We start from the raw sequence: 72,089 nt of genomic DNA on the forward strand, positions 1-72,089 counted from the left end.
TGGATAAAGGCTTTACCAATTTGCTTTGCAAGGTATAGGACATCTCAGTTGTCTGTGCTGCATGAAATTCACTGAATACTCATTCTTCTTGATAAAATCACAGAATCACAGAATTGTCTAGGTTGGAAGAGGCCTCAAGATCATTGAGTTCAACCTCTGACCTAACATTAACAAGTCCTCCACTAAACCATATCACTAAGTTCAACATCTAAAAGTCTTTTAAAGACTTCCAGGGATGGTGACTTCACCACTTCCCTGGGCAGCCCATTCCAATGCCTAACAACCCTCTCGGTAAAGAAGTTCTTCCTGATATCCAACATAAAACTCCCCTGGCACAACTTTAGCCCGTTCCCCCTTGTCCTGTCACCAGGCACATGGGAATAGACCAACTCCCCACATCGCTATAGCCTCCTTTAAGGTACCTATAGAGAGCAATAAGGTCGCCCCTGAGCCTTCTCTTCCCCAGGCTGAACAAACCCAGCTTCCTCAGCCGCTCCTCGTAGGACTTGTTCTCCAGGCCCCTCACCAGCTTCGTTGCCCTTCTCTGGACTCGCTCAAGTACCTCGATGTTCTTCTTGTAGCATGGGGGCCAAAACTGAACACAGTGCAGCCTCACCAGAGCCGCGTACAGGGGGACAATCACTTCCCTAGACCTGCTGGCCACACTGCTTCTTATACAAGCCAGGATGCTGTTGGCCTTGGCCACCTGAGCACACTGCTGCTCATCTTAGAATCATCTAAAAATCTAAAATTCATCTTATTTTTATTTCTTGATGCTTTTATTTTTATTTCTCCATTATGAGCGTTAAAGGTTTGTGCTATTAGGCTGAATCAAAGCCAAATATTATCATATTCTGTATTTTCATATAAAGAATAGATTTGAATATCTGTTTTACTTCAGCTGCACAAGGGTGAGACAATACTAGTATTATTTTTTCTCCCTTTAAACCTAGTAATAAAGTGTGATTATTTTTTCCTATATTGCTGCCTTGGAACTGAACTCAAGTGATTTATCCTCTCTGGCCAAGCTCCACAAATCCACAGGAAAGTGTTTTGTCATTGGTAATCACTGTAATCCACTGGAAAGACTATGTCACAGCTAATGGAGGATAACCTCCATAAAAATTCAGCTTTGCTGGAGAGCTCCTGTGGCCAGCATGCAATTGTCCCTTTCCAGTGAACAGCAAGTTCCCAGCCCTCCCTGTAACAGAAGTGTTTGCATGCAGTTTATCATTTCTGTACCTTGCAGAATTCAAGTATGATCAGAAAAGGATTTTAGATTACATTGGTTTAAGAGGAGCTGAAGGAAAACAAGACAGATACACAGCAAGGCTGTAGAGAGGAATGCAGTCACAACAGAGAATTTGCAGTATATTAGCTAGTCAGTATTCAGGTTAGGATAATTAGCTCATTCTAACCAATAATATAGCAAATATTATTTTATGAAGTGGTTTATTAGATAGTTCACCAATATTTACTCACATGCACTGTTCATGTTCAGTTGTACTATCAGTAAAGTAAGACATTGCAAGAGTATAGCAAGCCTTACGGACATCTTGGAGTTATTTGCTGGTGGGAATACAACATCCTGGATCTGCTGGCATTGATTGTTCTCTAGAAACATTATGCAAATTAAAAAATAAAAAATAAAAAATAAATAAAAAATGGTCAGGGTCTTGAACGCTTGACTAAAATAATGTCTTGCTTCATTCACATCAAGCAAATGGCACAAGAAATTATTTGAACCTTTTGCTGCCCAGTTCTTCACTTGAAGATGGATACTTAGTTAGGATGGAGAAAGCAGAAGGAAGAATACATTCCTGCCTCAAAGATCTACAGTTTCAAATGGCTAATTCATAATGATTAATAGCACAATCCATTAGAAAGAGTGGGAAAAAAAAAATGTTATTGCTTTGCATGGTCCTTTGTTTCTTCATATAACTAGCTGCTAAACATTAATAAGGTAACAGCTGAGGAGGCACTTCAGCCCAAACATTTAAACATATCTGTTTTGTTATGTAAGGTGGTTGTAAGAAAATTTCAATATACTCTACCAAACACCATATTCCAACGCATTGGTGATGTACTTGGTTTAATTCAAGGAGTACCACTTACTTAGAAACATAAGTATGCACCTCCCTTAGGAGACGATCCACTATGTTTACTAAGGAATTCTTTATTCCTTTCCACAGAAAAGTGGGGTAAGAAATTCAAATTGTCCTCAAAAGACTTTTCGGCTTCTCATACTGTCCTGCCAGCGAGGAGGCTGGGGGTGCACCAGAAACTCAAGAGAACACAAAAAGGACAGCTGACCCAAACTGGCCAAAGGGATAGTCTGTACCATAAGAAATCAGTCTGAAAAATAAAATGGGGAGGGAGGGAGTTGGCCAGGGTATGTGGCCACTGCTGGAAGATAGGATAAGAATCAGTCAGTGGGTAGTGAGCAACTGCATTGTGCATCACTTGTATTGTATATTTCTTTATAATAATTATTATTTTCCCTTCCTTTAAGGTACTATTAAACTGTCTTTATCTCAACCCATGAGTTTTAACTTTTTTGTTGGTGTTGTTCTGAATCCTGATTCTCTCCCCTCTCACACTGCTGAGGAGGGGAGGGGAAGGGGAGCAAATATCTGTGTTGTGCTTAGCTGCCTGCCCGGTTAAACCACAAAACAACTCCAGGGCAGGATTTGCAATAATTTTATTTTTATCTTTAAGCAAGGCACTAAATATTTCTCTGCAAGTGGCAGGAATGTCAATGCCTGAAGTCCACTGCACTTTTTTTTTGTTTGAAGGCAAAAACCATTGGTAGGGAGGGAGATGAGATTTTACGAACAAATGGATACTTTATGCTTTACATGTTCTCAAGGATATATTACACAGCCGGCACTGGCAAAATGTTTGCCTTCCAGTCATTATTTTATAAAAGCTCCATGTAATGCCTGGTGACTTCTCAAGTACTACTCACGTCTGTTTCTCCATGCTTCCTATTCATCTTTCTCTGTCCCCCCACGCAGGTCCCACTACGGCCCCAGTCTCTCAGGAGACTGAGCCTGTTGCCCACAGGCCTTAGTCCCTCAGAGCAGCTTCCCTCCTGCCAGTATCGGGTCTCCATCCCTGTGCCCCACACTGTCATCTCCCCATGTCCCTCACATTTCTCCTGCTCCCACAGCTGCCACTTGCCCCAGCAACACTAACTGGCCCAACACAGGTCAGGAAGAAATGTCTGCAGCCAGCACCAGGCCACACACAGCCTCCTTCCTCATGCATGGGCATCAGGTGTGCTGTGCATGTGTCCTGGGCAACCACAGGACTCACAAAAACATGTCTGTTTAAAAGGGTTGACAAAAGACATTGCTTACAGTCTTGCAGCTTTTGGATGTTACATGAGAAAGTAAAACCACCATGCTGCTTAGACTGCAAGTGGTATGTGAAGTGCCCTCCTGCTTCAGTAGCTGAGACGGCTTCAAAATGTGGACAGGCTTTTTTCATACCTTGTTTCTTAAACATAAGATGGCAGAACCTGAAGACCTCTTCTGCCAGAAGGCAGCAGAAAAAAAAAACAAGGGCTGTGAAGGATTAGTAGCACCTGTGATCACATCAAGCCTATGGAAATAATGGAGGCCATGTTTGCCTAGCTGACTACCAGCCACACATCCCAGCTAGCTGAGTGGCAGCCCACAGATCCTGCCAAGAGAAAAGATCCCATTTCTCCTCCTCTCCTCAGTGCAGCGTTCATCCCCAGCTCACTGAAAAGCATCCTGTTGCACCTCAGTGTGGAAATCATCTTTGGTAAAGTTAAAGGGAAATCAGAAGGCTTTAATGAAATTATTTTTTTTTTGAAGTTTTGATCAAGGAAAAGGACCCCAGGCTTTATATGCTACAGGGTTTAATTTTTACTCTATTGCAAAAAAAAAAAAAAAAAAAAAAAAAACTTTTGTAGATCCTTATGAAGTAAACAGAAAAACAGAAATGGTTTGGGAAAGAGGACAGAAATAAGCATTCAATTACTTTGGAAAAAATATCTTCAAGTTACATTTTCATAATGAACAAAGTCTGCCCTTTAAAGTAATTTTACTTTAGGAGTCCTACATAACCCTTAAGATTTAAATGACACTCTTTACTCTTAATGTTGTTTTCTTGCCTGCAAGCTATAACCACAAATCTTCCAGTAAAAATGTCTCTTCATTAGCAGCAGAATATCCTTGGCTATTCTGCATAACAATATGGAGCATGAGGCAAAAAATGATGCAGTTTGCTGAGACCGTGCGTGCTCATACATCAGATGGAGAGGGGGAAATGGGTTCTCAGCCAGAGTATCTGGGCAGTTATTGTATAAATGGAAATAAATATGTCTTGCCTTATCATCAAAGCTATTTATCTTGAGTGTCATTTCAGAGATAACAGCACTCTTTTCATTGTGTAACAGAGAAAGTACTTCTGTCTAGCTTGTTGATCTTCCATTCTTTGCTTGCTTTCAGGTTGGTTCAGGTTTCACCTGCATCAAGTTTTTTACTGGGAAGCAGCAAGTCTCAAGATCCAGCTCCAATGTCACTTGTCACTTGCAATGTCACTTATATACTTGCACCGTAGTCTGACAGCCTAAGTTAAATAGTTAGGATTATCAGAACATGAATGTTTATGTTTTCTATCCTGATTTACATACAACCACTCCTGTAACTTCAGAAAACATTATCAACAGAGTTTGATTAAAATATGAACATTTAAAGAAGAGTTATCTCAAGATAATATACTTCAAGCTATTGAGCTGCATTCATTGAAAGAAAAGGTGCAGGATGCTTCTGTTTACTGTGCACAGAGGCCATGTATAGGCAAAGAGAAGGAGATCATTTCCAACCAACTAGAAAACGTTATAATGGTGTATAAAAGTCAGAAAATCTTAAGAAATAAATCAACTTCAGAAGATAAATAGGATTTGCTGTTTCACCTTGAGCAGAATCACAATTTTTCCTTTATTTTACACAATAAATAATAGTGTTCCTGTATTACTAGATGTAATTAGAGGATGCAATAATAGTATCTTTGGGAGAAGAATAACAGTTTATATTCTGTAAGAAAGTCTGGTGAAGGATGCTCTAATTTACTTTTAGGAAAAGTTGGAAGTTGAGATAATGAAAGGAGTAAATTGAGAATAAAATGGGAAAGATAGTTGTTCCACAATTCTAACAGGATTTATAAATAAAATTTCCTCCATTTTCAGATAGCTCCACCTAGAATTTGATATCAAAACTAAAGGCATCTTGCTTTATAAATGACCTCCTGAGGGCCCTTCAAACCTGAATTATCCAATAATTCTACAATTCTCTTCAGATAATTAACAGAAGATCCTTAAAATCTTGTCACTTCTGAATGGTTTTGACTTTTAAAATGTGCAGAGGTGCTTAATTTGATCAATGCTTGGTAATTGCCAATACAATCTTACCAAGCATTATCTTTCCCACTACACTCCATAAAACACGTTCATCGCAAACTACATTAATAAAAAACAAACTCAAAATCAATAGTTTGATAGCCTCTGCAGGGCTGCTTACCAAAGGAAATAGATGTTATTACTTTATTGCTTTACATTTGGAATCAGTATGTACAGTATTTTAAGCTTTGTAATATCTTCAAAAAAAGCAAGAGGGCTTTCATGGCAACTGTGAGATGTCTCATTCTCTGCAAACAAATAGGTGAAACTTGGATCTTCTACAGCTAAGATAAATCTAGGTCTGATGTCAAAGAATATGATTACTGTAACGTTACGTACAATAATCAATTTTCTACCAGAAATTTTACAACACATTTGACTGGAGTTAACAAACAGTTTCAGGATAACTAGAAATACTGTATTAGAATATGCACCACTTGCTAAAATTCATAATTAGAAGTTTTGTCAAATTAAAAATTAAAATTAAAAGTTAAAAGAACTATTAGTTAATCAGTATTTTTAATGATGGTGATCAATTTTCCACGTTCAAATGGTTTATAAAATTGAACATTAAAATGTATTAGTTTCCTTTCTCATGAAGCATTGTTAGGATCTGCCTATGTTATGGCCTCTTCAGAGAATGTATACATGAGTATGCATGGTAGGTAATGATGTAAACATTCATCAAGATTATGTAATGTGTCTAAATAGCAGTAAGCTTTTTTTTTTTTTTTTCCCTATGACAATGTTATGACTTGCAGTCAGTTTACTTAGATGGTTAGGTTTCATAGCATACACTAGGATTCTATTTCATCTTCCATTGCGTGCCTTCCAATCTTCATGAGAACAATGAGTAAACAGAAACAAAAAAAAAAAAAAAAAAAAAAAAAAATCAAGTTCATTCAAGGAGCAACATAACTGAGTTTTTCACAATTTCAATTGAATGTTTTCAGCTAAAAATGGATAGGTGATGTAGCATGGTGTTCCTGTAAAATGCCTCATTTGTTTGAAGAAACATGCAATTGCTAAAGGAAGCTAAAGGAGGAAAAAAGAGAAAAGACAGGATTGTAGTGTGGAACTGGTAATGGAGATTGGATGTCATTGCTTATCCTCAATACCTTTTTCAAATTATTTAACAGAGAGACTAACAGAAGTGGAGGAAAAATATACTTGGAAATTTTCTCTGTTTAAGAATCAGAAAGCTAATGTTATCCTAACTTAGAACTCAAGGATGACAGTAAAACAAAAAAATATCAGATGTGTTCCTAATCAAAAAGATAAGAGAACAGGAAAAGAGGGTACTCAACATCAAAAGTAAGATTAAGTTTAAAGGAGAACTAGATGATGACTAAAATGAAATGAAAATGTGCCTCATTCAATTGCTTCTAGAAAAAAATATATATATATTATTATTGTTATTGCTAAAAAATATATATATATATATATATATTGCTTGTAGGACAAGAAAGAAAGAAGAAGAGTATGAAAATGGAAAATACCACAAAAGAGGTAGAATGAAGCTTAAAGACAATAATGCTCTCAAGTGAGGGAAGGGACCAGGTAATCTGTGTTTGAGAAATCTGAAACGATGCATGAAATTGCAGACTCGGGAACATCTATGCATTTAAAAAGACAGTGAAATGATCTTGTTTCTTTCAGGCTCATTATTCTGACATCATCTGTAATACGCGGTTTTGTGCAGGGGCAAATGCAACCCTGACCTGAATGAAAGGCTGAGCATCTGTGCAACCAGAACACATGACATCCAGAAGCATTTTCCATGCCAGTCAGTGCTAATGGAGCGAGGAAATGAAGGAATAAGGAGGAAATAGATATATTAGCAGCCTAGATATAACATCTTTATGTGTATAACTTCCTTCCTTCAAAGGAAATATGGTGAATCTCAGTGTTTGGACAACAGTAGAATTTTAGAATTTCCTGAAAATTTTGTTGTACAGAATGTTTCCCAAAATTTAGCTGTTCCCCACAGGTGGCAGCTCCCCCTAGACCCCCCTGCTCCTGCATGGGCTTCTCTCCACAGGCTGCAGCTCCGACCTGGGGCCTGCTCCTGCAGGGGCTCTACATGGGCCTCCTCCAGGCCACATCCACCTGCTCCACGTGGGCTCCTCCACAGGCTACAGCATAGAGATCTTCTCCATGTGGGACCCATGGGCTGCAGGGGGACAGCCTGCTCCACCAAGGGCCTCTCCACAGGCTGCAGGGGAGATTCTGCTGCGTGTTTGGAGCACCTCCTGCCCTCCTGCTGCACTGACCTTGGGGTCTGCAGGGCTGCTTCTCACTCCTTGCTCTCCAAGTTGCTGTTGTGCAGCATTTTTTATTTTTTGGTTTGTCTGTCTTTTTGTTTGTTTGTTTCCTTTCTTAAATCTTGTTTCCCAGAGGTACAACTGATATCACTCATTGGCTTGGCTCTGGCCAGCAGCAGGTCCCTTCTGGAGCCAGCTGCAACTGGCTTTTCTCTAACATGGGAAGCTTCTGAGCTATTCTCACAGAGGTTGCTCCTTGCTAGCAAACCCTTGCCATTTAAACCCAATACAGCAGTCAGCACGGAATGGGATACAATACATCATGGACTCCAAGTTCACTTAGGAAATGGTGTAGTTGGTGGACACAACCCCAGGGGTGCTGAAAGGCATATCCATGTCTGGGGAGCTGCATGGCTTTGACACAGCCAGTACAGCATCAGTATTATAAACAGGATCAAAGCATGTGTTAGGAAGGCCACGTGTGATCTATTTTAGATCTATTTTTAGCCACAGGAAACAGAACCCTACCAAGAATTGAGAGGCAGGTACATGCGGGTACACTAACAAATGTTGCTGTTTCAGAAAATCAGAAGGAATGGGTGGAAGGAGCAGCAAGATCATTGCAGAGCTAAAATCCTCTATCCAGTTCAAGATCTGACTCTCAGCTTACAGGTCCCATCTATTTCTGTGACGAGCAGAAGCTGAGATGCTGCCAAAGAGGATGAGACCTTCATTGAAGATCCTAGTCATTGCAGTCCTTCCTCTCTCATTTTGCATTGTCATCTTTCCATATTTAAATTTGTTATTCTTAGGTTTTCTCTTTCCAACTCTAGTTATTTACTTACAGTCATTTCATATGATTCAGTATGTATTTATTCTATTCCCACTTAGATGGCAGGAACATCAGTGGGACAGAATTGGCTATACCAGAAAGTATATCCCCTCCCACTATCTACTTTCTCACTGTTTATCAAAGCTATTCATATTCACTACTTTTTATATTAATCTCTCTTTCCTTTCATCTCTTGCTTTTTATCTTTTTGTTGTTGTTGTTGTTTTTGTTTTCCTTAGGTAACTCTCGTTTTTGACATTCTGAAGCTGAAAACTACATGTATTACAGATTCCATCCAAGACAGGAATTTCTTTAAAATGTGCCTGAGGGAATAAGGCATATAGTAGCTGTGGAATTCAATGAGGATACTGTGAAAATCCTAATTTAGGATTTTGGGGGATAACTCACTTTCCATTGAGAGAATCTGTCATATGGATGTCTCATTGGGTGCAACTCAGATGATTGATTGCACCGTATTTCTTTTTCTCTAAATGGCATTAAAAAAAATTTCCAATTTGACTGGTTGGTTAGTTTGTTTGTTTCCCAATATTTCCTCCTGAAAGAATAAGGTCACAGTTCGCGAAGTTGGAAATTACATAACCCAACACACATCTTTCTGGTACACATCTTTAACCCTTTGCTTCTTTTATATATTCTTTCCCAATTCAAAACCACATTTCATATAATAGCTTCTGTGAATCTGCTACTGCAATATTTACCACTTTTTCACTTTTACACCAAAAATCAAACATAGGATACCTATCTATTAAGTAAGACCTACATTTTTCTTTATGTTAAATCTATTATCATTGTCAACTAAAGAGCATGTTATAGATTCAAACCAAAAGCTAATTTGCATTATATGTTGGTATCAATTCCATAAGCAGTAAACTTAGTAGCGTATAATTTAAAATTATTCACTTGATGAGCCAAATCCTGAAATCTTTCCTGACCTGCCATTCAGTCTTAGGCAAAATGTTGCAATCTTATTTTCTTCATGTCTAAAAGGGAGACCTTACATAAGCAGGAGTTTTATACAACGTACAGATACACCAGCCTGGCTGAAAACCATTGTTGTAGACTTCAAGTGTAAAAAGTTGGCTGCTTCAGCACATCTTTCAATCATGCTAAGTCAAACTGCATTTTTTAACACAAGTATTACACTACTTTAGAAATAAAACTGCTATTTTTATTTTTTTTTTAATTTTAGTCATCTTGATCACTTTCGTTCCATGTGGCTGTCTCAGAGAAGGTTTGGAAATGCTTCACAGCACAGTAACATCCTAGGCATAGAGCATCTGGGTGCTCAGGCAGGTCCCATCAGCTGTGCCTGAAGCCTCCTCTGTAGAGGAGGATACTGGGGACAGCCACATGCTTCTTTGAACAGCCAGCACAGCTGCTCACTGGCTAATCAGCTCGCTCAAATCCCACTGATTAGTAAAGACACTTCCCCAGCATCTGAAGTTACAGCTAGTGTTTATAATATGGTTAGGTGTGTGTAAAGGTACAAAATGGGTGAAATAATAAACATGGTGTTGTGTGGTTTTTTTTGTTGTTTTTCTTTTTCCTCACAGTACCTAAGACATGCAGTTTGTAAGCCAGATGTTATCTATCACAGCCAACTTACAAACTTTTGAAAACTGAGGTTTGTAATACAAATGTTGACAGCTTCTTAACTAGAGCAGAGCACTAGTTCATTCGGTGTATATATACTGTCATTTTCAATACTGCTGTGCCATCTGTTCACTCTGTGAGTTGTAAAAGGTTTTTCATCTGACTATTGGTTTTAAAATCTGTTGGATAAATTGAGTTGTAATAGGTGAAGCCATAAAATGATGGCACATTCTCTTTCTCTTCCCCTTAATTACACTATCTTTCCTAGCAGTGTCCAAATACTGAGGATGGAAGGATTACTGAAAACTGTTATGCTATCTTGCAGCAAATCATTATTATAGCTGTCATTTAGAAGGAAATGCCATCATTAGGCTTGCAAAATATATTTAATAATCACACCCTGTTTTCTGACAGTGATAACTTCATGATAGCTTTCCTTCTAGACTGAAAAAATCCAGATTTCTTCCTGGACAAAGATATTTTCTTAAAAGATGTTTCAACTAAGTCCTTTCAGTAAGTGTGGAATTTCCCAAGTGTGAGGAAATTGCATGTCTCTCTATGTATACATTTAGAAAGAAAGAAAGAAGGAAGGAAATAAGAAAGGAAAGAAGGAAAGAAGGAAAAGCAGAATAATTCAAAAAAAGACAAAGCCTTGAAGCCTGAAACATAAAAAGTAAACACCTCCTTTTCAGAATAGTTTTATATTGATAAACACTAAGTGAAGATGTCGTGTCTATATAGTAAGAAGTCTGTTCAGACTTAGAGCCAAAACGTATCTTTCAAACAGTCTGCTTGGATTTAATCAGCGTCACAGTTGTCATTAGGCCAGTATATCTGATAATTTGAGTATTCTTGTGATAGGAAACAAGCACAATATTGTAGGGCAGCAACATGCATCATTGTATTAATTATTTTTACTGTTCATATACACTACTGTGTTTAGGATGTGGCTAGAAGAACTGAGCAAAATGGAGCTTGAGAAACTAGAAGATGAATAAACACAAGTTTTGCACAGTCATTCAGATGCCTGACGTGCTCCTTGGGGCTCAGTAAGGAACACCTTAGGAATGACAAGATACAAAGATGGCTGACCATCTGCTTTGTAATAGAAAGTGTGAAACCCAAATTTAAAATTTTCACAAATATGATTGGTAATAGGACAAAAAAAAAAAAAAAAAAAAAAAAAAACAAAAAAAAAAAACATACAAACAAATAAGGAAAAAATAATAATAATAAAAAATACAAATAAAAAACATGCTCCAACTCCTTTGGTTATGCAGTCTTTCTCTGTGGGAAATAGACTGCCATTATGTGCTACATGAGTTTGCCTGCCATATTGAGTTTACATGGGAAGGTTTTGGTAGTGTAGGCTGCAGGGGCAGCTCATGTGAGAAGAGCCAAGTAGCTGCCCCCTGTTAGGTAAGGGCTAGTTTCAGCTGGCTCCAAAGGGACTTGCGGCTGCCCAGAGCCAAGACAATGAGCAATATTGGTTGCACCTCTGTGAGAGAATATTTAAGAAAGTGAAATAAAACTGCTGCGCAACAGCAGCTGGAAGAGCAAGGAGTGAGAAGCAGCCCTACAGACCTGAAGGTCAGTGCAGCAGGAGGGCAGGAGGTGTTCCAGGCACTGCATATTAAGGTCCCCTGCGGCCCGTGGAGAGGCCCCTGGTAGAGCAGGCTGTCCCCTTGCAGCCTGTGGGTCTCACATGAAGCAGATCTCCAAGCTGCAGCCTGTGGAGGAGGCCCCATGAAGCAGGTGGATGTGGCCTGGAGGAGGCTGCGGCTCATGGAGAGCCCCCACAGGAGCAGGCCCCAGGCCAGAGCTGCAGCCCGTGGAGAGGAGCCCATGCAGGAGCAGGGGGTCTGGGGGGAGCTGTCGCCCACCCGTGGGGGACCCGTGCTGGAGCAGTTTGCTCCTGGGAGATGGATGGACCCCGTGGTACAGAGCCATGTGGGAGCAGTTCTTGAAGAGCTGCTGACTGTGGGCAGCTCCCGCAGGATAGGTTCGGGAAGGATGGCATCCTGTGGGAGGGACCCCACAGGGAGCAGGGGCAGAGAGTGCCTGACCGTGAAGGAACAGAAGTGACAAAGCATTAGGGACCGACCACAGCCCCCATTTCCCATTCCCCTGAACTGCTCAGGGGGAGGAAATAAGACAGGGTGGATGGGGGGAACGTGTTTTTATTTGTTTTATTTTTTTTTTGTTGTTTTTTAATTTCACTGCTGTAGCTTGTTGGTAGTAGGCAGTAAATTACATTAATCTCCCTATACTGAGTCTGCTTTGCCTGTGATGACAATTGTTGAGTAATCTCCCTGTCCTTATCTCAACCATTGAACCCTTTTCATTGTATTTACTCCCCCTTTCCCTTTGAGGAGGGAGAGTGAGAGAGTAGTTGTGGGGAAACTCAGCTGCCCAACTGAGTAAAAAACACCTGTAAAGATATCCATACCCATTTTTTTAGGTAACGTAAAGAATGATCTGTGATGACCTAATATTCATGATGATGACATTTAGATCAAGGGTTCAGTTCATTTCTGTCTCTTGTTTGTGGCATACATCACTTAGTATTATCAATTAATTAGTATGCCTTCAAACAACATAGTACTGCTTTAAAGATATGCATTACATCTTAATAGGGAAGATAACCAATTGCATTTTTTTTAGTCTTTCTTGTAATGTTACATCACTATGGATTTTTATTTTTTTTTACTAGTTTGTTAATCAGGAAAAACAAAAAAAGAACTAAACAACAGAATTTGGCTTTTCAGAATTCTAAAGTTGTGAAAATAAAACAAAACAATAAGGAAAACAAGACTTTACTGTTCTATTTGCTAAGGGAGTGTGCTGTCATTTTTTACTGTGATTTCTTTTGTTCATGCTGCATGGATGGTTTTATTAAACATCCTGAGGGTAATTCTGTTTGTACATCTGTTATTTCAGCCTGGAGCTTGTTTTCAAGCAAAATTTGAGCTACAAAAAAAGTTTATAAATATTGTTATCCAATTGCATAAAAGGATCAGGTACAAAACAGGACCTCTTATAGTAGCTGTTAGATAATAGTAATGTGTAAGACTATGTTGCTTGCTATTAAATTTTTTTCTTATATTTATTGCCTCAGATGAGACTTGAAGCAAGACCCTCAGAGTTTAAAGAGAATCTAAAAATAAGTCTCCATATGCAAAGCTTACCTCATTCTTAAGCATTAATTCTTCATATTGCATCACGGAACATTTTAAGATGGGATAATTGGAGTAATGATGCCAAATTAGAAAACAGAAAAATTAGGTTTGAGATCTCTGAAATCATAGAATAATTTTTCATAGGAACTAAATGGGTGGTACACTGCTTTATGCTTTTGAACAGGAACCTACACTACACTATACCTACACTAGGTGTGTATCTTAGGGAGCAGTTTCACTAGCAAGGGATGAATCAGGTAGCTCACGTCTTTCATCCTGAGCCTCATGTCTGTACCTGGGAAGATCAGGAAACAGATCATCCTGGAAGCAATTTTAAGGCACATGCCTTAAAGATACTAAGACAGCTAGCATCGTTTCAGCAATGGCAAATCGTGCCTGAACAATTTGGTGGTCTTCTACAATGGAGTCAATGTAGTGGGTTTAAGTGGCAAGGTTTTGGTAGCAGGGGGCCATAGGGGTGATTTCTGTGAGAAGGATCTAGAAGCTGCCCCATGTTTGGTAAGGGCCCCACTGCTGAACAGAGCTGAGCCAATAAGCGATGTTGTTTTATCCCTCTGTGAGAGCATATTTAAGACAGGGAAAAAAAAACGCTGCGCCACACAGCAGCTGGGAGAGTGAGAGGAGTGAGGAACAGCCTTGCAGGTGCCAAGGTCAGTGAAGAAGGAGGGGGAGAGGTGCTCCAGGCGCTGGAGCAGAAGTCCCCTGCGGCCTGTGGTGAGGACCATGGTGAAGCAGGATGTCCCCCTGCAGCCCATGGAGTACCACGGTGGAGCAGGGTTCCACGCTGCAGCCCGTGGAGGAGACCACGGTGGAGCAGGTGGCCCTGCACCGACGGAGGCTGCCACCTGTGGAAGACCCCTGCCGGAGCAGATTCCGGGCCGGACCTGTAGCCCATGGAGAGGAGACCACACAGGAGCAGGTGACCTGGCAGGAGCTGCTGCCCGTGGGGGAGCCAGGTTGGAGCAGTTTTCTCCTGAGGGATGGACCCCGTGGTATGGACCCATATCTGGAGCAGTTCTGGAAGAGCTGCTGCCTGTGGGAAGCCCACACCGGATCAGTTCGGCAAGGACTGTATCCTGTGGGAGGGACCCCACAGCACAGGGGACGAGAGTGACCGACAAGAAGTGGCAGAGAAGAAGAGCTGTAGACTGACAATAACCCCCATTCCCCCATTCCCTTGCACCGCTTGTGGGGAGGAGGTGGAAGAGGGTGGATGGGGAGGAAAGTGCTTTTGATTTCTTTCCTTTGTTTCTCACTTCTCTAGCTTGTTAGTAATAAGCAATAAATTTTACTATCTCCCTATGATGAGTCTGTTTTGCCCGTCACAATAATTACTGCATGATCTTCTTGTCCTTATCTCAACCTTTGAGCCCTTTTCATTGTATTTTTTCCCTGTTCCTCTTTGAGAAGGGGGAGTGAGAGAGTGGCTGTGGTGGAGCTCGGCTGCCCACTCGAGCGGAACCATGACAGTCAGTCAACAAGGGAAAACAGTTTCCATGCCACTTATAGTTTTATAGAAATGATTTAAAACATCTTTTCCAAGCTGAAAATTCCTAGCTGGACTACTTGTGCCCATACATACATGTAGGTTGTTCCATGTGTTTTATCACTTTTGTTACTGTCATTGAACCTTTTTGAGATCAGACACAGATTTCTTGAGACAAAGGTAACAGAAAAGTTCACAGTGCTCAAACGCAGGTAAATCATGGAGCTATGCAGTGTCATAGCAATATTGTTCTCTGCATATTTCTCTGTTCCCTACCTATCAGTTTCAGGAAAACATCAACTTCATTCTCAGCAGCAGTTGGGAAAAGGCAGCAGATTTTAGGAATCATTCATCCTAAACCCCTGGAAGTCTTATTTGAATGACAAAATCAGATGAAGTATTTCTGGAGCACATTTGTTATGTGTGAAAAGAGTTTCTGTTTGTCACTTGACCACCCTCATATTCATTGCTTTATGCTGAATTTCTTCTGCCATTTTAATTAGTCAAGGAATGTCATAAGACCCTTCTTATGTTCTCTAGAATTGCCCCTTGCTCTTAAAACCTTGAAGAGATTAATATAATTAGTAGCATGCTCCACCCTGGTATGTATTCTTTTCCAGGGTAGTTTATAAATACAGCATAAGTCCCAGCACAGATGCCTGTAGAGTTCCACTTTTCCCTACTTTGTGAAAACAGATTATTTAGTGTCTTAACCATAACTTCTTCATGTTTTTTAAAGTCTTGGGAGATCCTATGTTGAAAATCTTTCAGAAATTTAAGGGGACTGCAGAAAACAGATCACTCCCTGTTCAGCTGCTCAGGCCTTATAAATTTCAGTAGGCTTGTAGGACAGGACATCCATTTGTAAAAGTCGTGCCGAGCCTTCAATATAAATTATGTTGGATAACACCCCTTCTTTTCTCTTTTTAGAGTTTCTACTAATTCACACAGAACAACTAGACTAGTCTCAGTTCCAGGAGAAATTCAGGAACTTTATTTATTTATTTATTTATTTATTTAATTCTATCATATTTCCACCATTAAGTTACAGGTACTACGGTTAAAAGAGAAGTTGTGTACACCATTGATTAAGTTACAACACCTCTCAGGTCTTTCAGAACTCTTGAATGTATGCTATTTGGTCTGGGCAACTGTTTACTGCTAGTTTTGCTTCAAGTCTTCTATATATGTTTTAGTTTCAGACAGATTTTCTGCTTCTTCCACAAGGGAGAAGTCTGCTGTGAGAACCTCCTGAAGTGATGCAAAGAAGTAATTTAATTTGTCTTAATATTGCTTTTATGATTCAATACAGAATTTCTGGCATGTTTTCTGTTCCAAGGGTGTCTGAGAAAATATTTATTATTAGATTATTAGATTTATTATTATTATATATTATTAGATCCCTCAAACTGTATTTTGGTCTGCCTTATTGCTTTTGTTTTTTTGTCTTCTGAAATTTATGACTCTTTCTCATGTCTATATTCTGACAGAATAAATTTTTTGGAGAACATGTAGCTTCTAACAACATCCTTTCACTTACATTTTAGTTATGGTGGTTGGAATTCACCTTTTCTCTAGCCTGGTAGTGTGTCCATTGAGTATTTCTTATTTAAATGGTGAATATTTTTCTAGAGGTTGATCTTGATCTCGAGCTTGTTTGGAGGTTCTAGCAGGGGAGTGCAGCCTACCATATACCCTTGACCGATGAATGGTGTGCCTGTATTGGGGAAGTTTCTTCTCTTTGACTGAGCATGCAGCTTCAGGAAGGATGCACATGGAGTGGTGAGGGAGGAAGGGGACACCCACCTAGCCAGCCAGATCAGTCAAATCAACCCTGGCGATCAATGGGGTGACAGACAGATGTCACAGCCAGATCGCACTCACATCTGTTAGAGTATGATGCATTAATACTGGTGCTCAAGTTTCCACAATACAAGAGTAGTCCCATTTACTTAATAAAAGTATTTATATTCAAGTTATGTCCACACTTAAGGTATTTTTGAACTTCACCAAGAAAGAAATTATTTCAACATGGAGTAGTAATCAGATTTGTGTGTGTGTGTGTGTGTGTGTTTTCGTAACACAGTAAACAAGATGTCATTATTGTGACACCTCTATGTGTTATTTGCAGATTTATTTTAGAAGAATTTCCCATAAAAAATATTTGTTCTTTGTCTTGGATCTATGCCATTATGACATTCAAAGAAGGTTGAACTCATAAGATTTCTTATTTAACAGTAAATTTATCAAAAATATTTCAAGAGAATATTGTATTCTGCTCGACCACTGTTTTGTGGACATTATCATCAATGAAAAAGCATAAAACTAATACCAGATTCATATTTACAATTTTCCATTTAATAATACTAAATGAAATATTTAAAAATAAACAAGACATTAATTTAACTGAAATGAAAAAAAAAAAAGTGTGTATATATATATTAAAAAAAAAAAAAAAGTTGAAATGATGTGCTTGGCTTCTCATTCTCTGCCTATAGAAAAATACTAGTCATTTTAGTTAAACTGTCAAATGGTAGATGTCTCGACGCATGACAAATCCAATAAATTTTCTACAGGTAATTCATATAAAAGCTTTTTTGTTTTCTCTTGTATAATTAAAATAAATATCTGCATGCCTTCTCTTCTTCAATCAGGGAAGTGGTTGAGTCACCAGCCCTGGAGGTCTTCAAGAAACATACAGCTTAGTAGCATGGTTTAGTGGTGGACTTGTGGACTAGGTTAAACATTGGACTAGATGATCTTAGAGATCTTTTCCAACCTGAATGATTATGTTATTCTATGATTAGTACTATCCTACAAAAAGAATACAATGAGGTAGAAATACATTCAGATCGTGGACAATCCCCCAAAGCATTTTTCTAAGATCTCTTACTCTGTTCTCCTAATTTCTCCCAAATTATCCTAAATTCTCCTAAGATTTATTTCTCTATTCTCCTGCTTAGCAATAAACATTTCTATAGACCTCAACTGGCTCAGTCAGTTTAGGCACAATATGTCATTATGTGAGCTAAAATAGGTTTATGAGCGATTGTTGAGAAAACAATAAAGAATCATCATAGATAATAGTAAAGTTCTCAACTTCTCTGTTTGCACAGACTAAACATTCACAAACCTTCCTCTTGGTAACTGGGTAGCTTGCTAAAGTTCTGCCTCCACTTGTGTCTTAAAAGCTATCAAAACTCTGAATAATTAAAAACTTTTTACTATATTGCCTGTACTGTAAAATCCAGGTCTGTAAAAAAGTCTATGCACTTCCTATTTAAAAACTGTACTGTGTAGGTTTGATCACTTGAAGAGAAGTATGTAAAATATGTAAACAGTACCAGTATAATATATATATTTCACTCTTCTTTGTTTCATCTCTGTTTCTCTATTCTGTGGAATTTCATATAAAGGCCTCTATCATTTCTGCTCTCCAACTATCAGGGTCTATAGAATACGTTACATCCTTTCCTGTTCATTTTGTAAAATATGTTTTGAGGTAGCAATGACATTTAAGATTGGTTTCTGTAGTAGTTTGCATGCACTCTATTCATATCAAACTATTTCAAGGTATTTTCTCTTAGAGTTGTAAAACATTCTTTTACAAGAATAGCAAAATAGATTATTGATTTCTACTTTCTGTGCATGTGCAAGGATGTGCATATAAATGCACATTGTATATATAAGAACCAAGAACTTATTTGCCATCTTTAAAAGACTTAGTTCTTAGATTTGTTAAAATAGCATTTGTCTCCTCTGTGTAGCAAAGTGGCTGGCTTAAATGAATGTAGGCTCATTTAGGTTAAAATAACAGATACCAAATCTGAACCATAGGAACAGACAAATAATTTCTTTTTTCCAATGTTCTTATTGTAAACACAAGTGTCCTGGTTTCTGTTAGGACAGAGTTAATTTTCTTCCTAGTAGCTGGTAGAATGTTTTGGCTTAGGATGAGAAGAGTGCTGATAACACCCCAATGTTTTAATTGTTGCAGAGCAGTGCTTATACTAAGCCAAGGACATCTCAGCTTCTTGCTCTGTCCTGACAATGGGCAGGCTGGGGGTGCAGCAAGAGCTGGGAGGGGACAGACTCAGGACAGGTGACCCAAACTAGCCAAAGGGGTATTCCATACCATCTGACGTCATGCTAAACAATACATAGGGGTGGCTAGCCGGGGGGAGGGGGCCGGACTGCTCGGGGTGAGGCTGGGCATCGGTCAGTGGGTGTTGAGCAATTGCACTGTGCATCACTTGTTTGTACACAGTAGTACTATTATCATCATTGTTGTTATTATTATTTCTGTTATTATTATTATTATTTTTATTATTATTTTCCTGTCTTAAAAAACTGTCTTTATCTCAACTCTCGGGCTTTACTTTCCTGTTTCTCTCCCCCATCCCAGAGAGGGAAGGGGGAGGGTGAGCGAACGGCTGTGTGGTGTTTAGCTGCCGGCTAGGTTAAACCACTACTGCAAGCAGAGAAGAAAAAAGCAGTGTAGGAAGCCGTTTGTCATTAGTATCCAACTGCTCCTGTTAGAGTGAAAGCTTGTCCTATTTGATTCTGCATAGCTTTGGCTAAGAGTATGAAAGCTAAAAGTATGTCCTTGTTTGTTACCAGTATCATAGGTTTGAAATGAAAGCAGGATAATCTAAATAATCTAAAATTTATTTTTGGAAGTCTACTGCACCATTGATGGAGTTGATATTACTCATGAAAATTAAGTCAATTCTATAGAACGCTTTCACACATATGGAGTAACCTATACATTACTACTGAATTGTAGCTCATTAATGTGAACTCTCCCTTAAATAAGGTATAGTTTTACTTCCACATATTAAAACAAAGTTATTTACAGGAAGCTTAAAACTGCCAAATTTTAATACTTTCAAATGAGCTCATCAATCAATAATTATTAAAATAATATATTGCTCCTCAAAAGGTATTATAGCAAAACGAACAAACAAACAAAAACAGCTATCCAATCTGTCACACCATCATCTTCTTTAAAAATTACCTTTATGATTTTACTAGACGTTGATTTTCCAGCTGGTATTTTTCATGTAGTTTTATCACATCTGAATATATTTTTGCACTTTATGATGCATGCACTAGGAACATGCCTAGTTTTAAACCAACCTGGGTTAACACCAGGAAAAGAAACCACATACCTTAATTTTTCAGATGAGTAAACTGCTTCTGAAAAGTTCTGGAAAATTCTGAAAATGAGATGAAAACTCGGTCTCTTGTTTCAGGTGATCACCAGCAGCAAATACCATTCACAAGAGCAAAATGTCTGAAAAATCTGTTATATCAGTCCTTTCACCAATCCGAAACAGCATGTTGCTGTAGAATTAAAATGTGCAAGTAGATACTTCAACATTTTATTAGACCTTCTTCTGTCTTCAGTGTTACCAAGATGAGTATCTTCTTGTATATAAAGTGTGCTCTGGTGTCCTCTAATGTATAATAATGTAATTCAAATATAATAATTATTCTATGAACCCTTATATCTTCATATAGTTTTCTGTTCACGTAATGAAGTGTTAGTCAATTAAAAATATCATAAAGAAATAGTTATAACTTAGGAATGCTTATGAAGAAAGTCCTTTATGACTAAGAAAACTCTTTGCTATAGTGCTCATTCTCACTCAGAATTAGTTTCTAGAGTGATTCAGTCTTGGTCTTGCTAGGGCACTGTACATTCTTGCCAAAACACATTTTATTTTATTTTTTTTTTTACCACGGGCTTAGGAGATATGAAAGACATGACGAAGTTTTTCAAGTATGCCTTTAGGATGTAGGATGTTCCTCTGATGAAGAGGAGAATTTCAGTTTTTAGATGGTCCATTATAGCTGGCAGAGAAAGTAATGGTTCCATATGGAGTTTGATTCTTCTAAGGAGTTGATCACTTCTTAGTCCATCATTAGTTACTTCATTTTCTTCAGCTTTTGATAGAATTTCATTTGTGCTGAGGAAGTACAAAAGGAGAAATGAGAGAAGAAAGTAATTGCACAGAAATATCTAAAGGCATCTCACTACATATTTTCTTGTGAAGTCGGCTAATTTGTCTCTGCCAGGTTTTTGTCATCAGTAGATAGGTAAGTACACTGAAACTGAGTTTCTTTCTTGTGGTACCAAGAGTTGTTTCAGTGAGGGAACACATTGGATTGACCTTTTATTTCATATGCTATACTTATTTGAAGCTATGCTCTAATTACATCATTTTCCCCTTTCAAATGTGACCCCAGATAATTCTCTCTCTGCAAGTTCTTGGCTCCCTGTCAAGTGATTTGACAGCTAAGTTCCTAATAAATCAAGACTGAAAAATAAGAATTAAAATCCTCCTTATTTTTAATATAAGAATAATGTTCCTTAATCAACTTAGTTAAGCACAAATTAAACATTATTGCCAACAAATTTATGATTATGCTATCTTAACAGAAGATAATTTTGAATCTTTACAGCAGTTTTCATGCATAGAATATATTTCTTTAAGTCCCTACTCTTCCTGCCATCTCCCCCAACTGAGTAAGCAGGTAAACTTTATGTCAGACCTGACATGCCTTTCTCATAATGGCAGAAACTTCCGATTCTCAAGACTGTTTGAAAGATAAAAGTGAAAAACATTTGGAATTTCCATCTTTGGACATATTCAAAACATAAGTTGACACATCTCTGAGCAACATCCGTTAGCAGATTCTGTCCTGACCAGGGGGCTGGACTGGGAAATCTTCAGAGGCTCCTTTCTGCTTCAGTCATTCTGTGAGTTTGTGGTATAGTTAAACTTAGAAGCTAATATATTGCTGAGATTATGTGCATATGCGTGTGTGTATGTGTGTGTGAACTTCCAGCTATTAAAGAAGAAAATTCTGTGAATACCTAAGATTTAGGTATTGATAGGTATTCTAAAAGCTGAACCCTATTCAGTATTTCAGTAGATTATTTTATATTAGAGTATTTTTATTTAGTTATTTCTATTAAAAATGTTTAAACTGGAAAAGGAAAATGGGGTAAAACTTCTGGGTAGAGTTTATTTCCCAAACCTTTAATTCAGCTGTGGTGAATATAAATGACCCACAATACCGTGATGAAAATAAAGGATAGGATTAAATTTATCACAATAAAAATATCCTTTCACATGATTAAGTGACAAAGCATCAAATTATTTTTTCTTCAGACTAGCTTACAGTGCAGCTCCTTTCAGTAGTCATGCACGCTTCAGAATCAGGATAGAAAGTGTCAGAGCTTTTCCAGAATTGACCTTGGGAAGCTCCTGATCATTCTTCCCACCCATTCTTGGAACAAAACCTGCTCCGCACAGCTAGACATCTGCATTTTTGTACTTCAGACTGTTATATTAAATGCCCCTCGGCATTTATGCTAAGACTTATTATACTAAGTGCCCCTCGGTTGTTACAAATAGACTGGATAATTTTAAAGAATTCGCTGTTGTTAATTCAGAATTTGTACACTATCTACTGCAAATATTTCAAGTCTCACCAGCAAGGGAGGGTGGTTTCTCCCAAGATGGGATGGGGGGGATGGACCTGAAAAGAAAAGGTAAGTAATTTTTTTCCCAGTATAATTTTGTGCCCTGCTTTTTAGAAGCGCAAACTACTCTTTGGTTTTCCTATATGTCAGCTGAACCTCTTCAGAAACTGGATATGTTTTAGACAATGAATGCTCTTTGCAGAGGAGCTAGAGACATGTAAACTCTAGAGAGCAGGAAAGGTTTGCCATGTCTTGAACAGACTACATGTGTTGTGTATAAACAGAGCTTAGTTACCACTGAATATCCATTAAGAGATTGAAAAAAAAAAAAAAAAAAAAAAAGTGCATTATTCCTAACATTACTATATTGAAGTAATATGTCTCCTGTATCTTTTCCCCAATATTTTCCCTTATTTAAGGGTATTGGTGAAGGGAAATGTAGACTGTAACTATCAGAGATATACTACATCATTTGTAGACTTTTTCATTGTTGTTTTATTTTGTTTCTACAGCAAAAATATTTTCTTTGAATTTAAAATCCTCTATATCTTATATTCCTCTCTTTTATACTCATCTCTTACCAATGAATGTTTCAGAAATACACCGTGGAAACCCTTCAAAATTATGCAACTCAGAAAATTTCAGTGGTACAACATTTCTCTGAGGAATGTTAAGCTTTACATAAGATAATTAGTTCTGGATAGCTCTATCAACCAATCTTCTAAACTCCATTTTAAGCTTCAGATGTCTTCTGAATTCATAGTACCAGTGAATCATATAACAGGTCTTCAGATTACAGCCATGGTTCTGCAATACAAATATTAATTAAATAATAAATTAAAGCATTAATCACCAAAGTAGTTGCTGAGCTCCCAAATGAAATATTGCTCAAGGATGGCACAAACACAGTTTATTGATAATCTTGAACAAGCTTTAATTTCAAAATTTATTTTCCCTGGAAATTAATAACATTTTCTCTCTCTCTGTCTTTTTTTTTTTTTCCTGGATACCTTTCCAGACTTTACAGAGACTGCTTAATCCATGACTCTTCCTGTTCCTGTCAGCTTAGATAACATATATTATCACTGATATTTTATTCAACCCAATTCACAAAGGATTTTTTTTCTCTTATATTTAAAGTAATTTTGCAATCCTATAATTTGTCTAATTTCTAAGGTAATGCTAAAATCTTAAAAATATAGCTCTCTGTGGTATTTTATCATGTAAAAGAAAAGCCTACCACCTACCAGGAGTCTTGTTACTATGCCACAGAGACTATCTATATCTCAGAGACTGGGTTTTTTTTTGAAACAGGTCACCTGTTTCTTACTGTAATCAAATCAGCAGATTTTAATATATTTACATTTATATTTAAATACTTTTAATAAACTTAGGTCTATTTTAAATTAAACAATTACACCACATTTGTAGTGACTTCATGAACTCTCAGACCACAAGAAATGAATATCTCATCTATGATCTAAAATTTTCTGAAGTTTTCTGGAAAAGGTTGAAAAACATTTCTGATTGCAAAGTTTTGGTTTAATTTTTTTGATTAATAAGTAGTGAAAAAACTGCAATATGGATTTTTAGAACAGCTAACCTTAGTAGTCAAAGTTTTCCATAAATAAATGAGGTGATTAGTTTCAACCTTAAATAAATTACATATTTTAAAGCTATATTTTAAGATGATGTTCTAATTTGTTCAGCAAATTATAACTTTGAGTCCTTTTAAGGAAAGATGACCTAATTATTGATTAAGAGCAAATACTGGGATACTGACTGATGCCAAATGTTACTGAACTACATTATTTAAACCAATGCTGAAAGAGAGAAATACATGAATAAAATCTTTCAATATCCACCATCATTAAATACATAATATTGTCATACTCTTGTCATACTGGAGAATATGGAGAAATTTCTCCATAATATGGAGAAGTAATAAAATGTGCAGCATATTGTGCATTTTATATTAATTTGTATTTTGCTAATGACCAATGGCTAAGTAATTTTTCATAGCAGACCTTAGAGCTTTTGTTTATACAAGTGTAAAACTACTGAGAGTCATGTGGAGTACTGTATGTAATTTTTCTTTTACAATAAATAAATAAGTAAGCAATAGAAATCAAGGTTTGTAATGATTTTTATGAATGGGTTGTGAGACTAATAGTTTTTATGCATATATGTTCAGAATACATTATTGGGGTACAAACTACCTGAAATACTACATTTATAGCAAAACTAAAGAGCTGAAAATATAAGAAACTTGGAAACTAACATTAAAAAAAATAAAAAATAAAAAATTGCATTCAGAATTCAGGATTTCAGAATTCACTTGCATTCAGAATTCAGGATTTTGGAAAACACCTTTTCATATTTCAGTGTTCAAGGTGGGAAATGTTACCAACTTTTATTTCTCATATGAAATAAGAATGCAGATGTTATTTAGTGCCTGTTAACACCAAATTCGTTTCTTATTTTTTCATTTGTTCATAAATTTTACTGGGAATTATTATTATCTCTAGAGTTTCTACTTAGCCAATGTATTCCAAAGGTTACTTTACATGATGAAATCTGTACTAAATCCTGTTCACTTTACAAGCCAAGCAAGTAGGAATCAAAGTGGTGGTTGGTACTGCTTCTGATTCCACCTTCACTTTCAGTAGGAGAGAATATCAGCTCCTGAAGGTCCAAAAGTACAGTCAGGCAAAAAGGGTCCAAAAGCACAGTGTATTTTAACACTACAGTTTAAACCTTTTGCCTATGACCTTGCCAACACCGATGACAGACATTTCAGATAAAGCCAGTGTGGCAGTCCAGCACTGCCAATCCTCATGTGGACAGCAGCTCTTCAATGCTAAGTGCTCTTCAGCTGCCTAAATGTAAAGGATGCTATCTAGGTGATGCATTTAACAGTCCATACAGAATCAATTTCTACATACCTTCTGTGACACTCTAGGTACTTTTTGAAAATAACATTTTCTTCTTTTTTTTTTTTCTTCTACATACATAACTCTTGCATTTACTATTGTGCCACTATCCACCCTCTTGTGAAAATTTAAGGATAGGTACTTAGGTAGTATATTCTATATTGATCTGTTTCTATGTTGACAGATACTTCTGACATCCACAGAACAGAGAAGGATCTGTGGATATTCTGGAGTGGCTTGTGACTTGCTTACCACCCCTGTAAGTGAAAACATTAATACAGCAGTATCTGCCATGGTAAAGTAGTTTAATTGTAATTTTTGTATATTTAAGAGTAAATACATTTTCCACTCACCACTGTAGAAAGTAATTAGAGCAATAAGTGGAGCCAGTGAGTGACTTGTAACACATGTGTGAGTCTAAACCCATCTTACCGAGCTTCTTAAAAATGTCAGGCATTTATTCATACTTCTGCAGCTTTCAGGTCAACATATTAATTAAATTACCTGAGCTTATTTTAATGAACTCTCAAGAGACCAATGCTTTTTGTGACTTCTAGGAAAAAAACAAAATTGTTTATATTTTTGAGACATTACTGTATAATATACATAGGCTTTGAAAGAACCTCTCTTTCAAATGCTTGATTTGATCTCACATATCAGAATAAGCTATAACTGAACATCTTTTCACATAGATTTATTTTTTTTTTTAATTTAACATTTCTTGTGTATGTGTTATATAAAAAAAGAATTTAGTAAATTTTTATGGTACTAATGGTACACTGAATTGGATAAATTTTAATCAGCTTCAAACAAACTAGACAAATATCCAAATCTGGAATTGGTTAAACACAAATGACGATTATACCTCATAGCATATATTTGTGTGTGTGTGTGTGTGTTCATATTTAAATTACCTTGCTTTACCATCAAGTATTCACACTGGTTCCGTCTTTAAATTCTTTATCATTTCCTTCTTTCCTTCCTTCCTTCCTTCCTTCCTTCCTTCCTTCCTTCCTTCCTTCCTTCCTTCCTTCCTTCCTTCCTTCCTTCCTTCCTTCCTTCCTTCCTTCTTCCATTTCTTCAGGGAGTATAGGCTGAGTCTCCAATTATTAAATTTATGAAGCAAATGAATATAGTAACTTTTCCTTAAACTTCACTCTTCTGTCTTATTATGCAAATTCTGACCTTTCAGTAAGCTAACTGTGGGTTTAATGTCTTCATGTAAGGACCTTTATGAGTCTCACACATCTTCGGGTTCAGGATCATGATCAGGATTTCCTGATACAAAATTTCCATTAGTGACTAAATGCATAATTAGAGGAACCAAATAGTTGGTTCAAATCTCATAGAGGGAAGCTGCAAGATGCTGGTCAGTGATAGTCCATGGTCTGATATGACATTATAGAATTTCCCATCTTCCCTTCCTGGAAAATTGCAGTTGTTTTGGAAATCTGAGGAAGTAAGAAATATGAAGTGGTGAAAATAAAATAGGCTAAAAATAAGATTAAGAAAGTAATGAGAATAAAATTAATCTACTTTTAGTTTAAAAAGTTTAAAAATCTACTTTTAGTTTAAAAAGTAGATTTAAAAAGATTTAAATTAATCTATCTCCTTTTAGTGAGACAAGTTAGAATGTAAAGGGAACATTTTCCAATAACAGTTACTTTTCCCATGCTTTCAATGGATGCAAAAAGCATACAAGTGACAAATTGGAGAATTCAAGGCTAAATACTTTGAAATGCTCATTTAGTGACATTTATTCATTTATTGATAGGAATGTTAGAATGGAATTAACAGAGTCTTTGCAATGGAAGATGAAATACAAATTAAGCTCCAGTCAACCATGTGTGTGTGTGTGTTTCTGTTGTTTTCTTTGTTTGTTTCTTAATATATCAAACAGCAATTACACCTGGTATACTTAAAAAACAGTAACCTAAAACAATTAAGATACTATAAATTTGTGCTGTATTATTAGATACAGTAAACATATGACAAATTCAACTTCTATGCAAGTCAGTCACAGGATCCGGGCTTAGATGCACCCATTTATTTATTTATTTTACTTGCTGTTATTATGTATGGAAATTAAAAATATATCCATACATTATTTAGTTCCTGCCTATTAAATTGTCATTGCAAATTTTTTCATTGCTTATAAAAGCTTTTATATGTATTAAAACTAGATTGTTTTGTCATAATTCCTGCACACTTCTAATAAGTAAAAGAGATAGAAAATAAATATTATTTTAAAAAATTTACACTGATCTGACTTACAAGGTCAAATTCTGCTACCATGATTTATGTTAAACACATCTCATCTTTGGACAGATTAATTAGTTAATGAAACATTTTCTCTTCATGTCCCGCATACAAGATTTTTCTGCTGTTTGATAAAACAGATAAGCTCATGGTTAAGTTATGAATATATTTAAATCCATCAGGTTGCAAGGACTTTAACCAGTAATAAAGTTAAAAGATATTCTACATGGTTTTCTGAATAAAAATAAGCAAAACAATATTTAATATGTTGAATTTTAGTATATGTAAAATGGAGACAAACATTAAAATATATTAATATTTAACCATGTATGTATAATTATTTCAGCCACACACTGTCCCATACATGGGAATTGTATTACTGCAGTCAAGAAGTCAAATTACTATCTGCTATAACTCCACTAATTTCATTGTAATTAAACAGGGTTCAATACATCCTTTCTATCCACATATGGTGTTAACAGAAAATAAACATAAACCCAACAGCAAAAAAGTAATTTTGCCCTTTTAGCTCTTCAGAAACCAAGCTATGAGATTGTAGTCTGCATGTGTGTGTTATACAAATTTTTCATCCCTAACATTGTAACACTTTGGCAATGGTAAACAGATTTAAAGAGGTAAAGGCTAAAAAAAAAAAAAAAAAAAAAAGTCTTCATTGTGAAGCTACATCTCTTAGAAATCAGACTCTAGGACTAGGTAGCCCTCCAGAACCCAACTCTCTCTGAACACATTCTATTGTGCCTTTTTCTCTATGTATCTTGCTGTTCCACAACTTTTGATTACATTAACTTTGATTTTGATGTTGTTGTTTATTTGTTTTCAATTTGGTTTTGAGGGAAAGCACAAAAAATATAAAAGTTTACTTAAGTCTATCATTAGCCTCACCTGGACTTTGAAATTCCCCGTTTACCAAAATCAGTAAAGTAAGGCTGGATTATATCTTTGTCTTTACTGTTATTTATGTTTTTTTTTCTACAAGATCAGGTTAGCAGGGAAATTGCTTATATTCTAACTTTTTGATACTTATATCCAGAATGTGGAGAAAAAAAAAAAAAAAAAAAAAAAAAAAAACAGGTTTGGTTCATGGGAATAATGGGTAAAATAAATAAATAAATAAAATAATATATATATATATATATATATATAAAGCCTTCTTCTTTTGTTGAATTATGCTGTGATTCATTTTTAATAGCTTTTCAACAAGTCTACTAGAGCAACTGTAACCTGACTCAAGCTTCTTTTGAAATCTAGCAACCTCTACTCCACAGAGAAAATCTGTCTGGCTGCCACTTCTCAAAATAATTGGTATGAAAAGTTCCCAACTAACTTCTTACAATGATGGAATTAACCATATTTTCTGCTAAAATGTTCTGTTAAAAAGGAAAAAGAAATCCATACCTTTCAGTTCATGTCAAATTATTTTATGAATTGTTAATTCAAGAAATTACAGGTCTAGAAAGGTAAATGCAACCACTGGGGGGGGGGGGAAATGAAGTAGTTTCAACAGAAAATGTCAATAGTAGAAATACTGATTTGAATGACTTGTTAAGCCACTCAATGATTCTGACAAAAATAATTGGAAATATGTTGATATCTCAATTTGTTCCCTAGTTTTCACTCCATAAAATACATATATATCAAAAAAACTGAAATAAATAATTAAAAAATTTTAGGCTTCTTAAGGAAAATAGAAAATGGGTATTTAGAACTGGAATTAGAATTTGTAATTGCAAGGCTTCTTAGATTAAAAAACTAACAAACTAACTAACACACACCTGATATCTTTAACTGCATCAATTACCACATAATTTCTGAGTGACTTTTTGAGGTCCTTTAAGTAGTTATGATTTCTCACTTACAAGAACTGATCTGCATACTGTTGAAACAAGGAAATATTCAAGATGGAGGAGAAAGAAATAATTAAAAAAAAAAAAAAAAAAAAACCTTCTGAATAAAATACTAATATATACTGAAATATATTGTAGTGTAAGATAGTAGTGTAGATGGTAATTTTTTATTTATATCTAGGTGAATATGTATAGATAAGTTATTTGATGCCCAGCGACCACATCCAACAATTCCACCAGCTACCACACTGACTAAATACAGAGTTCTGATGTATTTCTGATGTCCCTGTTTTGAGGAATGCTGACTCGTGCTACTACTAAAGCACAGTCATCTTTACCTTTTAAATAATTAGAAGAAGATTTACCAAATTCCATTTTTCTCTGGTGTTTTCTTCTCCAGTTACAGATGCAAATCACCTTTATGAGATTTCTCCTGCCCAAGTTATTCAATATCATGAAATTCTTTCATGTAATGGAAATCAGCAGCATATAAAGTTTAAAATCAGATTTTCTTATTATCAGCAAATTGTGTGTCCCTTAAAAGTTCTGATAGTTCTGAGATCATCAGAAGAATTCTATGGAGAAAGTTTCAGCAGATTAAGTATATTTCCTTATTTTACTTCAAACTGATCACTAATATGATTAATGTAATTAATTAATATTACGCAGGACTAGAAGTGTCTTATGGACACCTAAACTATAAAGCTAGTGACGAACTGGCTGTTTTGAGACTCGGGGAAAATGTTGACAGAGCAAAGCAAAGAATGGCAGAATAAGAACTGGATATCTCAGTCAAGAATCAATGATATGTATTCAGAGTAGAAAGCAATACGGCATAGTTGAAAATTCTACAGTCTTCCTGTGTTGAGGCCAATACACAACAGATCTCTTTGTCCCTATCATAACTCTCATGTTCATGTTTAGAAAAAAATAATAATTATATGAATGTCAGATGATCATTAGTCTTTTGCTTGGAGCATTACTGTGGATTAAAGTATACATGGCTGCATTACCACATGTAAACCACTGGTTGTTTACAATAGTTCTTTCATCCAAAACAACTGTTTAGGATGCTCCTTCTTCTCTATGGAAATTCCCTATTCCCTGAACAGAATCGACAAAAGTCATTTTAACTACAGAAATGCCATGGATGAGATGAACGCTTTCACGTTGGACAGAGACACTAGGTATCAATAGGAATTATCAGCTGACCAAAGAGCACATTATATTGCACAATTCCTTTGAAAATCATGTTGGTATTGTTAGACTTTCAGTCTAAGAGCAGTAGTGCTTCATGGCTTCATAGCATTTGTTGCCATAGCAATATATCAGGTCTCTGATCTAGCTTCTTATTTTGAATAAGGGGTGGGGGTTGCCTTTTTTTGTACAACTATGACAAAAACACAGGTGTATAAAAATGAAAACTACTTTCCTTTCAAAACATGAAAACAAACACAAATATTTTAAAATATTTAATTAGCTCTGTAAACTTGGTGAGCACTTACATTTTGCTTTTTCTGGGTCACATTTAAAACAATAGGGATGCCCTAAATTAAAAATACAGTTTGAGTAAGTAGATGTGTATGAAAATATTAAAAGATTAGTGAAGATAACAGTTCATGTTCCTCAGATTATCTAATAATAACAAAACTTCTGCTTGCCTTTAAGAAAAAGATAAAAAAAACTGAAATATACTTACCTCCAAATTAAAGGGAGTCATCAACAAAAGTAACTATAGTGGTAACAGAACAATTATTTTTATAGTCTCCTTAAGATTTTGAAAGTATAGTAGAGGCACTCAATTTATTAAATGACTCAATTAATTTTATTGACTGAATTTATCACAGAATATTTTAGTAAATTATTTTCTACAAACTTGTGTGAGGAAGCTAAGATTATTCATTTATGAAAGTACAATAGTAATAAATTATTAAAGGAGGCTTGATACATAGTTTTCAGTATTGCATATGGACATAGAAAGTTGTTGACAAGGTCAAAAATGCTTCGACGGGGAAACACAATGATGCTGAAAACAAGTGAGTGAGCTGGAAACCACAGAACAATCATACATTTTGTAACCATGAATATAATTAATCCAACTCAGCAGGGTTCACTGTGGTTTAGATTGGAACCTACGTAGTTCAAAGACCTCTCCCATTCCTGAATACATGTAAAAGTGGGCAAAAATGTCCAGTGGATCCCAGGACTGAGCTCTCTTTCCTGTTCAGGTTCAGTACACAACTCCACTCCTTTACCAAAAATCCTTGCCCCTTTGAGAGGACCAACTCCTCAACTGCAGAGGCCTTCACATGGGTCTGACCAAGCTACAAACAACCAAGCAGTCGACATCCAGAACTCCCCACCCAGAACCAAAAATATTATTAAGGAAATCAGGTATCCTTGTTGCTCATACTATATCAGCTCAGCGTTAGCTTAACAGAGAGGCAGAGATAAGTGTTTGAGATCTGAGGTGGACTGAGGTTGTTTACTGAGGTGAATCCACTAAAGACGGATTGGGTCTAACTGAACTGTAGCTGAGAGGCCACTGAAGGGATTTGAAAGATGATACAATAGGAAATAGAGGACATAAAAGGCAGACTGGGGAGTTAGTGTCTTGGGTTTATGTGGCAAGGACCTGGTAGCATGGAGGCTGCAGGAGTGGACTCTGAAAAGAACACAAAAGCTGCCCCGTGTTGGAGAAAAGCCTATTCCAGCTGTCTCCAGAAGGAAGTTGCTGTTAGCCAGAGCAATGCCAGTGAGCAATACCGGTTGTGCCTTTGTGAGGACAGATTTATTAAAGGGAAAAGAAATGCTGTGCAACAGCCACTGGGAGAGACAGACAAGGAACGGCCCTGCAGGCACCAAGGTCAGTGAAGGAGGGCAGGAGATGTTCCAGGTGCTGGATATTAAGGTCCCCTGCGGCCTGTGGAGAAGCCCCTGGTGGAGCAGGCTGTACCCCTGCAGCCCATGGGTCCCACATGGAGCAGATCTCCACACCGCAGCCCATGGAGGAGCCCCCGGTAGAGCAGGTGGATGTGGCCTGGAGGAGGCTGCGGCTCATGGAGAGCCCCCACAGGAGCAGGCCCCGGGCCGGAGCTGCAGCCCATGGAGAGGAGCCCACGCAGGAGCAGGGGGTCTGGGGGGCGCTGCCGCCCACCCGTGGGGGACCCATGCTGGAGCAGTTTGCTCCTGGGGGATGGATGGACCCCGTGGTACAGAGCCATGTGGGAGCAGTTCTTGAAGAACTGCTGACTGTGGGCAGCTCCTGCAGGCTCAGTTCGGGAAGGATGGCATCCTTAGGGAGGGACCCCACAGGGAGCAGGGGCAGAGAGTGATTGTGAAGGAGCGGCGGCAAAGTGATAGGGACTGACTGCAACCCCTATTTCCAGATTCCCCTGAACTGCTCAGGGGGAGGACATTGAAGAGATTGGATGGGGGGAAAAATGTTTTTATTTCATGTTTGATTTCTCACTGTTTTTTCTGTTAGTCATAGCCAATAAATTACATTAATCTCCCTATACTGTGTCTGTTTTGCCTTTGACAATAATTGGTGAGTGATGTCCCAGTCCTTATGGCAACCCTTGAACCCTTTTCATTCTATATTCTCCCCCTTTCACTTTGAGGTTGTGGGGTGAGAGAGCTTGTGGTGGAGTTCAGCTGCCTGGGAGGGCAAAACCACCACAGCTAGACAGGGCTGGGGAAGAAGTGGAGATAAGGGCCAGGTTCAAGCTGGTGGCTGAAGGATCAGGCTGTGAAGAAACTGAAGAAATTCTCAGGAAAACAGCACATTCACAAGTAGAACTTCTCCCAGTGCAGGTAAAAGAAAAAAAAAAAGCAAAAAAAAAAAAAAAAAAAAAAAGCAGAAGCCCGCCTGGAGAGAGGTTATGTATGCCAAGGAGTCCCATGTCCTTTTCCACATTTGGATAACTTGACAGAGGATCTTCATTAGAGTATTTCTTTGGCCATCTCCAGCAGAGACTTCTGCCAAATCCTCCTGTATGTTTCAGTGTGATTTCCTTCCAATGATTAAAGTCTGAACTCAGACAAACTTTTGCTGTTTCTTCTAATGTATACACTGTAAGGACAGCTGAAAAAAATGATATATAAATTTTGTCTACAAGGATTTTCTTCTGAGTTCAGCAGAATGGACATGAGTATCTATAAATTACTGTAAATATCTATTTTAACTTTAATCTCTGTATTTGGCTCATAAAAAATACAGTTTGAATGCCTTTTTACAGATTTTTTATAAAATATGTCTGTTTATCTTTGAAGGACAAGAGTCAACTGTCTGTCCTGGAAGTGGGTTGTATTATTCTTCAGATCATTACAGTATGATATGCGAATATTTACTTTCAGCTATTATAATAAATAATGTATAAACTATTTTCTGATTTAAATGAGATTATGAAAAGGATTTTTGAGGATTTTACAGAAGCTATCTTGCAAGCAATGCACTCCGAGAAAAAAAAAATGTACTTTTAAAAACTTTTGAATTTTCCTTGAGACAGTCTTACTGCTTAGGAATATAAAATTATATTTCTATTTTCCAAACTAAGAAACTCAACTAATAGTTCTATTTTTTACCCCCCTCTCCTCTCCCTCCCCCCCCTTTTTTTTAAATAGCTATTAAATTTATATTTATTCTCATGGTCTCATAAATTTACAGATGTATTTTTTTTTCCTAAAAGACTTTTCTCACAACACCATAAAATTCTAGTTATATATTTCAATTACAATTCAGTTATTTCCATATTATCAATATGCATCAGATATCTAGCAGGTATTCCAGACTTCAATGTGTATGCACAAAATATTGAACAAAAACATTTCCTAGACCCTTCTAATTTTTGAAGCCTTTTTCTTCTATTTACTTCTGGAATTGAGCATGACAAGCTAAAGGCTCAATAATGATCATTTCAGGTAATTTCATTTAGTTAGAAAGATGTTAATGAATAGCCTACTGCTATAAAGTGCATTTTTAGTGCAGACAGAATATGAATTTGACCTCTCTTCTGAAAAGTAATACCTTCCTTGACCTGCAAATATTCCAGTGAGACTGGAGATTTCATTTCTCTGCTTGTGTGTTTGTTTTGAACAAGTCTCTGATTCAGCATGTTTAGTATTCTTAGCTCATTCAAATGCCTAATAACACATAATTTCCACACGCCTTTATATGATGTAAAGGTCTAGTGGCAGCACTTGAGAGTTCAACAACAATTAAAACAAACAAACAAATAAACAAACAAACAAACAAAAACTAAAAGCAACTAGTTCTCAGGAGCCATTGCCGATGGCTTAACTAAGGAAAATACTTTGAACTTTTTTTTTTTCTTGAACACTCTCAGATGGAGCTTTTCTGGGAATTTCAATTGCCAAAGACAGACTGCAGCATGATAGAGTTCAAATTCTTTTAAAATATCCCTGTGCATTTTTCAATATCTGTGGGCAGCCCTTTCCTATCAATGTCCATTACCAAAAATATTGACCATATGGATGTATGGTGAGGCTGAATCCAGCAGCATACAGAGGGTACTTTTCAGGACCCTGAATAGGAAGAAAATAAATAAATAAATAAACAAATTAGTTTTTCATATTTGGCAACACTATAATTTTAACCTATATAACATGTACACATCTGGGTAGGAAAGATGTAGTTTCAAGGAAGACTTTAAAAAAGAGGTGGTTCCTAAAATGTCTTGACATGTACAGTGAGGTAAAATGCAGACATTCTTAAACAGACAGAAGGCCTGGAACAAGTATATTCCATTACTTTATTCTTCTTATGTGATGTGTATTCTTCCTATGAGCTTTTCTCTTTCCTGGGTCAGTAAGGACACCAGATCCTAAATAGCTGAAATAGAGTAATTTGGCACTGATACTCCCTTTTCTTCAGCCAGGCCCCTGTCTTTTTTCTCTGCTTAGGGCACAGTATGTCATAGTTGGTGTAGATTTTGTCTTTCTTTGGGTGATCCTTTCTGGACTCAAAAAAAAAAATCTTTATGGAGAGGTCATGTTGGCAGTACAGCAACAGTACAGCAAGAGTAGCCAAGCAAAACAAAGCAAATAAACCCCAGTTTTCAAGGTGAACAGAGCTTTAGCTGATGTATAGAAGGAAAAAAAAAAAAAAAAAAAAATTGGAAGCAAGCTGCATTCATATTATTTCACTTTTTTAAATTGTCCAAGTGCATGTAACTGTATGGTCTTTCATTACTTTTTCAGAGGATACCTTTCTACTCTGTCACTGCTTTGGAGATAAAAAAAAAAAAAAAAAGAAAGAAAAAGAAAAAAGAAAATTCCTGCTGGTGGTTTCAGAGGCTTTGTAGCAAGAACAGTGTCCCATAGATGCAAGTTTATTATTACAGGTGGTATACATCTCAAAAGATGGTATTTGGTTTAAAAAACACTTCAGAAGTTCTTAATTCAATCCATATTTCTGGAGGCTCTCTCTTCCCTGCTCTGCTTCCTGTTCTTGCAGCCTGCTTACAGAATCACAGTCATCTCTTTTCCAACTTCTGGCTTTTTTAGTAGCTGCTCCTTCCAGACCCCAGACAAGCTGCAGATACCTATCACGTTAAAGCTAAACTGTCATGAGACAGTTTTACACTGTCTCACTTTTCTACCGATAGCACAGAGCACACTGGTTTGTTTAATTAGCTGTCTTGTGCCTGGAAATACATATATTGGCCTGCACACATAATCCCTTTGGAAACATTTTTAATTCAGAACACAAGATAACATCTAGTGGTGCTTAGATGTGATTTTTTCCCTTACAAAATATCATCTGTGGAGCAGCTGACAAATGTGAATTCTTCCCTTACAGAATAGCATCTGTGGAGCAGCTGAGCTGACATGATGCTTCAGGTTTAAAATAAAATCTAGTTGCTGGCATTCAGGCTTACTGCTTACCTGACACTTTACATCTATATGCTACTGTCTGCTTGTACAAGGGACGAATTCTCTTGTCCATCAGTTTCTTTCTTTGAGTTTTGGTGTCCTGGCTCAGTACAGGAAGGGTACAGAACTAGGGTGATTCCTATTTCTGCTAGGAACATTTTCAATAACACTGAAAAGTTCTGAGTGTGAAATGGAAAACAAATACTTTACATAGGAGCAATTATATTCAGAACAAGACATTTCACTTATGAAGTCACTGCCTAAGGGATCTCTGCATTTCTACAGGTGTCGTATTTTAGCATGGATACCAGACATTAATAGCTTTTACTGGTAGTTAATGACCAATATGAAAGGCTAAGAGAGGCAGATAAAGTCAGAGAACCCTCTTCCTTATTAGCCTTCAAATAAATATTCAGTCCAGAGGTAAATATTGATATATGATGTGAGAAAATAAAAGCATCACAGGAAAAAAATGTTGATTATTTCCATGTATTGAAGAAATGAGTATTTGAACTGTTGCGTTTTATGCTGAATTTTGTTCATATTACTGATCATTTTCTGAGGACTGGAGACAAGACAAGACATTTATCTGGACACTTAACAAAGTTCTTTTATCTGTGTTACACACTAATCATAAAAGGAAACCTTGTAAAACATTTGGGACATCCTTACCCATTTGTGTGCTCCAGCCATGTCACTATTCTACAGCAGGATGAGATTCAGGGTTTCAGTAACACTATAGGTGGCTGGGTACCCACCTACATCATGATTTACACAAACAGGGAACTTGGTTTCTCTAAAACACTCTCTGAAACTAAACTAAGGATGGTAATAGGCACAGAGATTGATCAGTGCAACCAAAATGGACAAGGAAAAGAATATGTCCTTATGCACACTCCACAGAATTAGGCATGATGACAAGAGGAAGGGTCAACATACACCTTCCAATTGTCTACACTTTGAAAAATAATAATAATAATAACAAAAGTACATGCAAATTCTGTGTTCTTTTCAAAGTGGTATTTAAAATCTGAAATATATATTAGCTGGCTTGACAGTTCCCTCATTATATCTGAATTCTCTTGATAACAGGTACACTCAAATATAGCTGCTTTGATTCAGAAGTATATGTTTAGTGTTATGCAAGTGGAGTTATGCAAACCCATTCATATCTACTACATGATCTTGTGTTCCAGGCATTTAATTCCTTCAATTCAGAGAAAGATCTCTAACTTACAGTAATCATATATTTGTCAGAAGGCCAAGAAGTTCTCATTTATTTTAAATGTAATGTCTCTGCAATCCACCTTATTCAGAGAAAGTTGAATTCAAATGTTAAAAAAATAAATTATAAAACCTAAGTGCAACATGAAGCCAAGCACAGAAGCTTATTTTCTTATACCTGTATAATTAATACTCAATTCTGTGACTCTTTTCAATTCAAAAACTCTCAATTGTTATGAAATCTAATGATGACTCAGGATTTACAGCATGCTATTCTTCTAATGTTCACTGATTATTTTACTGGAAAAAGCATAACTTTATATGATCTATCGCCATCATTTTTTAAATAAGAATCCATAATTGATCTTTCTTCTCTTTCACATACAACTATTATGGGATATTAAAACTACTGAATAGTATGGACATTTTACAGAGTGCCATGTTTGTAAAGTATCCGTCTACCCAAAAGACCAGAAAGTTTTATGTCATGTTTAAGATGACTATCTTCAAATATCTTCGAAGGATCCATGAATATATATGGTAAGAAGTAGCTAGGAATAGTAACATATACATGCATAGATTTTATTATTATTTTTTGATACATTTAATAAGAGCCCATAAGAAACACTGTGCAACATGCTGCACCCTGAAGGCTGAAAATAGGAGAGCTTGAAAACATCAGTCAAAAACTCTTACCTTGCTCCTCACCAAGCTGGGTCAAATATTAAATCACACATAGAATCTCTAAATCCTATTGAAATCAGAACAAAGATCTTCACGTCAGGCTCATGATCTCTAAAATAGATTTTAAAAGGTGAGTTCACCATGGTCAAAAGTACAATGAAGCCAGATGCCATTTGATTTTTGCCTCATGGGGCTGGGGACCTGATGCCACCTTACTTGTTGTATTGGGTCTGGCTGGAATGTTAACTTTCCCAGCAGCAGCCCATACAGTGCCGTACTCTGTACTTGTAGCTGGAACAGCAGTGTTATCACACCAGTGTTGTGTCTGCTGCTGAGCAGCAGTGGCACAGTATTAGGCCTTTCTCTAACCCTCCTAGGGGGTGGGCAAAAGGTGAGGAGAGAAACATCACTAGGGCAGCTGGCCTAAACCAATCAAAGGGATATTCCATACCATGTGATGTCACACTCAGCAATAAAAGGTGGAAACAGGAAGAAGAGGGGAGGGGTGGGCTCTCGTTTGGAAGACGTCGGTCCTCCTCTGGAACACCGGCTGCGTGCGTTGAGGCCTTGCTTCAGGGACGTGGTCAATCATCGCTCATTTGTGGGAAGTAGAGAGTAATTTCTTTCCTCTGCACTTCCATATAGCCTTCATTTATTTTGTTTTCCTCCCTTCTTTTTATTTTCCTTTTTTTTCCCTCCCTTTCCCCTTTACCTTTTTATTTCCCCTTAGTTAAATTGTTAGTTCATGGTAGTCTTTATTTAATTATTATAATTATTTCCCTTTAATTAAATTATCCTTATCTCAACCCGTGAGTTGTTCTTTGCTTTACTTCTCCCCCTCCTCATCTAAAGGAGGGGGAGTGAGAGAGCGGTTGTGGGGTTTAGCTGCCCAGTACGGTAAAACCACCACACTTGTGCATGGATACACACACCAGTAGAAGTGTGGTGAACAGTTTGCCCTATCCCACTCCAAGCACGCAATCTATGCAGCTATTCCAAAATGCCTAGTTGGGAGTGGTATCCCTAGCACATACTTACACGTCAATTTGATATCCCATGATCAACTAGTTTTTATGAGTCTGAAGGCCCCTCCTCCTCTACTGATTTTAAAATAACTATGCTCTTTAGATACTTCCCATACCACACCAAGGTTTTATCAACAACAAATTTCAAAGTTGTGGGCATGAATTCCCATGATTTTCTGCAAATTTTATGTTTTTCTGTGACTCCAGAGGTTTAATGATTCACGGGTGTAGGAGTTAGTTTTGGCACAACTTCTCAAGAACTATAGTGTCAAAGGAAATAATAGAAATAAGCCCAGTGGAGAAAAGCAAACTAAAAGATGAAAAGCAAGCTGATATATCTCTGGCAAGGGAAAAGGAATGGAGTTTATAAGAAGCTCAGAAATGCCACACTAAGAATGGTGCAAAAGCCCAGGGTGGCGATATATGAACAAGAACATGCCCCATGACTTCTTTTTGAAAGTGGCAACTAAATGACGTATGCTTCTCTGCCCATCTATGGCTTACGAGCCCTGGTCGTTGCAAAGGGACCATTTTTGCAAATATTACAGTAGAAGACAGACTTCTGGGAAGAACAGAAGAAAGAAGCTTTTGCCACTTTGGAAGAGCAGTAATGTCACTTTAAAGAGCAGTAGTGTCACATATAAAAGCAGCACTGTCGGTGTTGGGGGTGGTAGGCAGTAGCAGTAGAGTTTCTTCTCTGAAAACTAAGTGGACTGATGTAACCTGTAACTTTCCCAGTGTTCCACATTTAAGAATTCAGGCACAGCTGCTGGGGGAAGAGCACACTGCTGCTGAGATAAAAGTCTGTACTTGCTGCTTTTCTTTGAAGAACAGAGCTATATTTAACAAGGACAGGGAGTGGTTACTAAGGATAATTTGTAATAAAATGATAACTGCCCTATGTGTCCCCAAATTTCAGAATAAAAAAAAAAAAATCTCAATACCCCTTTCTTTGCCAAAGCAGAGGCAATGTTCCCAATGGCCAGTATAAGATGAGGCCTTTCAGCAGGCTCAGCTCACCCCTCTGCCTGAAGGACACGTTTCATGTATGCCTCTCTGAACCCGCTGTCTCCAACCCAAGGCAAGTCATGGAGGAGCAAAAGGAGTTGCAGCAGTGGTCCAACCCTGTACTTTTACCCTCCTCTTCTACAGTGAACTCTGAGAAGGAGAGAGAATTACAATGTAATGGCCCTTGACTATCAGACAACTTTATGTTGGAGCCTGTAGCTGGTTGCTATTCCCCAGACATTAAAAAGAACCTCAGGGACAAGTATCTCAGTGGGGCAGTGAGAATACCTGGATTGGCTTGTTGTTCTCTTTACAAAGCTCACATAACGGCATAAGAAATTCACCTCTGAGCAGATCAAGGCATCGGATCTTGGTAAGGACAACACAGACTAACAACACAGACTAACAACAATATAGAATTCTGCCAAGAAATGAGTCATTTTAAAAGCTTTGTGTGTTTACAACCTGAAACAGTATTAGTAACATCTCCAAAAGAAAATATCACCACTACCTCTGTCTCAGCTCAAGAGCCCCGACACAGTCCTGACATGCCTGCAAACACTCCTGACCTTTTAAACTGTCTTGATATGAGGACAAAACCACAGACTCTTTTCAGAACTGTATAGGTACTGCCTAGAACAGGGGCAGAGAGGTCTGTCAAAAAACTGCAAAACATGATGTGCGCTTTAAAGAAGGAGTGCTCTACATGGATCTCCCATGAACAAATCCCTTGGTCTCATGAAGACAGCAGCCATCTCATGCATACCAGTAGAGCTGCAGAGAGCTCTGAGTGGGATTGTGAGATTTCATGTAAAAATCACCTGTGCTGAGCCATGCACCACTAATATGTTTTCAGTGTATTCAGACCATAAAAACAGGGTCAGATGTTAAAGGCTCCTTGTGTTTAATACCTAAAATTTATGGAAGTTTATATCTGTCCATCACTTGCAAGTTGCCTTGTGTTACATAGAAAAGAATTTGGAAAGAGAAGAGTATTAAAACTGACTAAAGTTTTATGACGAAAATTTTCCTTTTAAAAGATTATCTCTTTCATTTCTCCTGGAGAACTTTTTACAACTCTTAAAAAAACTTCTGAATCTTAGTTTATAATTGCTTAATGTCTATTTATCCATTTCCCTTCTTACTGAACTAAAATAAGTCACCCATGGAACTATATTCAACATCAAAGATTTTCAAAAATGAAAGAACACCATTTCTGGAATAACTTAGGGTTTTGATATTTAGGTCTTTTTTTTTTTTTTTTCTGAATTTGAATTATTGAAAAAAATCAGTGGAAGCTTGGTTACAAAATTATGAACTGTATGCTTTGAAAAATTGTGAGGTGTTCCAATAACATTCACACACTCTCATTATTTATGTCTACGTTCAAACTGGTGGTTCTTGATGTGGAGACCTTTCTTCTTTTCTAGCTTCAGAATGAAATAAAATTAAAATACCCTGAAATGTATCTGTTTCATACACATGTAGACTGAGAGAAAATTCCAGAACTCTTTTGTAATACTGGTTCACTCATAACATCTATTTACTTTCACTTTGATAAATACTGCTCACAAAATAATGAAAGGACAAAGAAACAAACAAAAAAAAAAAAAAAAAAAAAAAGCCCTCAAATTAATTTTATATATCATTATGAAAGTCTTGCTCCTTCCTAAGATTTGTCTAAAAGAGATAAAATATGACATTAGCAAGATCTGAACTCTCACTCATAAAAATTTAAATGAAATAGTGGGCTGTTTTTTAAGCTCACGGGTATCCAGGGAACAATGAATAAGAGATAAATTGGTATGATGCTGTACATATTTATTCAACCTATATCAACAATGATAAAAATTTTTACAGTAAAGAAGTAAATTACACAAGAGGACCCTTTCTATTCTGTCATCTCCAAGCAGGCAATTGTTTCATAAAATTCTTTGTAGAAATTAATTGAGCTTCATTGCAATGCCACTTAAATTTTTTATTATTATTTTGGTTTGTTTTTTCCCTTTCAAATCCTACTTTGAATTACTATTTAATTTTGATGGAGACATTTGAGGGCGCTGATATAAATGACTCCAGAAGGCAAAGGAAATTATTTTGCTGGAACTCATGTTCCGTCATCTCATTCAAATTTGAAATACAGTTTGCAGAAACTTGGCTTTTGGGAACAGACAGGGACCCACCCCAGAAACAAAATTCATTATTAATCACAGCAAGGAGCCATAGAACCAGAAGGCAGTGTCTTTTGTTAGTTACTGTGGGCAGATGATGACATTTTGGTGGAAGTTTGGTTACAAAATTATGAAATATATGCTTTGAAAAATTGTTGGGCTTCGTGGGAAGCCCATGTGTTATTCTGGTAGTGAAATACCCCAGAAAAAAGTGCATGCATATTGTCTGTTCTGGACAGCTGTGTGAGTCTGAGGTTCAAAAGAAAGTGACAAGTTTTGAACTGGAATGGGAAAATGCTATACAAAGAGGTATTTACAGTCTTAATTTTGATTTACCATACTTATACTACTACTGCAATCATTTCAGTGGTGGATAAGTAATGCACTAAGAAAAGTGAAGTTATATCCCTCAGCTTACTCCTGTGTAATAACCCCTGATTTCTTTGTAATACCAACCCTATTTGAATTCACAAATTATTATCTCATCCCTAGCACCTCCTGTAAACAACAAGTTCTCCCAGTGTGTTTAAGAATTTAAAAATAGTCTAAATAAAAGCTTTAGGTAGCCTTGGCAGTGTCAGATTTGCAGTTATAATACACTAAGTGTGCAAATGTAAGTTTTGTAGCTCATAATGATGAAAAAGCAAGACTGTTGAAATGTTAATATCCTAAGTCAAGACAATGTTTAACACAATATTGTCATGCAAGTGACTTAATTTTCACTATAGAAAAATACATTTATTATAATTTATTATTATAAAATAAGTTATAATAAAACAACTTTTGTTATTATAGAAATACTTATTATGTATTATGTATCGTGTTACAAAAATATTTATCCATTTCTTAGTCTGTCTGAAATACATGTAATTCTTTGAATGCAACAGAAAAGAACATCTCAAGTGGTATGTTTCCTCTAACCAAATAAGAAAAGGTTTTGAATATGTATATATTTCAAACATGCTACGCAATTCTACTTATAAGCCTTCTATGGCCAAATCAAAGACCTCATAATAAAAGCTAGAACCCATTGCTCAGTTCAGTATCTTCATTGATAGCTTCAGGTTTTTCCTCCTGTGCTGCATCCTCATTTAGGAGCCAAGATAACTACTTTATTCACCTTGGAGTCAAACTGATTCCTAAATATATTCTTGTGACTTACCTGACCCTTATTTATTCTCATTAGGAGGGTACTGCACATTGAATGGGACTAATGCAATCTCTAAGTGTTCTCTGAAACTACTCTGTTCTCTAATTTCACCATATGCTCTATTGCCCTTCCAATAACTTGCCTTACTGGAACTAGAAGTATGAGACATTATAAATGCAGTAGTAAATTATATCTTTGTGAGATGAATGGCACATAAAGTAACAAAAACTCTTTAGAAATTCCTGGGTTAATGTTTCAACTGAATTTCATTTTTAGAGTGACTGTCTCTTATCAAAACTGAGATGCAAGGGGAAAATTATTTTCTCTATCATTTACTTCTAGATAGAAAGGAATAAATATAAAATGCTGTAACTTATTTCAATATTATTTTTTCTGTTAGCATGTAAAATAACTTAGTCATAATCTGTGCAGCTCTCTGTCAGACCCAATAAAAAGATGTAATGCAAGTTAATTAAAACTGACAAAAGATATGTTCTCTCCTTTTTGTTTATTTCTTTGTTTAAATTCAGCTATATTTTACCAGTTTCATTGCTTGTGGAACTATCTATTGGTAAAAATAACTAGTGAATATTTAGGCTCAAAAAATTGTGCTAATTGCATTATCTGTTTAACTTTGCATAAGCTGGTATGTCTCTTTAATGACCTGCCTGTTGGTTTGTTGGTGATAGTGGTGGAGTTTTTTTGGTTGGTTGGTTGTGTTTTCTTTTCAAAAAAAGTCTTGTTTAACTTGTCTTTAACGTTTTTAGTAGTCAGACAAACTAGTCACTGTGACAGAAACTTTTCTCTGAGGTGTGACATCCATGGAACATGTGATCTGTGAAGTAGCAAGAAACTTTCTGAAATGCTTATAGGGAGTGTGTGTGTGTGTGTGTATTAGGTTGTTTCATTTTTGAAAACTATTCATGTGACAGTGACATAGTAGTTCTGCTCATTTGTAAAATCCTATACATACATTTTCTCTACCCATTAATTAACTCTAGTGATTTCTTATTAGATCATGTGCAATATCAAGTTAGCATGTAATCTGTCTCTTCTCTTTCTAAGTATGTTTAAAATATGTTGATTTAAATGGATTTGGCCAGTTTCTTGGCCTAGTGTACAATTTTCATTAAGGTGACCTTTTTTTTGTTAAGCAAAATATCAATTTTCTACCTGATTGCTTTGAAAATAATGTTTATCAGCATATGCATGTCTGCATTTCTTTTGATACTGAATGAAATTTGTTACAACTCTTCTCCAGTTAGTTCAACCATCTGGAGACTTATATGTCCATCCATTTTCTTCCATGACAAGCAGAAATCACCAACTGCTCTGTAAATAAAACTGAGTAGAAGTGAACAGTGTTATAACACAAACTATAAAAAGGTATAATTTAAAGTATATTCTGCAATATCTATTCATGTAGTCTACAGGAATAAAGCAAAGATAAGAACATTTGTCACTTTGTTACTGATTGGAAACATTTAAAGTATTGTGCTATCTTAAATACTACTTTGACAAAATTCACTATTCATCTAACATTTATTATATTTCTCCTTTGCAGACTGGTTTTAAGGTATGCATTTATAGGATCAGATATTTGCTTTTTAAAGCAGTCAAGGTGTGATAGGAATACAGGTCTCCTACACCTCTGCAGTTTCTAGTTGATATTTATCCAGTAAAAAAAAAAAAAAAAAAAAAAAAAAAAGAAAGAAAAGTAAGTAAATCCTGTTGTCTTATGCCTACATACAATAGATTTTAGGAGGAAAACATAGCTGCTTCCCTTAAATTCTTATAACAGGAAGGTGAAAAGAAGTCAGAGTTGGTCTTTGTCTGTCATGCTATCCTTTAAGGTGTCACCACTGCCAACCCCTTCCCACAAAGGAGCATCATGAACAGATTTTTTTTAAATCTGCATCTCAAGCTCTAGAAACATTTTTGTTTGTAAATAGATATGACTTGCACCTTGCCTATGTTATTACTGTAACTAAAACTACAAAAATATAAACCTTAGCCTTGGCTATCTCATAAGTTTGTGTGCCTTACAAAGTCTTCTGTCTCTTCTCATAGCTCTCTCAGCTTCAGAAAGAAGGCGATAACTCATTGACTTATTTGATCTGGCTCTGAGAGTGAATCAATAACTGTCTTCCTTTTCAATTTCTTAAGTTATTGCTGTAAGAGGCAAAGGAACAATATCCAGGGCTACCCAAGATCCCTTTGGATGTGCTTGCTCCAGTACTAGGCACAACATGTCTGCATTAGCCTCATGCTGTCATGTGTGTCCAGGCTTATTTGTCTTCATTGAAAAGAAAGGACAGATGCAGCTTCAGGGTCCCAAACTAACATTATTTGGCAGGAAAAAAATATATAGAGAGATATAGATATAGATATAGATGATATAGATATAGATATAGATAGATATAGATATAGATGATATAGATATAGATATAGATATAGATATAGATATAGATATAGATATAGATATAGATATAGATATAGATATAGATATAGATTAGATATAGATATAGATATAGATATAGATATAGATATAGATATAGATATAGATATAGATATAGATATAGATATAGATATAGATATAGATATAGATATAGATAGATATAGATATAGATATACACACACGATAGACATATTGAACCATTTATAGGTATCCTGGAAAACCCTACTACATTGCTATTGTTTGATATCTTATAGTGTCTCCCATTTTGAAAGCTAAATATGAGTTGCAATGAGAAAAGAAACGGAAAGCTAAAACACATTTCCTTAAATCAATACACTGAACAAATTTTAACAGAGAATTTTTTATTTCAGGACTCTCTGTATTAGTGGGAGAGCACAGGCTGGTTTTCACTCTCTCCTTTGTTCATCCCAAAGATTATACAAGAAGAAATGTGGGGGAAAAAATGAAAAAAAAAAAAAAGGTAACAGCAAATCAAACACTTAATGGCCAGCAGGTGTTTGTGTCATGAATGTACAGTTGAACTACTTCTTTTAAGATTAAAAGATATTTTGATGTTCACATATACCATGGAGACAGTGAATGAAATGAACGCTTTTTTTATTTCTTGTTCCTCTAAATATCTCCAATTCAGGGAGCATTGCAGTGAAGTTCAGTACTTTACCATAGTAACGGTGCTTTTTTGATGCCACCCACTCAATAGCCTCAGGGATAAGAAAAAAAAAATCAAATAAGGCAATTTAACTGAGAAATTTCATACATGAAATTAAGATTTCCTACTTTTTTATTTGTCTTAAAAAGTAGTGCACCAACTGGTTAGATGCAGAAGGAGAGGGTGGGGAGAAAGAAATTACAGCTTTATAGGGCCTTACAATGTCATTAAAAGCAAACAATCATATCATACAGCACTGTGCTTGTCTTTTTATGAAAGACAAGGATCTGAATTCTGCTTCCAGGAGTAATGTGTTTAATGACCAGAGACCAAATGACCCACAGCCCACTCCACAAAGCTGAAATGGGTTGTAACATGGAATTTCCATTCTATGAGAATTTTAATATTTTTAGCTGTCATGTAAACCAGTAATAATAATAAATTCCCTCTAGGATAAAATGTTTTTGAAATGCTATCTGTGCTTTGCAAGACAAAACAATAATTCTGCCAGACTGACTAAACCTGAGTTTTCCTTCTACCTCACTAGTGGAAAATAAGATGAATCTCACTAAAGGTTAAAAAATAATGAGAACAACTTTGGATTTGCTATATCTTGTGATATAACATTATTTCTGTCAGATAATACCAGCTCTCTGTACATATAGAAAAGCAAATACAATTTGAAGAGATTGGACTGTGCACTTAGCCACATGGTCTGAACTTTTGGGTAGACCTGTGCGGTGTCAAGAGTTGGACTTGATGATCCTTAAGGGTCCCTTCCAACTCAGGATATTCTGATTCTATGATTCTATATCTATGTCCTCATAACACTTGAACTGTAATTATTTAAAAGAAATAAGATAATTCAAAATACAATGCCCTTTAAGAACAAGTCTTTCTACGTGGAATATTTGCAAGGATATATGACAGATCAGAAGTTTGACTTTTGACTGCACCAAAGAAAGACCTTTTAAAAAGGAGGGAGTCAAAATTAAAAGTGCATCAACCACTCTAACTACTTTGGAGTAACTAGATTTAGATGTTACAAGAATGAAGTCCTGACAGTAGTGCGTTAATGGAAAGCATTCAAATCCAGTCTGTTTCAACAACTTTACCTTTTTCTATCTTTCAGCATATTTGTATCTTTTGGCCTCAAAACATTCCTTTACGGTGAGGAGAGGAGAGGAGAGGAGAGGAGAGGAGAGGAGAGGAGAGGAGAGGAGAGGAGAGGAGAGGAGAGGAGAGGAGAGGAGAGGAGAGGAGAGGAGAGGAGAGGAGAGGAGAGGAGAGGAGAGGAGAGGAGAGGAGAGGAGAGGAGAGGAGAGGAGAGGAGAGGAGAGGAGAGGAGAGGAGAGGAGAGGAGAGGAGAGGAGAGGAGAGGAGAGGAGAGGAGAGGAGAGGAGAGGAGAGATACATAGTCATTGTACTATTGGACTGGTGGGTGTGCAGGTATCCCTGAGGGGTAACTGTTTTTGGAAGCTACAAAACAGCTTTGAGATTAATGTTCAAGAGGTACTTACTAAAGGTACAGTGAAATTACACAGCCTTTCAAATTTTCAGTCCATTTAACAAAGTGTTTCCAGTTTCCATTTTATAACAGGTGAAACAATTAATATTGAACAAAATGTTAATCTCTATCATGAGCTTTTTATTAATCTCTGTATTCAGAGAAGAGCATTTGTTAAATAAAGGAGTTAGAAGAATGAAAAGCAATGTAGAACCATTGGCTTTTGGCAGTTCTTGTTCATTTACTTTTCTCTGCTGAGTATAGTTCAAGATGTTGCTAGACATTAAGGAAACAAGTTTATACCTTCAGCTTCCCAATTTTCTTATTTTAGTAGACACTTCATCAAATGTGTGTGAGTTCCTCTTTTATGAATAATTGTATTTTATCCTCTTATATAGTATAGCTCTGCAGCTGTTTTTATAAAGATGTCGAGTAGAATAAATCCAAGAAAGGTAGAGAAGAGATGGTGAGAAGCAGGATATGGGAAGTTCAGATCTGATTCTGATCTGATTCTCCTGCAGATCTCATTCTGCTGCAGGAGGGGAGGAAAAGTACCCATATGCCAACACATTGTTTTACCATGTCTTCAGTATGTGTTGTCCTTTTTGTAACAGAAACCACTCCCAGTTTGTGAGCAAGCCACCTGATGGTACTTTTTGCTGGGATGTAGTCACAAACCAACCTGAGATACAGGACTACACTGACAGCTGGTAGGAATCAGCATTGCTTCAGCAGAACTATGCTGTCTCTTCACTTCAGCATTTTCATAAATTTTCTTATTACAGAATCACAGAATCACAGAATTGTCTAGGTTGGAAGAGACCTCAAGATCATCGAGTCCAACCTTTGACCTAACACTAACAAGTCCTCCACTAAACCATATCACTACGTTCAGCATCTAAACATCTTTTAAAGACCTCCAGGGATGGTGACTCCACCACTTCCCTGGGTAGCCCGTTCTAATGCCTAACAACCATCTCGATAAAGAAGTTCTTCCTAACATCCAACGTAAAACTCCCCTGGCACAACTTTAGCCCATTCCCCCTCATCCTGTCACCAGGCACGTGGAAGAATAGACCAACCCCCACCTTGCTACAGCCTCCTTTAAGGTACCTGTAGAGAACAATAAGATCGCCCCTGAGCCTCCTCTTCTCCACGTTGAACAAACCCAGCTCCCTCAGCTGCTCCTCATAAGACTTGTTCTCCAGACCCTTTACCAGCTTCGTTGCCCTTCTCTGGACTTGCTCGAGCACCTTGATGCCCTTCTTGTAGCAAGGGGCCCAAAACTGAACACAGTACTCGAGGTGCGGCCTCACCAGAGCTGAGTACAGGGGGAAAATCACTTCCCTAGCCCTGCTGGCCACACTGCTTATTATACAAGCCAGGATGCTGTTGGCCTTCTTGGCCACCTGAGCACACTGCTGGCTCATATTCAGCTATCAACCAATACTCCCAGGTCCTTCTCTGCCAGGCAGCTTTCCAACCACTCATCTCCCAGCCTGTAGATCTGCACGGGGTTGTTGCGACCCAGGTGCAGGACCCGGCACTTGGCCTCGTTGAACTTCAAACAGTTGGCCTCAGCCCATTGGTCCAGCCTATCCAGATCCTCCTGTAAAACCTTCCTACCCTCAAGCAGATCGATACACTCCCCTAACTTGGTGTCATTTGCAAACTTACTGAGGGTGCACTTGATCCCCTCATCCAGATCATCGATAAAGATATTAAATAGGACCGGCCCCAGTACTGAGCCCTGGGGAATGCCACTAGTGACTGGCCTCCACCTGGATTTGAATCCATTCACCACAACTCTTTCCAGCCAGTTTTTAACCAATGAAGCGTACACCAGTCCAAGCCATGAGCAGCCAATTTCTTGAGGAGAATGCTGTGGGGAATGGTGTCAAAGTCCTTACTGAAGTCAAGGTAGACTACATCCACAGCCTTTCCCTCATCCACTAAGCGTGTCTCTTTATCATAGAAGGAGATCAGGTTCGTCAAGCAGGACCTGCCTTTCATAAACCCATGCTGACTGGGCCTGATTGCCTGCTTGCCCTAGAAGTGCCGCGTGATGACACTCAAGATAATCTGCTCCATGAGCTTCCCTGGCACTGAGCTCAAACTGACAGGCCTATTGTTCCCCGGGTCTACCCTCCAGCCCTTCTTGTAGATGGGCGTCATGTTTGCTAGCCGCCAGTTGACTGGGACCTCCCCTGATAGCCAGGACTGTTGATAAATGATGGAAAGCCGCTTGGACAACTCCTCCGCCAGTTCTCTCAGTATCCTCGAGTGGATCCCATCTAGCCCCATCAACTTGCATACATCCAAGTGCCGTAGCAGGTCGCCAAACATTTCCTCATGGATAGTGAGGGCCACATTCTGCTCCCCATCCCCCTCCACTAGCTCAGGGTACTGGGTATCAAAAGAACAATAGGTTTGAAAAGAAACAACTGGTTTGAAAACAGAGAACAACTGGTTAGAAAAGTCTGAGCTTTGCTCAAAACATCAGCTAAATATAACAAAAAAAAAAAAATGTCTCTAATTTAGCAAAAGAATGCAAAACAGTATCACTGACAGGCCCATAAACATGACATCTTCTCATAGTTTATTGACACATGCACACCTAGTGCAAGTTGGGTGCACTATAAGAAATTAGTGTTTTGCACATTTCCATCATCTCCATTTTGCACATTTCCATCAAGTATTTGTAGGTTTGTTCTTGTTTGCCGTTTACTTCGCAAATAAAGTTAGAAAACCAAAGAAATACACAGTCTGACCATGCATCTTCCGCCAATTATTAGCAACATATACAGAGTTGCTTAGAGAAAGTCAGTAGAAAACTGCAAGACAACTAAAGAAACAAAGGCACATGTGGAAAACAGAAGGTGTATCCAAATACTGACAATTGCTATACCGTGCAATACAATACAAGAGACTGTGCAATAAAATATGCTTACAGGATAAAAAATATCTGATTATAAAAAAAAAAGGAAGCAGCCCTATTAAGAAAAACAAATCTAATCAGTGAGATAAAGTTGTTTTCTCCTATTCCTGGCACATATGCACTAGCACAATGAAATAAGACAGATGACATGCACAAACACCTGAACTAATTAGACAGCAGAGCAATATCTGAAAATACCATATATATCTTTTTGGGTACACTGTGTAGGTACAGACTTAACATGCACACACACACACAAAATGCACATAAAAAAACAGAAAAAAAAATAATTACAAATCATTTGAAATGAGATTTCTCATTTGTGAACATTTACTCACTATATTGCCTACTAATGGGTTGGATTCAAATAATAGGTTACGTTTTTTAAGATTGATGTCAGTAAAGCATTGCAGATTTGCGAGGAAGCAGTGGGGTAAAACTGAAGTGCAGAACTTTCCCTGTGGGAAAAATACCCATACTGGCTTTTCTTAGTGTGAAACGTTTTCTCCATGTAAACTTTTTCTATTTTTAAATCTACAATATAGATATTGGGATTTTATTTTTTTTTCTAGATTATCAAATTCCCAATTTTTATTCTTCAGTTCATGGTTGAAATTGCAGATTTTACTTAAATGCCAGCTTTTTTGAAAGAAATCCTTGAAGCTCTCCTTTTCATTCTTTCTGGACTCATTTTATAGAAGTTCCATGTGCTAGACACTCATTCTTCATTGTTTCATCAATTTTTTCATCGTTATCAATAAGATTCATAGATACAATCTTATGTACAACACGTTTGTAAGCACAGTAACTATAGTCCCTTGCTGAAGCATCTGTCAGTAAATATATTTTTCACGTTTAAAGCCAATTTAAAAGGTAAATGCTGAAAAATATCACATATTTGGCAGTTTAGGTAATAATTCCATGTTCTGAATCTCTCTTTGTCATTTGTAGACTCCATTTTGAGTCTCTCCAGTTAAAGCTTACTCATTTTTATATCATTACACAAAGTGATCAAAGCTAGAGGAAAAACTTTTAGTCCTACAGTGGATAAAGCATCTTGTATTTGACCTGACTCTTCATGATGGGTTTCAATATTCAAACTGATCTAATTTGCTCAGATAGAGCAAGAAGGAAAAAGCACATCAGAATCAAAGGTAAGATGCTGCTGACATCACTGGAAAAGAGGAAGGTCCACAATGAACAAGGAAAAATATATATTTATTCATTATAGTGTCTCTTTGTCATTTGATAACAATATGGTACTAATAGGACACTTTTAAGCAAAAGAAATATTATGCCTTTTTCAAAGGACTGGGACAAAACAAAGTAGGTTTTATACTGCTTAGCTCTGGGAGTTTCTCATTTAAACTTCACATTCCTAAGGGAAATTTCTGGAAGTGGAAATAGAGTTCAGATGTCAATTGAAAATAAATTTTGTGAAATACTCCATCATAATTTACCAAAAACAGTTGAAAACATTTATGAAATCAGATGGTATTTATTTAAAAGTGAACATATTGTTGCTTAGGTACACTGCATCCACAAATACAAATCACAGGAGTTCAGCACATAGTGTTCATAAACCAAAATACATTTTCAGAGATGGTCTTCTTTCTTCTTGATATTCACCAGTAGTAACCTGCATAAATGTAGCTAGATCTGTCATTAAACAGGAATATTTATAATGATCCAATGTGACATGCTATTACTGCTCTTAGCTGCTGTACCTTGTTTACTTGCTTACACCAATATCTTTTATTGGGCAAAAATAAAGGGAAATCTAAAAAGATATATATATTTCTTTTTTCTAGAATAGTCTGATGGTTGTAAACATGATTAGTATTGGCTTTTCATATGTTGATATGTAAAATGTAACAAGTACTATTTATAAAATAGAGGACATCAATTCATTGGTTATTTTCTGTCCATTTGTTATTGATATTAATATTTGGCATTAGATTCATTCCCATGGTAATCAGATATTACAGCAATATATGCAAGCAACATAATCCCACTAAAAAGGGCCTGGTAAAAGTCCAAAGAGCTCCTTCACAGAGTCTAGAAATTAGTTTTGAAAAAAAAATAATAGTTCAGCTTCTAGACTTCTCAGTTATGTAGTGTTGTGAGTGGTAAATCTTGTCAAGGGATATTAAATAATAAATAAAATCTGTGTGCGGCCAACCTAAAGGAGCTAACAAGTGCTTTAATATAGCTAACAAGTGGCGTCATTGAATTTAACTGTAGCACTGCTACAAATAGTGGACAAGGAGCAATGGCCAAAAACTGGAACACAGGAAGTTCCACACAAAGATAGTAAGAACTTCTTTACAGTGAGGATCACAAAGCACAGGAACAGGCTGCACAGAGAGGTTTTAGAGTCTCCTTCACTGAAGATATTCAAGATCCGCTGAAGGCTTTCCTGCTTTTAGCAGGAGGACTTGATGACTTCCAGTGGTCACTTCCAGCCCATACAATTCTGTGACTGTGAAGCAGGACCATGGAAGTATATCAGTATGAAAACCTAGAATGCATGTCTTGCTTAAATAAGATCAAATTGCAGAGATATTTTCAAAATCCACTATTATCTGCTTTCAGATACCCAAATGCAGTAAGTAACCAGGTATAAACTGTCATGCTTCCTTTGTCATGAGTCATTTTTACAAACTAACTCTCTCTGCTTGAGCATTCTCTCAGCGTGCTTGACTATTCATATAGGTCTCTGCCATCCAGACTACATTCCTCTTCACTAATAAAAATTCAAAGAAAACATACATTTCTCAAACCACTTTCTAGCCTATAATTCTCTATCACTTTGCAGAGGAAGCAAGAATGAGATACATACAATGTTCACAGAACTGCATGAAAAATTGCAAGATGCATGAAGATTCGAAGAGTATTATGAATAGGAGAGGATATCCTCTCCTAAGATATCACAGAATCACAGAATCACAGAACTGAAGGGGTTGGAAGGGACCTCAAAGATATCTCTTACTATCTTTAAGATATCTTTTAAGATATCTTAAAGATATCTTTAAGATATCTTACTATCTTTAAGATATCTCTTACTATTTCTTAAGATATCTCTTAATATCTCTTACTATCTTTAATATAATGTGAAAATCAAACAATATAAACATATTTGAACCCAAAACTTTAAGCCATACCACAAAGATTGTAATAGGTCCACAGACAGGCCTTTAAGGAGAAGACATACTCTGATTTCACGTTCAGAACAGGAAGAACAATGGCCATTAGCAATATTTTCATCCTGTTCTTTTTGAAGGATCTATATTTTTCTAGAGAAAAGAGCTGATAACTCTAGTTAGTGTTCTCTCTTCTCCCTTTTCTCTTCATCCTGCAAAAAAGGTTCTTCTCTATGCTGTCAGGCAGAGTGAGAGAAGAGAAATAAAGCACATGAGCTCATATGGAGTGGGAATGTAGAAGCTCATATGGATTAGAAACTGCCAGATAGATACTTCCTTAATGGATTGGAAATTGTCTGAAAGTATCTTTTCACAGCAAGAGGCCAAGCCATTTGGAACAGGAACTAAAAGCATGTTGCCAGCCAGGAGCACAGATCTACAGAGCCACAGAGCAGTAGCACAGAGCTATAATGAATCACCTGTCTCCAGTGCATCTGAAAATTGGCAAAGGGGTCTACTTCTCTCCAACTCATCCTCTCTACAACTTCAGTGAGAAATGTTTTTTTTAGCCAGGTAAATAAGCAAGTTCTTCTCATGTGTGGGTGATAAGAGCAAAGCTTAATTTTCTGCACATCAGGAAAATTTTCAATTAGTCCTAACCTGAGATCCTGTAGAAGTGACAAAGGGAACCATCTGCTTCATGGACAGTTTATTATCCAAATCAGATTGCAACAATGAAGATCACAGAATTATTGACAACAGAAAGGCAGTAAGAAATGAAAATGTTTTGCTACAGAAAGTGTTATAACTCTTCAAGGATCTTATGTTGCGTGTAACTTCAGCAACATATTAGTCATCTAACACATCAGCAAATGTATAAAAGTAGTAACAGACTCCACACATTGTTCTCTGATATGAATACTCACCTGCACACCACCCAGGTGTTCTAATTTACCCGAAGAAGGTAAGGTAAAGAATACTGTTGTGTTGACACACAGAATATAAAAATTAGTAGGAAACTAGTCAGAGACATGACTCCAAATGTAGCTTCTAAAACCACGTTTAATGTTCTTTTCCCTCCTTCCATCCTGCATTCTGCATCAGGAAGCCACCTGCATTCCCTACTCTTCTAATATGGAGGCACCCACAGGAGGCTGCTTGTTCCCATCAGACACACAGACACACCTAGTTGCATCTACCACCACTGATACTGACTCTCTCACTACGCACATATTCTCACCACTTTGCAACATGCACCAGTAACATGGACCCACTTCTACGGAACATCCATTTGAGCTCCTTTGTGGTTCATTGCTACAACCCACAATTTCTACCTCTGAACCTTTCTTCAGCATCCAGCCCAGACAACATCTTTTTTCTGAATAACTGCCAGACACAGAGTCTGTGCCCTTTCAACAGCCTTGGTTTTTCTCAGGTCAAAAACCAACCTTTCCCACAGCTGAACAGTCAAGATTTGTTCAGCAGCTCACTGCAGGCACTACCACCCTGGGGAGTACCTGTAATGTACTCAATTTAATGCATTACCTGTGTTTAGAAACAGCTTTTAACACTTGCTGCCCAAGTCATTCTGGCCTTTCTAGTGGCCTAAAGCAAGCACTGAGGAAACTGCAGCCAGTAGAAAGAGGAAATAAATGGATGTTCACAACAAAACATCATAATAGCTTTGTCTCAAAAATGCTTTGAAAATCACTGGAGAGAATTCAGCTCAACTGAAATAGTTGCAGGTATTCAACTATTCTGTAATTTGCTCAGATCAGTTCTGGTGGTCTGAGATGGCAGGCATTTTTATTAGCTTTACTACTTGGCTTTGAATAGAGACAATGTATGCCATTCACATCAGTGTCTTTCTTGAAATATATATTGTATGCATATGTATGCATTTGTGGGTGAGCACCCAGACACACATATAGGAGGGAAAGCCTGACAGAGAAAGAGAGAGTATGTTTTTGGTGGATTGAGTAGTTATCTGAGGCAAGCCATGAAACTGAAATGTAAAGTCCTCACCTTACTTCAGTCTGTCACAGTAACAAGCTTCCAGTGTTTTCAAGTACCAGGAAAAAAAAAAAAAAGAGAGAGAGAGAGAGAGATGCCTTATATGGAAAAATAAAATCAAAAATCCTGATATTTGCCAGAAAGATGCTTGAAGAAGTTAATTTCATTTGTTTTATTTTAATTCTCTTTCATAATTTCATTTCTATATGAAGCTGAAACTTATCTTCAATGATATCTTGGTTAGCTTATTTAAAATATGGTGTGTCCCATGGTGATCTTAAAGAAATGAATGAATAATAAATGAAGATCGGTCTGATGACTGCTATGGAGACATTGAAGGAGACAGAAAAACATTGTATCTTTGAGAAACAGTCTTTTAGACTACTGTGAATTTTGTATGATTCTCTTTTTAAAACATGCTTTAAAATCACAGTTTTATGATTTTAACTGCCTTCTACAAATCCAGACTTTTCAAGTGTCCACCTATCTGTTCCTGGAGGTGAAGAGCTTATATTTTCATGCTGTAACAGTCTGTTAGCAGTGATGGAAATAACCTGTTGCTTCTCAGATACCCAGGAACATACACTGGATTTTATTGATATGCCATTGGAAATTAGGACAGTCCACTGATATGCTAAATATGACACCTGGAGTCTAACTTATTCTGCACAGCTGTCAGCACAGTAGCTTAATTTTCTTGTCAAAATAAAATCTCTCTTTGATAATGGAAAAAAATGTTGTATTAGGGAATCATAACATAGTATACTAGATTTTATGGCAGCAAGTCCAGCATGCCAATGGTCTATTGAAGAAAAAGCAAACAGCTACTGAATTTAATAATCACACCATCTGGAGTTTAGACATTTACTATAAAATGAAATTAAGATATATAGCAAAGAGAAGAGAATATCATAGAAGATTAAATAATAATAATAATAAAAATAATTTAAAAAGATCTCATATGACCAAGAGACAGATACAATAAAATTAATTGAAGTAAAAATCTGCAACTTGGATAACAAGTTAAATCAAATAAGACATCTCTTTCCTTCATGTTAGCCTGTAATCTTTGAATTGTTTCTTTTTTTTTTTTAATTTTTATTTATGATCCAAATTATCAATGATTGTTCAGAAACCAGCTTCAGAAACATTCACTTTTCAGAGTTCATCGCACTTCTATTCACATTCCACTATCAAAATCCTTCTGGCAACAGAGGAAATACCAACTCTGTGCTTCTTCCACGTATTCAAAATAGGATTCTGTGTAAAACAGACATAGATGTCTGGCACTCTTTTTTGTTTGTTTGTTTGTTTTAGTTATTGAGGTTAATTACTGCTTCAGATCAGATTTCCTCTTCTCTACTTAGATGTTCTTTCTGTCATACAGGAATTCAGCTTTCACTGAACCACCTCAGTGCTTTTGTCAAAGGAATTGTCATGAGAAATACTATGTGATTTATAAACTAAACACAAAGCTTATACTAGGCCTTATTAAATACTGTGAGGCAGAACAGAGTCCAATAGATTCCCTTTGTTGGGTTATAACAACATTGTATTCAGTTATGATCCAGATAGGTTTGCATCTCAAGAGTTTTACTACACTTTTTGGATTCAATACAATGGAAGAACCTTATTGATCTAGGATCCTGTGTATCCTCAGAACCGTTCAGTGAGATCCATGAGCATGTAAGAGCTGCAGAAAAACTACAAAGGTCATAATGCAAGTACAGAAGGAAGAGTTATTTTCTGCAAAACCCTAGATGTTGAATTTCCAGATATATGAGGGTTTAAAAATGTCAGACAAAGTTCTATCACTAAAGCCACAGAAATACAGATACAAAAATCTTCTAAAAAATAGCCAGAAGATAGGCCCAGATATAGTGAAATTCTTCATTACAGCAGACTGTATCTGTTTGCTACAGTATATGATGAAATCTTGCAAATAACAATGGAAAAAATAGGCAAAACTACCTTGAAATGAGACAGTGAATGTAAGTTTTATTCTTACATTTTCACTGTCATAAATGGTTTGGATGATCACAAACATGGGGGAAAAGTGCATGTGAAAGGGGGGGTGTGGAAGGTAGGGGAAAGGTTGATTCTTGCCTTTGTTTTTTTTTTTCTTTTACTGAACAAAATAGGAATATTTCCATTTGTATAATAAAGTCTCATGCAAATGGCATATTCCTATTACAATCTGTGTAATTATAATCTTTATAATAGAGGCAAAAGCCATTCTACAAATGGGAAAGCCCAAGTCAGGATGGGGCTCATTATAGTTTATGACTATAACCTTAAATCGTAGGTCTGCTATAGTTTCAGTTTGAGAAGAAATAAGGAATGGGTGTTGTGTTCAGTCCATAAAGTTTCATCTCTGCCACTCCTTCCTCTTTACTCTCTGCCTCTGCTCCATGTGAGGTCCCTCCCATGGGATGCTGATCTTTCCAAACTGATCCTGCATGGGCTGCCCACAGGCAGCAGCTCCTCAAGAACTGCTCCCACATGGCTCCGTACCACAGGATACAACCCCCAGGAGCAAATTGCTCCAGCACGGGTCCCCCACAGGTGGGCAGCGGCTCCCCCGAGAATCCCTGCTCCTGTGTGGGCTCCTCTCCACGGGCTACAGTGTGGAGATCTGCTCCATGTGGGACCCATTGACTGCGGGGGTCAGCCTGCTCCACCAGGGGCCTCTCCACAGGCCACAGGGGAACTTCTGCTGTGTGTCTGGAGCACCTCCTGCCCTCCTGCGGCACTGACCCTGGGGGCTGCAGGGCTGCTTCTCAATCCTCTCTCCCAGCTGCTGCTGCATAGCAGTTTGTTTCCCGTTCTTAAATTTGCCCTCACACAGGCACAAACAACATTGGCTTGGCTCTGGCCAGTGATGGGTCCCTTTAGAGCCAACAAACTGGCTCTTATCTGACATGTGGCAGCTTCTGCTCACAGAAGCCACCTCTGAAGACACCTAGCTATCAAAAGCTTTCCACATACAGGACCAAAACTAACATTAACAAAAATCATGAGAAGAAACTGAAGCAAACCTCTAATTTCCTTTGCTTATGAATATGTTAGCATACATCTGGGAAGCTGGGCTAGATTGCATAATAAAGACCAAAGAGTCATGCTAGTCAGCTAGCCCTACCGCTCTGCTCTACCATTAACAAGCTCTACCACTCTGCAATTGCCCTTCTGTTTTCCACATAGCCTGAGACTTCTCCTCAATTATATGACAGGAGAGCAGAACTGATAGCAGTCATTTTCTTATTTTCTGGCACCTCTGAAGACCATTTGCCAAGAAGACAGTGGTGGAAACCTCCCCCAGACTCCAGGTGCGGTGGAACTTCACACAGCAGCCTGCCTTCTCACCTGGCTTGAGGGGTTTGATCTCAAATGCTGGTTTCAAGCCTTTACTCCTAAATCTCACCCACAGTGATATCAGTGGGTGTTCTGTGCTGAAAGGGAAAATTTTCCATTTCTTTAAAAATATATATATTTAAAAAAAAAGTTTCAGAGAATCAGAGATGTTACTGTTATTTCAGTTTACAAAAACTTACATATTTAGTTAGAAATCATACATTACCACAACTTTGACGTTATTACTTTACATTCTGTTAATGTATTTTTGGTTTATTTGCTGTGTAAATGGCCATCTATCTGGGAGCATTAGTGGTGTTTTGAGAATAATATGGAAAGTAGGCTATGATACGATGTGATTAATATAATGAAATATAACATAGCAAATAGTATAAGCAAGACTAGGCTTGTAAGAAAGAACTAATAGTATCTTGGGGGGGGGGGGGGGGGGAATTTATCTGTTGCAAGAAGGAAAAGCAAGCTTTTATTTTAATTGAAAAAGAGATTTTAAGAACTTCATATCCTATGTGACCAGGCCATGTAAAGAGGATGTCTAATACCTATCTGAGGATGAAGAACTAAAGACTTTCAGTTACAGAGTCCTTCCTAAACTTGAAGAATATGTGAAAAGCCTTACCCTTTCTTCCCCAGCTTTGTCACGTGTTGAAATAGAAGTGACTGCTCGTTCCTCCAAATTTCACTCTAAATGCATTTGAAAATAATGTATGTGTTATAAAAGTAACAGCTACAGACAGCAAAGACTAGAAATCTAAACTAATTATGTGAAAGGAAAATTTTAAATATCTGTGATAAACTCCTTTATCTTGATTTAAGTTTGCCTTTTGGATTTTATGAGCAAGAAAATCCATGCAGTTTACAGACTGACACCAGTCAAGTGTCTAAAGTCATAACAGAATTTTCTCATTTTATCTTGATTTTCCTTTGAAAATCAAAGTTTTAAAACTTGCCAAAAATTTGATCATGTTGAAACTGACACCACATTTCTGCAGCAGCCCAAGTAAACAAACAATGGCCAAAGTATGGAGACCTGATTCCTTCTTATAAGAAATACATTATCAAATTTTTTTTTTTTTTTTTTTCATTTCTGAGGGTAATGCATTTCTCTAGCTTTTCTGGTTATTTCTAGCTTTCAGGAGTTACCATTTATTAACTAAAGAGGTTTATGCGATCACCAACCATATGGAGTTTAACAAAAGCAAGTGCCGGGTCCTGTACTTGGGATGGGGCAACCCTGGCTATACGTACAGAGTGGGTGATGAGATGCTGGAGAGCAGTCCTGCAGAGAGCAATTTGGGGGTTGTGGTTGACAGCAAGTTGAATATAAGCCAGCAGTGTGCCCTGTCAGCCAGAAGGGCCAACCATATCCTGGGATGCATCAAGCACGGCATTGCTAGTCAGTTGATGTAAGTGATTGTCCCACTCTACTCTGCACTGGTGCAGCCTCACCTCCACTATTGTGTGCAGTTCTGGGCACCACAGTACAAGGACATTAAACTGTTGGAGAGTGTCCAGAGGAGGGCGACAAGGGTGGTGAAGGGCCTAGAGGGGAAGACATATGAGAAGCGGCTGAGGTCACTGGGCCTGTTCAGCCTGGAGAAGAGGAGGCTGAGGTGGGACCACATTGCGGTCTACAACTTCCACGCAAGGGGGAGTGGAGAGGCAGATGACCTATTCTCTGTAAATACCAGAGATAGGACCCGCAGGAACAGTGTTAAGCTGAGGCAGGGGAAGTTTAGGCTGGACATCAGGAAGAGGTTCTTCACTGAGAGAGTGAGAGCGGTTGCACACCAGAACAGGCTCCCCAGTGAAGTCGTCACTGCACCAAGCCAGTCTGAATTTAAGAAGCGATTGGACTGTGCACTTAGTCACATGGTCTAAACTTTTGAGTAGACCTGCGTGGTGCCAGGAGTTGGACTTGATGATCCTTATGGGTCCCTTCCAACTCGAGATATTCTATGATTCTATATCTTCTCTTTCTCAAGACAAGGCAGAGAAGGTGAGACTCTGAGAAGCCTAAACCTTAACAATCATACAAACAGAAGTCACAGCACCCCAAAATATGAATTTTTATTAGCTGAAGAAAAAGCAGTTCATGTATATTAAATAGAAATAGTTTAAGATTTACACAATGATAATAGTTAATGAACTGCAGTATCTAAATATGATAAATGTGCACATATATTTTGCATTAACTAGAAAGTAAAAAAAACCAATGAGGTATGAATTAGAAAATGCTTGAAATAATACAAACTAGATACAAAGGAACAGAGAAGTGCTGTTTAGATTGTGTTTTTTTGAGATCTGACTCCACAATGTTTTTTTGTTGGTGTTGTTGCTGTTTGTTTGTTTTTAATATCTTAATTACCAGTTCAGTGCATTAAAAAATAATATATATATATATATATCTATATATAAAGATAAATAAGATTTATTTTTATGGACATAAAGCAATAGGAAAAAAACACGGCCTGCTATCTGTGTTTGGTACTTCATTGGGGAAAAGAAATATATATATATTTAGCTTGTAATGGCAGGAGAATGTTAGCACTTGCCTTGCCTCGGTTTCCGCTAAAATCAGGCTGTGGCCTTTCTGTTGCAATTTTAGAGCAATTTAAGATGGGTGAACCTAACAAATTAAGAAGTGTTAAAACTTAGTCTTATCTGTAGTTCAACACTATTCTGCTCTTTTCCTCTATCTTTTCAGAAAATAAAACTTGATGTCACAACTTAGCCCTAAAACAAATCTTAAAACAGAGTACAAATGTAAATGTAATTGTAATATGGGCTGGCAGCTGCATGAAGACAGAATGTGTTAGCAAAACTGCAAAACTGACCCCAACACTACTCAAGAGTGTGGAACAAGTAACCATCAGCATCAGTGGCATGTCCCTCTCAAGTAAGGACTTGGTTTAGTGATGATTCCCTGTAAGCTCCCTGAAATCATCAATCTTAGGATCAGGAGGTAGAGTGAAATGGTGGGCATGACACCAGAGAAATATGGAAAGTTTGTGAATATATCATTTTAACTGCATATGATTTTAACTAAAACTGTTAACATCATTGTAACTGGAATAAGTATCATTCTTTAAAGGGATTGTTGGGACAATAAATTACTGGCTTTGCATAAACAGTGTTCCTTCTGTCATCAGTTAAATTTCTCATGTAACAAACTGGTGCAAGCAAACCTCAAGCAGCCTCTTCTGTAAATTGGTTGCAACAAATTGGTCACACCTCTGGATAGAGGAAGAAGATCATGTCAAGTTATTGATCAGTAAAGTTCTCTCACTCACACCAGTTTACTATGCCTCTGGGGTAGTGGCATATTTAATGAGAAAACAAGAAGAGAAGTGAAGCTTATACATATGCCCTGCATATGCAGCAGGGTCTCCACTACTCCAGAAAACAACTCTCATTAGTTAGCTATACAGTAAATAAGGGAAGACCAAGAAGTAAGCTTAAGCCCATGACCTTCAATTGTCAGTGTAACCATTAATTCACCTTAGCAGAAAGGGATCAGTAAGTCAAAGCAATTTGTTTTGGGCTCTCTCTGTCTAAACTGCACATGGTTTGGAATCTTATTTCAGGCTATTTCAAAGCTACCCAAAAATAAAATGGCCTGAGAAGTCTGCAGTGGAGTACCAGCCACACTGATGTTTGGGTACTGCTATCTGAAACAATATAGATCATATTGTGATTCATTTTGCTGATCAAAGAACAAACCTTCGTTTTACAGCTTTGGTTCTTAGAGCCTTAGTGTCCCATAGCGAAATAACAGGTATTTTCACTAGAAAGAGGACTTTTTCTTTATTTTCTTACTAGGGTAATCAAAGAAGCATTTTTTTTTTTCCAGAAGTGTTCCTATTTATCAATTTAATAATTAGCTTGTTTTATTCTGTAAAATACCAAATTCATTCATGTAATCAAATTAAGACAATAAAAAAAAAAAAAAAAAAAAAAGTTCTTACCAGCATGGGAAATTAAGAAAAGTGGAATTACCACAATTTATCAGTTTAAAAATAAATAAATAAATAAAAATAAAAACTTGTAACATGGTAAAAGCACAACAAAGTAGAACAATTATTTTCTATTCTCTAACAGACAGAACAACAAAATGTTGTTTATACTTCTGACATAGTTTAACAATGTGTGTGCTTACGCAGACTCAGGGAGTACTTCTAACTCTGCTGTCTGGTAACCTTAGATAAGTAACCTTCATGTCTCTCTCTTCTTCTTGCATACATTAGACACATGCACAGCCTTCAAACTTTAAATGTTTCCTATAGTAGAAATAACACTGAGCAATACAGAAAAATATGTGCAGGTAAGAATGTTGTTTGTGTAGTATGCTTGTGTCTCATTTTGTTTGAGCAGTGCACAAATGAGTGCATCTGGATGAAAATAGACAAATAATTAAGCACCTAGAACTTATTGAAACAAATCCGTGAGGTCCCAGATTTAACCAGTTTAACCCTATTTCCCTTAGTCTATTCGGATTAAAACTGTTGGTTCATAATCTCCCCTTTTTTCCATCTCGTTGTTCTGTTGTCACCCACAATATCTGTCAGCCCAGCAGAAAGTAATAACTACATGCCATCCTCAAATGAGACAAGATTTGTGCTCAGACTGAGGGAATATTCTTGCATCCTGAATAAGAGCACTGTTGCCTATTATGTGGGTTTGAAGACAGGCCTATCACATAACAAAGATATTCAATAACACGCACATTAACACAAGTGCCCATACGCTACAGATCTGCATATCAGCTTTAAGTAGGAAAGGCATCATTAGAGAGCATTAGTTCCTTGAAGCCTGGTATGTCTAAGACTGATTCTAAATCCAAGACAAAACTTTCTGATACTTCAAGGATATTTATAATTCATTTCAAATACCAGTTACAATCATCTGAATTTTACATCTATGATGCATAAGCATTATATATGCCATGCCACAATTATATTTCTTTTACTTGTAATTTGTTTCAAATCAGGTCACTTTATTTATGGTTAGGCAAAACAATTATGTCTTGGAAAATAATATTCATTTAAATCTGCCATTATTTCTGTAAGCCAAAAGTTTGCAAATGACCATTAACTCTTTTTTATGCCTCTAACCCTTATATTGTCTTAATTTTAACTTATTTTGGGACAGATAATGAACATCACACTAAAACCATGAGAATAAGAAATTGCTTTTTATGCCACATGGTCTTTGGACATATGAGTGATAGCTTGTGAAGCATGTGAAAGAAGATAGATATTGAGCATGCTGATTTATGGCCTCCCTGACCTTATTAAGCAAGAGAGAGCTGAAGTGCTTCTGTGTAAGGCAGAAATCCTTGCTGTAAGACAGATGAGTTGTGAAAGCACATTACCTAAACCCGGACTTAAGTTTTAGTTTAGTGAACCATAATCCCTTCCTTCCCAAACTCCCTCTGAGGTCTGTTTGTGGCATAGGAGTCAGGATGGTGCCTACATTTGCTCAGTCTTTATAGCTAAGGTACCTCATATTTGATACCAGAACTTCTCCATCTGTCCAAGATCATGGCTTGACAAAATTTTTGACTGATTCCAAGCAGATCAGCAGTCCTGCCTAACTTGGTATCATCTGTAAACTTACTGAGGGTGCACTTGATCCCTTCATCCAGATCATTGGTAGAAAGGTTAAACAAAACTGGCCCCAGTAGTGAGCCCTGGGGAGTGCCACTGGTGACCAGCCACCAACCTGACTGAAGTCCATTCACTGTGTCTCCTTGAATCTGGCCATCCAGACAGTTCTTGACCCATTTAACCATACACATGTACAAGCCATGACAGTTTCTCAAGGAGAATACTGTGGGAAAGTATCAAGTGTTTTACCAGAATCCGGGTGGACAGCATCCACAGCCTCATCTATGTAGTGGGCCCTCTTGTCATAGAAGGAAATCAAGTTAGCAGGACCTGCTTTACATAAACCCATGCATGTAACATGATATCACATCTTACTGAAAGATGAAGTAATCTTACCAGTCTTACCAATCAGACAGTAATAACTTTCATTACTAGCATAATTTTAAAGTAACCCTGTGGCTGACATTATAACAGTAACAATATTGACACTTGGCTATGGTGTCAAGGAACCGTACTCAATGACTCAGGAGATCCAGTCTCTCTCTACTGATGCCAGCCAAACTATAGCTGACTGGTGACTTGCAAACAGTAAGCTCAGCATCTAATTATAATTCTATAGACCTTTTATTGCTTTAATCACATATATGTTTAAAACATTAGTTGTCTTAACCACACTCTTAAGAACGCTCTGAATCTGTAGCTGAGCAGACATTTAGGTAACTCAGTTCCCAGACACTCATTTTAAACAAGAAATTTCATTTGTTTTCTTGCCAATTCCATATCTTTAAAATAGTTTAAGGATACTTCAAAATTAATGTAAATAGAAATTTAATCTTAACAATTCCAAGTATATAATTTTCCTGCTATTGGTACTGGGGAGAGACAGGTTAAATGTGGGCAGGCCACAGGGAAAAAAAAAAAAAAAACTCTTTCTTCACCCACACAGTCAAACCTGAAAATAATTGGAAAGAAAATATGATAGCTTATATCTCCAGAAACATAATAAATAGCTCTAGCAACACATTAGCATCAGCTTGTTATGGCAGTAGGATGCCTGACATGATCAAACTGGGAAGCTGACAACTTTATGGACCTACTTTATGGACCTCTGCATGTTTATTCTTTGAAATGAACAGCCCACAGAGCTAAGCCACCACTGTTGCAATAAGAGATGCAATGGGCCATCCATCGATCTCCTGTGACATATGTATATAACACTTAAATAAAAACAAAAACACTCTTCAGCTTTTTTAGAAGTTGCAAGTCACTCAATCTTCACAAGCTGCTACAATTAAAAAGCTATCAGAGATGCAGAGATTTCAGAAGACCCACACCTTTTTTTTGTCTGTTATTACAGTAATGCCTATGTTTTTATAACACGTACAGTCTTCCTTAGAACAAATAGAAATCTAACAAAGTTGTAACAAAAATAATACAAAAGTGCATTAAAAAAAAAAAAAAAGATTAAAAAGAGGTAAACATTTTGCTGCAGTCTAAAATTGTAGTGACTGCACACTGTAAAGTGATGCAGTTTTGCATGCCTGAGCACTTGTCACATAGAGCAGTGAAAGTATATTATGTACCACATGGTAAAAACTGTATGGAGTTTTAAAAGCTGAGTTCTGTTAAAGAAACAGTTGCATTTTCTATTGCACAATTGAGAACATGGAGAATTTTTTATCTGGATTGGGAATTAAGCTTTCTACTTTTTCCTACAGATAGGGAGCCACAGGGGCAGGTTGCTCTACCAGGGAAATGGAGAAGAGGAGCAGCAGTAAGAGCAGGAGCAAAGTCCTAAGGCTCCCAATGCCAAGCAAAGCCAGTGGAGCTGGTGGCCACTAGGTCAGCCAGGAGCCCAGAGCAAGTCCACAGGGATGAGACAGGTCTGAGGTCAGACCAGGATGGCACATCTAGTGGTCAATTTTGTGTTTGGCACCTTCCGACCTAGAGGCCGATCTCTGTGATAAGGGATATAAAATAGTTGGAAAGAACATAGAAGATAAATAGATTTTTGACAGAGTTTGTTTAGAAAATGCTTCTTAAAATAGTTTATCAGTAGAATAGATTAGTTTGGTAAAGACAGGGAAAACGATAAAGATTTGACTATAATGGTCTGCAGAAATCATTTGTAGTTAAAAAGGTAAAAGCGTAGGGTAGGCAACAAAGAAAGTAGAAGCACACATTGTTATGTTGCCTGCTTACTTGGATCATATGGGGAAAACTGTTCCTAAGGAAGAGGAACAACAGCAAGCAGTGTGACTCTTCAGCTTTAATGGTGAAGTGTCAGATTCTGCAATGTTCTGAAGGAGGCTTGCATACAGACTTTCCTGCAATTAATGATTTCTTCTGTTATTGATAAAAATCTCAAATACCTCTAAGTGAGGGATCTGTGGACAATGTAGAGCCGTGAACAGTGGTAGAAGGGAAAAAGATAAAGTAAAATAAATAAAGAAAGAAAGAAATAGATAAATAAATAAATAAAAGATGCTTAAGCTAACACCTTGAAAAATATAATAATAATAATAAACAAGTAATAATAATAATTATTAATACAGGGTCTATAGTCTGTTTCTGAGGCTCTTGAATCACTCCTGTGTCATCAGGGGCTACTGGATGATTTTTTATAGGTAACTCTTTCAGCAAGATTTTTTGAACTCCAGGCAATCAAGTCCAGCACCGCTTAGTTGGAGGACTTATTGTCCAGCCTTTAATCAACCAATCACTTTTAGAAAGCTTTTCAGGAATTTCAAACACAGGGTGAAGAAAACCTGTTCCCTCAAATCTAGGAAATTAATTTCTGATTCATGAAGTTTGAATACAGTAGCCAGACTCTTTAATCGGGCTACTTCAGACTGACACTGCTGGCAGTAAGATTGAGAGGAAGCAGTGTTATCTGTATTTCTTCCTTTATATTGAGACAGTAAATTATTAAACTGTACTTACACCAAAATTTGCTGATTCTGTTACAGACCCCAAAGACAAGTTTTTGCCTGTTATTCTAGTAAAAGGTGTTATACTTCCTTTTTCTTTTTTTTCTTTTTTTTCTGAGTTCAGAAGGCTACCACTCTTAGCTAAGTAATCATAAAATATACTTCATCATTTTCTTCTATTGTACTCAGAAATGTAATGAGCTTAACTTTATCACAGTACATTGCTATATAGGAAATGAAGATTTTTTATTTCCAGATTTTGTCTGAACAACTTCATTAAAGTATTGTACTGAGAACTCAGCAGGCAGTGTTTTATAATGAGAAGGGAACTAAAATAATGTTAACAGAATTTTGCATAACTGCAAGACAAGTTATTAAATTTCATCTACTAGAGCATAGTAGATGTATGCAAGTGTTTTAAAGCATTTTAAATATTAATATAAATTTTAAAATGCAGGAAAAAAAAATGAATTTCCTTTTCCTCTCCATAGTTGGTTATATTTAAGACTTCTATGAAAGAATTCCTAATCCAAGTCTTCAGAAATGGTTTCAGTAGCAACTCTTCAAGAACAAGGTAAGGTTAATGTATGATACACAGGATTATTAGCAAGAAACTATTTAAAACCCATATTATCGTATTAGGCTGAGAGTTACATCAGATTGATTCTTTACAGTAACAGCTCAGATTTTCCTTTCCTGTTGCTTTTTGTGGCTGTGTACACACCCAGTCCTTGTGACTTTATTGATTTTGTCATGAAGCCTTACAACATGAATTAATTCAGTGGGTCTAGGGCCACACTGCCATGCATGCCCACTGTTTTCATCCGGCAGGTCTGACTGAGGGGGTATCTGAAGTTCTTCCCATCAGGTGGATTATGCTTAATTGTACTGATCTGTCATATAGCCAAAGTACTTGGATGGAGAGCATTTCTGGTCATATTTAAACCTAGTTTGGACAGCAACTTACCAACTGTGGCACCTTGCTATGGGAGTTGCTGGTTACACTGCTCCAGAGAGGAGACATTTCTTCAGAGAAACAAGGCTGTCTTTCCAGCCAAGCCATGAAGGATTGTGACCATCAACTTCTCACTGTTATCCAAACAGACAAGAATCTATGTCCTGTGTAGCAAACATTCAATTTGCAGCATGCTGACCAAAGTCAATAGCACCAGAACACTGGGCACAATATGTGTAAAACAAATCAGGTTTTGTTCTTAACATTTTTGGTGGATCACTGTAGGAAGATGAAAAGGCATTCTTGGACCATTGCACAGATAATTATGGCAGGATATTCATGTATTGTATCAGCTCTCCCCAGAGAATAAGTAGTCTTTAGTAATTGTTAATTCATGGAAACAAGAAAGTCCACAGTTTACAGTGAAGAGGAGTTTTTAAGAGATAGGAAAGAACTACACATCATTGGAACTGGTAACTGAGCACCCCAAATTGTTCTCTAAGAAGAAAACTGTTTTCTATCTATTTGCATTAATGAGATATTTTACCATCAGAAAAAAAGTGCATCAGCTGTTGCCACAGCAGCCAGTCTTCACCCACTCTAAGGGCAGCCCAGATGTTCCTGTCACAGCCCTGCACCGGGCTCCAGCACTTAGCTCCCAGCAAGCACAAAAAAGAAATGCAGCAATTGCTCACTGTGCCTGCAGCTGCTCTGCTTGCCCCTTGATGCTAGGGTAAAATGAACCATGATTTCCGTATGGAATCCAGTGGCTTAGGCACTCAGATACTGCAGGAATAAAAGCAAATGGTGTTAGGTGCAAAACAAGGAAAAGTATAGAAAGGCTGCATGATGTGGAAAGATATTTTTCTTTCTTTAGAAAATAACTGCATGGTGTGTATAACAAAATCATTGGGATCCATAAAAACCCATTTCCTGTTTCAATGGAAGGACCAATTACTTTAGATTATTATAGCATGGCAAATGTCAACCGGTTCAAAAATTGCTGTAAAAGCTAGAAAGATCTCTTATCACAGAAAGAAGCTAAATGAACAATAAGCTGTATCTCATGGGCATATATGTAACAGGCCTCCCACAAAGTGAACTTTACACTATGACCTTGTAAACACAGTCTAGATCACACAGTCTAGTCAGGTTGTGATGATACATGGATTTATAACTTCTGATTTACACAAGAATGATCTGTCATTTCTCCATAATTAAGAAATCACAACAAGTCACACAGATTGATGCAAAACGTGGGATGATATATCCTGAAATGCCTTTGATTGAAAATCTATTTTCCAGAAAAGCATGAATCCAGGTGGTTACTTTGAAACAGTTTCTCTCCCGTTCTGCACCTTTACCCTACAAGTTAGGTGTCAGAAGTATTCAAATTCTTAACAACCAAGTAAGAATTACAATTCCACTGTAGTACTTCTGATGTAGTACACAGCAGTTTTCCAGATGAGCTCTAACTAGGAGAATCAAAATAAATGTTACATCCAAATTAGTTCTACTAATTCAGAAGTTGATAATTATTAGTATGTCCAATTTGATTATGGTACCACATCATCAAGATAAAATAAACAGATATGTAGATCTATATTCACATATCGCTAGACTCAATGTTAATATATTTATATTTTAGGTTTCACTCACTGTAAATCAGTGGAATACTGAAGATATGTTTTTGATCTCATGCCCAGTATTAGATTAGATTGAATACGTGCTATCTAAATTTACTGCAGCAGATGTCATCTTCAGCTCTCCAATTATTTTAGTACTATTTGGTACAAAGTAATTTAAAAAGACCTTGTATGCAGGCAAAGTACTTAATGATTCCCCAGCAAATTAATCCTTTTGGTACAATACTCAAAGGCATGATGATTTAAAAAGGAAAAAAAAAAAACTCAGATCAGCACAATGCTGTAGTAGGTACCAGTAGTTTTTGCCCTGTTAATGCAAGTGACTTGTTTTAACTTGACATTTACATTACAGCACAGGAAATGGATTACATTCCCACTGTTTGAACTGCTTGATAATGCTCAACGCTATTTGGAAAACCAGACTCCACTTGCCTGTTAAAAGTATACATGCTGGTTACACTGCTGCCTGTGCTTTAAGGGGGAATTCCAGGAAGCACCTGAGAAGTTCATACTAATATAATCAAAATCCACACTATCATCTATGCTCCTCGTGTAACAGGAAGTGAAGTGGCTGAGGCAGTGTTTGTGTGATAAATCAAAGATTGGCAGCTTAAATAAAAGGCTTTGTGAAACCAAGCATCTAAGAGGGAAAGAACTAGAAGATAGCAATACCCATCAAAGAATAATTATTTGAATACGGTTGAGTCAGAGCTGATAAAGCCTTCTTAAGCTATCATATAAGTAATCAAATGCCTAGCAAGCAAAATAAATGGAAGAAATGTGTGTCCCAGAAATTCTGTTAAAACAGATCAATATAGGATTATGGATATAAAATAAGCATTTGCCATTTCAGCATGAAAGCAGAAATTTCTCAGATGTCTACTGAATAAGAAGTAAAGTCTATTCAGCACCATAAACGTTGCTTGTAGTACACTGTATGTTTAAAGGCACGAACCAAAAATATTAAGTAGGTATCTGTGCAAGTGACCAAATTCTAGCATCAGAAAAATAAACTCAGACTCGGTAATATCTAGATAATCTGCATCTGTTGTGTCTGTTGTGGATGCAGGGTATGACTCTCCTACTGCATGTCCAGAATTATATGTCTGAGAAAGAGCTATAAGAGAGCACGTAGATGGTATCCAAAATCTAGTCACCTAAGGATCTGCTATAGTGTTGTCTTCAAAATATAGTGTTGAAAAGCATGATTAACTATTTCTTTCAGCCTCTGAGAGTTCATTGAGGAAATTGGAGGGTGTTGGAGGGAATATAACTTTATCAGTCATTTCCTATAGTTGAGTTGTATTTGCTAT

At 37.0% G+C, this 72,089-nt stretch overlaps 2 long non-coding RNA genes across 2 annotated transcripts; one reads left to right on the forward strand and one right to left on the reverse strand.

Moving 5' to 3' along the window:
- Positions 1-3,592: 3,592 nt before the first annotated feature.
- LOC137850177 (uncharacterized) lies at positions 3,593-4,735 on the forward strand. The gene is made up of 2 exons (XR_011092330.1): positions 3,593-3,792; positions 4,482-4,735. It is a non-coding gene; the product is annotated as an uncharacterized lncRNA (long non-coding RNA).
- Positions 4,736-22,980: 18,245 nt separating this feature from the next.
- On the reverse strand, positions 22,981-39,204 carry LOC137850178 (uncharacterized). The gene is made up of 4 exons (XR_011092331.1): positions 39,092-39,204; positions 38,197-38,395; positions 30,885-30,926; positions 22,981-23,129 (listed from the first exon to the last, which is right to left on the reverse strand). It is a non-coding gene; the product is annotated as an uncharacterized lncRNA (long non-coding RNA).
- Between the last annotated feature and the right edge of the window lie 32,885 nt (positions 39,205-72,089).

This window comes from Anas acuta, chromosome 1 (assembly GCF_963932015.1).
Source record: "Anas acuta chromosome 1, bAnaAcu1.1, whole genome shotgun sequence".
NCBI lineage: Eukaryota > Metazoa > Chordata > Aves > Anseriformes > Anatidae > Anas > Anas acuta.